The sequence below is a fragment of the Hyla sarda genome, unplaced genomic scaffold, assembly GCF_029499605.1.
Source record: "Hyla sarda isolate aHylSar1 unplaced genomic scaffold, aHylSar1.hap1 scaffold_635, whole genome shotgun sequence".
In the NCBI taxonomy this organism is placed as follows: Eukaryota; Metazoa; Chordata; class Amphibia; order Anura; family Hylidae; genus Hyla; species Hyla sarda.
Window position 1 is genome coordinate 124,372 of NW_026610650.1, and position 72,089 is coordinate 196,460.

The following is a 72,089-nucleotide window of genomic DNA, read 5'->3' on the forward strand; positions in this document are numbered from 1 at the left end:
TGACATCACTCCCAGAATCCCTCACCTCTCCAGTCATATCCATCTGTTATTACATAGATAAGAATGAGGTCATGTGACATCACTCCCAGAATCCCTCACCTCTCCAGTCATATCCATCTGTTATTACATAGATAAGAATGAGGTCATGTGACATCACTCCCAGAATCCCTCACCTGTCCAGTCATATCCATCTGTTATTACATAGATAAGAATGAGGTCATGTGACATCACTCCCAGAATCCCTCACCTCTCCAGTCATATTCATCTGTTATTACATAGATAAGAATGAGGTCATGTGACATCACTCCCAGAATCCCTCACCTCTCCAGTAAGCCGGGAAAGTATCTGTAGGGTGAGGTTTATGATCCTGTCAGCCATCTTGTTCCTGTCTCTCTCCATGGTTGATGGGTCATCCAGGAGAATTCTCTTATATAGAAGATATCAGCAGAGGATTCTGGATTGGAGAAACCTGAAGGGAAGAAGAGGAGACGATGAGAAATGGCGGCTGCTAATAGAAACAACAACAGAGAAAGAGACAACTACATAGAAAGTTCTGGATCTTGTGATCTTCTTCCTTAAGTCATAAAACCTTGTGTACCTGAAGGGGTCAATAGTAATGTCCCCTCCCCCAGCGCTCCTGATGTCACCACACCCGTATATACCTCCACCTGCAGACTGTACAGGAGCCGTGTGCTTACAGGACCTGCGATGATGTCACCGTCATTTGATCAGTCACATGGAGGAGGAGGAGTCACATGATCGGGGGCTGCTGCTCTAGGCTCATCTGCTCAGTGTATGCAGGACTCTGCTGTCACATGACCATTATCACAGGTCCTTCAACTACAATCTCTTCTATCCAGCACTACACAACCCCGCCCACAACTGTCACATGATCCTCCCCACAGGTCCTTTACCCACAGTCATATTTATACTGCTAAACTTTGCCCCCAAATGTACTGGTCACATGATTGTGACATCATCACAGGTCCTACACCTCCAGCATGTAGCAGATACAGAGCAGGTCCTGGTGGGGCAGTCACTGCTGTTGTGTTGTGTGTGGAGATCTCTCAGAGCAGCAGCCCCTGATCATGTGACTCCTCCTCCATGTGACTGATCACATGACGGTGACATCATCGCAGGTCCTGTAAGCACACGGCTCCTCTACAGATACAGGTATGTGTGTGCGGTCACCATCAGATCAGGATTATTGGGGATGTTATTAACCCTTAAAAGACTAGTGCAGTGACAAATAACATCCTCTATTCAGAGGATAGGGGATAAGTTATAGATTGCTGGTGTCCAACCGCTGGGATCCCCCTCGATCTCCTGTACGGGGTCACGGCAGTTTGCAGCAAGCGCGCGATCCGACCCCCACAGGAAGCAGCTGCCGAAGCTCCCCCTCCATGTATTTCTATGGGATACATGGAGGGGGCGTTTTGGCCGCCATTCCGTGCAGTGGTTGGCACGCCCCTTTCCTGTGGACTGTCGGGGCCCCGTACAAGAGATCGCAGGGGGTCCCAGCAGTCAGACCCTTGCGATCTATAACTTGTCCCCTATCCGTTGGTTATTTTTTTTTACTACAGAACTCCTTTAACCCCTTAAGGACCGGGGTTTTTTCCGTTTTTGCACTTTCGTTTTTTGCTCCTTGCCTTTAAAAAATCATAACTCTTTCAATTTTGCACCTAAAAATCCATATGATGGCTTGTGAGATAAAATTGAAAAAAAAAAACGCCGTTTTGTAACTTTTGGGGGCTTCCATTTCTACACAGTACATTTTTCAGTAAAAATGACCCCTTATCATTATTCTGTAGGTCCATACGGTTAAAATGATCCCCTACTTATATAGGTTTGATTTTGTCGCACTTCTGGAAAAAATCATAACTACATGCAGGAAAATTAATACGTTTAAAATTGTCATCTTCTGACCCCTATAACTTTTTTATTTTTCCGAGTATGGGGCGGTATGAGGGCTCATTTTTTGCGCCGTGATTTGAAGTTTTTAATGGTACCATTTTTGCATTGATAGGACTTATTGATCGCTTTTTATTCATTTTTAAATTATATAAAAAGTGACCAAAAATGTACTATTTTGGACTTTGGAATTTTTTTGCGCGTACGCCATTGACCGTGCGGTTTAATTAATGATATTTTTTTTATAATTCGGACATTTCCGCACGCGGCGATACCACATATGTTTATTTTTATTTACACTGTGTTTTTTTTTTTATGGGAAAGGGGGGGGTGATTCAAACTTTTAATAGGGGAGGGGTTAAATGATCTTTAGGGACCTATAACACTAGGGACCTATAACACTGCACACACTGATCTTTTACAGGGACCTATAACACTGCGCACACTGATCTTTTACATTGATCATTATTATCCCATAGGGACCTATAACACTGCACACACTGATCTTTTACAGGTACCTATAACACTGCACACACTGATCTTTTACATTGATCATTATTATCCCATAGGGACCTATAACACTGCACACACTGATCTTTTACATTGATCAATGGTTTCTCATAGGAAACCAGTGATCGATAATTCTGCCGCTTGACTGCTCATGCCTGGATCTCAGGCACGGAGCAGTCATTCGGTGATCGGACAGCGAGGAGGCAGGTAGGGACCCTCCGGCTGTCCTGTAAGCTGTTCGGGATGCCGCGATTTCGCCGCGGCTATCCCGAACAGCCCACTGAGCTAACCGGCACTTTTTACTTTCACTTTTAGCCGCGTGGCTCAGCTTTGAGCACACGGCTAAAGGGTTAATAGCGCGCAGCACCCCGATCAGTGCCGCGCGCTATTAGCGGCGGGTCCTGGCTTCACTATGACGCCGGGCCCGCCGTGATATGATGCAGGGTCACCGTGGGACCCCGCGTTATATCACAGTAGCGGGACCAAGGACGTACTCATACGTCCTTGGTCCTTAAGGGGTTAAGAACATGCAGTACATTTACGCCCCCTGCGTCCCATATGGGATTTAGAGCTTAGGAGCTATACGCAGCCAGGACTCACCGCTAATAATTAACCCATTAAAGGGGTACTCTGCTGCCCCAGTGGTTGTGTCACAGCCATGCCCCTCGTTCTGTCACGCCCTCTCAATGCAGGTCTATGGAAGGAGGCGTGTTTGTATGGTGAAGGGCTGCAGGTCACCTCCCTGCCCATCCTGTCATCTGGTTAATTTCTTCTCTGGGTATTAGCCATTTCTTCCATACAGCAATCTAAGATGGCCGCCTCTGTTGTCCCGGTGGCTGCTTCTACCTCCTTCCTTACGGCCGCACACGAGGCACAGCGGTAACATGTGGTCTCTCCTCAGAGGCTTCTCCCTCAGCCTTCTCTGCTCGGGGCCCCTCTGTTCATTCCCCTTTACCACAAACAACGTGTTCCAGATGAGAAGGGTCTATAACGTGGGCACCTGGAGGGACAACATCCACGTCAGGATTCAAACTCCCGACATAGTGTCGTCCCAACCCTGGAGACCAGATTGGCTTTCTGCCCGGATTCTGGACAATTATGTAACATTCCGGGACAATAATTCCCAGTGTGACGCGGATCCATTCACCTATGATCCCACCAACGCTTTATGTGAACTAAAGTACGAAAAGCACAGAGAAGTGTCATGTGACCATGTCAAAGAAGTCTTTACACCCCTGAGGGGAGGCACAATGGTTTGTTTGTGTCTCGTTGTTGTAATGTTTCCGCCATGTTTGCTCTGAGTGAAGATCTTTACACCCCTGAGGGGAGGCACAATGGTTTGTTTGTGTCTCGTTGTTGTAATGTTTCCGCCATGTTTGCTCTGAGTGAAGGTCTTTACACCCCTGAGGGGAGGCACAATGGTTTGTTTGTGTCTCGTTGTTGTAATGTTTCTGCCATGTTTGCTCTGAGTGAAGGTCTTTACACCCCTGAGGGGAGGCACAATGGTTTGTTTGTGTCTTGTTGTTGTAATGTTTCCGCCATGTTTGCTCTGAGTGAAGGTCTTTACACCCCTGAGGGGAGGCACAATGGTTTGTTCGCAGTGGGATACATGCAATGAAGGAATATCAGGTCTAGATGTCCTCAGTCCACTATGAGAGAAGGTGAGATGAGGTAAAGCCGCTCACAATAAGCGTATACGTATGTATATAACAGAAGGTGATATGAGGAAATCCTTGGGATTAGTAGGACGCAGAAGTTCTCGATCGTGTGTGGAAATATCCCAGATGGATGATCCCTTTATCAGTGATTCCAGTGCGGTGTCACCAAATCTCTTATATGTGTAACTGTTTATTGTCTGGAGTCCTGATATTTGGCGCCCTCCAGTAGTCAGGGTAAACACCTAGTTGGCATCAGAATAACTGACTATAGTTAAAATAGGATGGTAAGAGAAGGTGTGTGACATAGGACAGTGACCTCCTGACCTCCGACCATGACAGGTCACATCTACTGGATGATGAAGAATCCTCAGACACTTTGTCCACCATTTCCATCTTCTCACCACTCGTGGCTTCTGGTATTACCTGGATAACATGGAAGGTGGATTCCTGTCTCCATATTCTACCCATCCCCCATGACTCCGCCCCAGACTATGATGGATCCCCTGACTAGGTTTACAGCCTCCATGATTGTGACTATAATGTCTCCTCAGATGTTTCCCCATATTATCTCCAGGAAATGGATTTTATTTCTCCATAGAATCTGGTGCGGTTTATCATCATCTCCTCTTCTTCCCTTCAGGTTTCTCCAATCCAGGATCCTCTGCTGATATCTTCTATATAAGATAATTCTCCTGGATGACCCATCAACCATGGAGAGAGACAGGAACAAGATGGCCGACAGGATCATAAACCTCACCCTACAGATACTCTTCCGGCTTACTGGAGAGGTGAGGGATTCTGGGAGTGATGTCACATGACCTCATTCTTATCTATGTAATAACAGATGGATATGACTGGAGAGGTGAGGGATTCTGGGAGTGATGTCACATGACCTCATTCTTATCTATGTAATAACAGATGGATATGACTGGAGAGGTGAGGGATTCTGGGAGTGATGTCACATGACCTCATTCTTATCTATGTAATAACAGATGGATATGACTGGAGAGGTGAGGGATTCTGGGAGTGATGTCACATGACCTCATTCCTATCTATGTAATAACAGATGGATATGACTGGAGAGGTGAGGGATTCTGGGAGTGATGTCACATGACCTCATTCTTATCTATGTAATAACAGATGGATATGACTGCAGAGGTGAGGGATTCTGGGAGTGATGTCACATGACCTCATTCTTATCTATGTAATAACAGATGGATATGACTGGAGAGGTGAGGGATTCTGGGAGTGATGTCACATGACCTCATTCTTATCTATGTAATAACAGATGGATATGACTGGAGAGGTGAGGGATTCTGAGAGTGATGTCACATGACCTCATTCTTATCTATGTGATAACAGATTGATATGACTGGAGAGGTGAGGGATTCTGGGAGTGATGTCACATGACCTCATTCTTATCTATGTAATAACAGATGGATATGACTGGAGAGGTGAGGGATTCTGGGAGTGATGTCCCATTACCTCATTCTTATCCATGTAATAACAGATGGATATGACTGGAGAAGTGAGGGATTCTGGGAGTGATGTCACATGACCTCATTCTTATCTATGTAATAACAGATTGATATGACTGGAGAGGTGAGGGATTCTGGGAGTGATGTCACATGACCTCATTCTTATCTATGTAATAACAGATGGATATGACTGGAGAGGTGAGGGATTCTGGGAGTGATGTCACATGACCTCATTCTTATCTATGTAATAACAGATGGATATGACTGGAGAGGTGAGGGATTCTGGGAGTGATGTCACATGACCTCATTCTTATCTATGTAATAACAGATGGATATGACTGGAGAGGTGAGGGATTCTGGGAATGTATGTAGTGATATTAATGTGTCTCTCCATACACAGGATTACACAGTAGTGAAGAAGTCCTCTAGTGGGCGCTGTCGGGCCCCTGTGTGTGAAGGATGGGGAAGAACCCTGAGCCCAATCCCGGGGCCCCCACCTCACTCCCTGATACATGAGGAAATGGATGAACAGAAGATCCTAGAACTCATCAACAAGATGATGGAGCTGCTGACTGGAGAGGTGACCCTGCTGGGAATGCTGGGACATTATACAGTAATGGAGGGGTCTGGTGATGACTGGAGAGGTGACACTGCTGGGACATTATACAGTAATGGAGGGGTCTGGTGATGACTGGAGAGGTGACACTGCTGGGACATTATACAGTAATGGAGGGGTCTGGTGATGACTGGAGAGGTGACACTGCTGGGATATTATACAGTAATGGAGGGGTCTGGTGATGACTGGAGAGGTGACACTGCTGGGACATTATACAGTAATGGAGGGGTCTGGTGATGACTGGAGAGGTGACACTGCTGGGAATGCTGGGACATTATACAGTAATGGAGGGGTCTGGTGATGACTGGAGAGGTGACACTGCTGGGACATTATACAGTAATGGAGGGGTCTGGTGATGGCTGGAGAGGTGACACTGCTGGGACATTATACAGTAATGGAGGGGTCTGGTGATGACTGGAGAGGTGACACTGCTGGGACATTATACAGTAATGGAGGGGTCTGGTGATGACTGGAGAGGTGACCCTGCTGGGACATTATACAGTAATGGAGGGGTCTGGTGATGATTAGAGAGGTGACACTGCTGGGACATTATACAGTAATGGAGGGGTCTGGTGATGACTGGAGAGGTGACACTGCTGGGAATGCTGGGACATTATACAGTAATGGAGGGGTCTGGTGATGACTGGAGAGGTGACCCTGCTGGGACATTATACAGTAATGGAGGGGTCTGGTGATGACTGGAGAGGTGACACTGCTGGGACATTATACAGGAATGGAGGGGTCTGGTGATGACTGGAGAGGTGACACTGCTGGGACATTATACAGTAATGGAGGGGTCTGGTGATGACTGGAGAGGTGACACTGCTGGGACATTATACAGTAATGGAGGAGTCTGGTGATGACTGGAGAGGTGACACTGCTGGGACATTATACAGTAATGGAGGGGTCTGGTGATGACTGGAGAGGTGACACTGCTGGGACATTATACAGTAATGAAGGGGTCTGGTGATGACTGGAGAGGTGACACTGCTGGGACATTATACAGTAATGGAGGGGTCTGGTGATGACTGGAGAGGTGACACTGCTGGGACATTATATAGTAATGGAGGGGTCTGGTGATGACTGGAGAGGTGACACTGCTGGGACATTATACAGTAATGGAGGGGTCTGGTGATGACTGAAGAGGTGACACTGCTGGGACATTATACAGTAATGGAGGGGTCTGGTGATGACTGGAGAGGTGACACTGCTGGGAATGCTGAGACATTATACGGTAATGGAGGAGTCTGGTGATGACTGGAGAGGTGACACTGCTGGGACATTATACAGTAATGGAGGGGTCTGGTGATGACTGGAGAGGTGACACTGCTGGGACATTATACAGTAATGGAGGGGTCTGGTGATGACTGGAGAGGTGACCCTGCTGGTACATTATACAGTAATGGAGGGGTCTGGTGATGACTGGAGAGGTGACACTGCTGGGACATTATACAGTAATGGAGGGGTCTGGTGATGACTGGAGAGGTGACACTGCTGGGACATTATACAGTAATGGAGGGGTCTGGTGATGACTGGAGAGGTGACACTGCTGGGACATTATACAGTAATGGAGGGGTCTGGTGATGACTGGAGAGGTGACACTGCTGGGACATTATACAGTAATGGAGGGGTCTGGTGATGACTGGAGAGGTGACACTGCTGGGATATTATACAGTAATGGAGGGGTCTGGTGATGACTGGAGAGGTGACACTGCTGGGACATTATACAGTAATGGAGGGGTCTGGTGATGACTGGAGAGGTGACACTGCTGGGAATGCTGGGACATTATACAGTAATGGAGGGGTCTGGTGATGACTGGAGAGGTGACACTGCTGGGACATTATACAGTAATGGAGGGGTCTGGTGATGGCTGGAGAGGTGACACTGCTGGGACATTATACAGTAATGGAGGGGTCTGGTGATGACTGGAGAGGTGACACTGCTGGGACATTATACAGTAATGGAGGGGTCTGGTGATGACTGGAGAGGTGACCCTGCTGGGACATTATACAGTAATGGAGGGGTCTGGTGATGATTAGAGAGGTGACACTGCTGGGACATTATACAGTAATGGAGGGGTCTGGTGATGACTGGAGAGGTGACACTGCTGGGAATGCTGGGACATTATACAGTAATGGAGGGGTCTGGTGATGACTGGAGAGGTGACCCTGCTGGGACATTATACAGTAATGGAGGGGTCTGGTGATGACTGGAGAGGTGACACTGCTGGGACATTATACAGGAATGGAGGGGTCTGGTGATGACTGGAGAGGTGACACTGCTGGGACATTATATAGTAATGGAGGGGTCTGGTGATGACTGGAGAGGTGACACTGCTGGGACATTATACAGTAATGGAGGAGTCTGGTGATGACTGGAGAGGTGACACTGCTGGGACATTATACAGTAATGGAGGGGTCTGGTGATGACTGGAGAGGTGACACTGCTGGGACATTATACAGTAATGGAGGGGTCTGGTGATGACTGGAGAGGTGACACTGCTGGGACATTATACGGTAATGGAGGAGTCTGGTGATGACTGGAGAGGTGACACTGCTGGGACATTATACAGTAATGGAGGGGTCTGGTGATGACTGGAGAGGTGACACTGCTGGGACATTATACAGTAATGAAGGGGTCTGGTGATGACTGGAGAGGTGACACTGCTGGGACATTATACAGTAATGGAGGGGTCTGGTGATGACTGGAGAGGTGACACTGCTGGGACATTATACAGTAATGGAGGGGTCTGGTGATGACTGGAGAGGTGACACTGCTGGGACATTATACAGTAATGGAGGGGTCTGGTGATGACTGGAGAGGTGACACTGCTGGGAATGCTGAGACATTATACGGTAATGGAGGAGTCTGGTGATGACTGGAGAGGTGACACTGCTGGGACATTATACAGTAATGGAGGGGTCTGGTGATGACTGGAGAGGTGACACTGCTGGGACATTATACAGTAATGGAGGGGTCTGGTGATGACTGGAGAGGTGACACTGCTGGGATATTATACAGTAATGGAGGGGTCTGGTGATGACTGAAGAGGTGACACTGCTGGGACATTATACAGTAATGGAGGGGTCTGGTGATGACAGGAAAGGTGACACTGCTGGGACATTATACAGTAATGGAGGGGTCTGGTGATGACTGGAGAGGTGACACTGCTGGGACATTATACAGTAATGGAGGGGTCTGGTGATGACTGGAGAGGTGACCCTGCTGGGACATTATACAGTAATGGAGGGGTCTGGTGATGACTGGAGAGGTGACACTGCTGGGACATTATACAGTAATGGAGGGGTCTGGTGATGACTGGAGAGGTGACACTGCTGGGACATTATACAGTAATGGAGGGGTCTGGTGATGACTGGAGAGGTGACACTGCTGGGACATTATACAGTAATGGAGGAGTCTGGTGATGACTGGAGAGGTGACACTGCTGGGACATTATACAGTAATGGAGGGTCTGGTGATGACTGGAGAGGTGACACTGCTGGGACATTATACAGTAATGGAGGGGTCTGGTGATGACTGGAGAGGTGACACTGCTGGGACATTATACAGTAATGGAGGGGTCTGGTGATGACTGGAGAGGTGACACTGCTGGGACATTATACAGTAATGGAGGGGTCTGGTGATGACTGGAGAGGTGACCCTGCTGGGACATTATACAGTAATGGAGGGGTCTGGTGATGACTGGAGAGGTGACACTGCTGGGACATTATACAGTAATGGAGGGGTCTGGTGATGACTGGAGAGGTTACACTGCTGGGACATTATACAGTAATGGGGGGGTCTGGTGATGACTGGAGAGGTGACACTGCTGGGACATTATAGAGTAATGGAGGGGTCTGGTGATGACTGGAGAGGTGACACTGCTGGGAATGCTGGGACATTATACAGTAATGGAGGGGTCTGGTGATGACTGGAGAGGTGACACTGCTGGGAATGCTGGGACATTATACAGTAATGGAGGGGTCTGGTGATGACTGGAGAGGTGACACTGCTGGGACATTATACAGTAATGGAGGGGTCTGGTGATGACTGGAGAGGTGACACTGCTGGGACATTATACAGTAATGGAGGGGTCTGGTGATGACTGGAGAGGTGACACTGCTGGGAATGCTGGGACATTATACAGTAATGGAGGGGTCTGGTGATGACTGGAGAGGTGACACTGCTGGGACATTATACAGTAATGGAGGGGTCTGGTGATGACTGGAGAGGTGACACTGCTGGGACATTATACAGTAATGGAGGGGTCTGGTGATGACTGGAGAGGTGACACTGCTGGGAATGCTGGGACATTATACAGTAACACCACTGGAGGGGTCGGGGTGATGACGGTATCATTATGTGTCAGGTTCCTATAAGGTGTCAGGACGTGGCGGTCTATTTCTCCATGGAGGAGTGGGAGTATGTAGAAGGACACAAGGATCAGTACAAGGATCAGGTCATGATGGAGGATCAGCAGCCCCTCACATCACCAGGTAATAGACATGACTATATACACACGTCCTCTCATTATTTGTATGTAAAGAATGAATTCAGTCTCTGTATGTGTTCCCTACAGTCAGATCCAGTAAGAGATCAGCACCAGAGAGGTGTCCCCGTCCTCTTCCTCCACAGGATGATCAGGTAGATGGAGATATTCCCTATGATCTGTAGAAGGGCTGTGAAGCTCTTGTGGTCAGTCCCCTCACCCTCCATGACTCCTCATCTCCTGCTCATCTATAACATCACACGTGACTTCTCCTACTGTCTGATGACTTTTACTATATTTCTTCCATATTTTATGAGTCAGGGAGAAGATCTGAACAATATTAATGCTTCAGAGACAGATGTGAGCAGTGATGAGCAGTATAAGGAGGACATTCCTACAGAGAAAGATCTTATCTATATTAATGCTACAGACATAAAGGAAGAAGAGACAGACGTGAGCGGTGATGAGCAGTATAAGGAGGACATTCCTACAGGGAAAGATCTGATCTATATTAATGCTACAGACATAAAGGAAGAAGAGACAGACGTGAGCGGTGATGAGCAGTATAAGGAGGACATTCCTACAGGGAAAGATCTGATCTATATTAATGCTACAGACATAAAGGAAGAAGAAGAAGAGACAGATTTGAGCGGTGATGAGCAGAATGAGAAGGAAATTCCTACAGGGAACTGCCCAGGTGAGTAGTAAAAGTCACAGATTCTGCTCAGTCACTGACTAATAATTTTATATGGAATTTTGTTTAAAGGGGTACTCCGATGGAAATTAATTATTTTAATCTACTGGTTCTCGAAATTCATCAGTATTGTACATTACTTATATTTAAAAATCTTAATCATTCCAGTACTCATCAGCTGCTGTATGCTCCAGAGGGAGTTGTCTAGTTTTTTCCAGTCTGACCACACTGCTCTCTGCTGACACCTCTGTTCATGTCAGAAACTGGTCAGAGCAGGAGAGGTTCGCTATGAGGATTTGCTTCTGCTGTGGACAGTTCCTGACCTGGACAGAGGTGTCAGCAGAGAGAACTGTGGGGCCACAATCACATTACAGTCTTATCCAAAGTAACTTATAGAGAATCTGACCCCTTGTTCTCCACACTAAAGCCAATATACGGGGTTATAGTGGGGTAAACAGCTTTACAAAGAGGGGTCACTTACTCACACCCGTGTAGTATATGCAGAGTTCCGGCGCTGTAATCTTTAGCTGCATTGCTACATTGTGAGAGATTGTTCTGTATTACAAACTGGAGAAATGTGAATTCCACGAAGGTCACAAACGTTTTCCACCCTGAAAGCTGCCGTCACCACAGCTCCCATCCTGGGTCACCACAACCCAGCTTTCCCGTTCATACGATGCGTCTGAGACAGAATAGGTGTCTCACCTTCCTACCCCAGAGAGACCATTTTATCCTTATAGCTTTCTTACCAAGAAACTTTCCTCAGTGGCCATCATTTGTCCCTCAAGGAGTGGCCGCACTTGTCTGTGGGTACTACCGGACCTATTCTAATTCTTATGGATCACAAACACTTCATTTACCTCCCTGCGGCCAAATGTTTATCTCTAGGACAGGCTAGGTGGGCTCTCTTCTTCTTCTCCCCATTTTATTATGTGTCTCCTTTCTTCTTGGCACTAAGAACACTAAGGCCGGGTTCAAATGGCTGAAAATGTGCGGAATGAACACCCAGAAAACACGGGCGACATTCCGCAGATTTGAAGGATCCGATGGTCGTCTCATTTCTGAGCGGAATCTGCAGGAAGAATAGACAAGTCTATCTGGACATTCCGTCGTGTGCACAGTGCAGCAGAATCTTATAGAAGTCGCCTCGACAGCACATATACTAAAATCTTATGGAAATCAAGCGGACTCTGCTGCAGCTTAGTGTCCGTGTGGAATATTCCTGCAGAATTCTGTGGTGTGAACATAACCTAAAGCTGATGCCCTGTCTCATACCAGTCATACCTGCTGACCGTATTCTAGCCCTATATGTAGTACTGTCACCTGCCTGTTGGGGGCCCCATTCTCACCGCTCTAAGCTCTGCTCCTGTTCTGATCTCTATAACTTTTATATTTTTCCACCTACGGATCTGTATTAGGGTTTATTGTTTGCGCCATGAGCTGTAGTTTTTTGTAGGTTTTTTCTCTGGGATTAATAAATAAATAGGTCGGGCAGACGAGGTTTGGCTATCTGGCTGCCCACTTGTTCCATATGGTTTGGGAATCTCCTCTGTAAGTTCCTGATACTGCTCATTCATACAGTGTACGGGTTTATCTATTGGAGCCTATAACTTGCCTGTTGGGTCTTCTAGGATGTGGAGCGGAGCCCTCTGGGATTGGCCAGAAAACTCATTGCTCAGTATTGGATTAGAGCCACTCCTCCTACTGAGTTTTTGGACTAAATGGGTATCAAGCTTTTCTTCTCCTCGCCCCACAACCCACAATCTAATGTTACCATGGAACGTTTTAATCAGGTCTTGGAGTAATTTCTGCTCTTCTATATATCGGACCGGTTACCCTTGGGCGGAGTTTGCCTGTAACAACGCCGTGAATTCATCCTCGAGTGTGATTCCGTTTCTGACTACAGTTTCCAACCCTCCTTATTACTCTGAATTCTCCACCAGTAAACGTTCCGGCATTAGAAAACCATCTCCAGTAACCCCAGTCCACATGGGTATTATTCCAAGGATCGCTCTAGAGGTCCATGTAGCGGAAGCTCCAGAATGACTGTAAGACAATTAATGACCCCCCCCCCCCCCTTGACGATCCGGGAGAGGGTATGGTTGTCCACCCGAAACAAGATTCCCTGCACTTCTACCATAAAATCGGCTCCCCTGTATATTGGGCCCGACCGCGTACTTTGACAGGTTAAAGGGAATTCCAGGAATAAAAAAACAGGCCTTTTTTTTTCTTTCAAAGACCGCGCCCTGTTTGTCTCCACTTTGGATGTGGTTTTACAACTTGTCTCCATTCACTTCAATGGAACTGAGCTGCAGAACCACACCCAACCTGGAGACAGACAGGGAGAGGTCTTGGGAAAAAAAAAAGGCCTGTTTTTTTATTCCTGGAATGTTGCCTATGAACTTAACCTCGTGCCCTCCATACAGACTTCCAAGGTCATCCACATTTCATTCTTAACCCCTTAAGGACTGTTCCCTTTTTCACCTTAAGGACTCGGCCATTTTTTGCAATTCTGACCACTGTCACTTTAAACATTAATAACTCTGATGCTTTTAGTTATCATTCTGATTCCGAGATTGTTTTTTCGTTACATATTCTACTTTATGTTAGTGGTAAAATTTTGTGGTAACTTGCATCCTTCCTTGGTGAAAAATCTCAAAATTTGATGAAAAATTTGAAAATTTATCATTTTTCTAACTTTGAAGCTCTCTGCTTGTAAGGAAAATGGATATTCCAAATATTTTTGATGTCTACTTTATATTTGCATCATAAAATTGACGTTTTTACTTTTGGAAGACACCAGAGGCTTCAAAGTTCAGCAGCAATTTTCCAATTTTTCACAAAATTTTGAAACTCACTTTTTTTCAGGGACCAGTTCAGAAATACCCCACAAATGACCCCATTATAAAAACTGCACCCCCCAAAGTATTCAAAATGACATTCAGTCAGCGTTTTAACCCTTTAGGTGTTTCACGGGAATAGCAGCAAAGTGAAGGAGAAAATTCAAAATCTTAATTTTTTACACTCGCATGTTCTTGTAGACCCAATTTTTGCAAGGAGTAAAAAGGAGAAAATTTTTACTTGTATTTGAAACCCAATTTCTCTCGAGTAAGGACATACCTCATATGTCTATATAGAGTGTTCGGCGGGCGCAGTAGAGGGCTCAGAAGGGAAGGAGCGAAAAATGGTTTTTTGGGGGCATGCCGCATTTAGGAAGCCCCTATGGTGCCAGGACAGCAAAAAAACCCACATGGCATACCATTTTGGAAACTAGACCCCTCTCGGGGAATATAACAAGGGGTAAAGTGAACCTTAATACCCCACAGGTGATTCACGACTTTTGCATATGTAAAAAAAAAAAATATATATATATATAAAAATTCCCTAAAATGCTTGGTTTCCTAAAAGTTTTACATTTTTAAAAAGGATAATAGCAGAAAATACCCATTTGGCTTTTTGAAAGCAAATTTTGCTCTGGGGGCATGCCGCATTTAGGAAGCCCCTATGGTGCCAGAACAGCAAAAAAAAAACCACATGGCATACCATTTTAGAAACTAGACCCCTCGGGGAACGTAACAAGGGGTTAAGTGAACCTTAATACCCCACAGGTGTTTCACGACTTTTGCATATGTAAAAAAAAAAAATGTTTTTTTACCTAAAATGCTTCTTTTCCCAAAAAATTTACATTTTTAAAAAGGGTAAAAGCAGAAAATACCCCCCAAAATTTGTAACACTATTTCTCCCGAGTACGGCGATACCCCATATGTGACCCTAAACTGTTGCCTTGAAATACGACAGGGCTCCAAAGTGAGAGCGCCATGCGCATTTGAGGCCTAAATTAGGGATTGCATAGGGGTGGACATAGGGGTATTCTACGCCAGTGATTCCCAAACAGGGGGCCTCCAGCTGTTGTAAAACTCCCAGCATGCCTGGACAGTCAGTGGCTATCTGGCAATACTGGGAGTAGTTGTTTTGCAACAGCTGGAGGCTCCGTTTTGGAAACAGTGACGTACCAGACGTTTTTCATTTTTATTGGGGAGGGGGGCTGTGTATATGTAGTGTTTTTTACTTTTTATTTTATTTTGTGTTAGTGTAGTGTAGTGTTTTTAGGGTACAGTCACACGGGCGGGGGTTCACAGTAGTTTCTCGCTGGCAGTTTGAGCTGCGGCAGAAAATTTGCCGCAGCTCAAACTTGCAGCCGGATACTAACTGTTAACCTCTGCCCATGTGAGTGTACCCTGTACATTCACATTGGGGAGGTGGGGGAACATCCAGCTGTTGCAAAACTACAACTCCCAGCATGTACGGTCTATCAGTGCATGTTGGGAGTTGTAGTTTTGCAACAGCTGGAGGCACACTGGTTGTGAAACACCGAGTTTGGTAACAAACTCAGTGTTTTGCAACCAGTGTGCCTTCAGCTGTTGCAAAAGCTACAACCCCCAGCATGTACGGACAGCGGAAGGGCATGCTGGGTCTTGTAGTTATGCAACAGCTGGAGGCATACTACTTTGGCTGGGGATGCTGGGGATTGTAGTTATGTAACAGCTGGAGACACACTGGTTTGCTACTTAACTCAGTGTGCCTTCAGCTGTTGCAAAACTACAACTTTCAGCAGTCACTTTCAGCAGCCAACGGGCATGCTGGGAGTTGTAGTTATGCAACCAGCAGATGCACCACTACAACTCCCAGCATGCACTTTAGCTGTTTGTGCAAGTTACACAACAGCTGAAGGTACACTTTTCCATAGAAAAAATGTGCCTCCAGCTGTTGCAAAACTATAAGTCCCAGCATGCCCATAAGGGCATGCTGGGAGTTGTGGTGGTCTGCCTCCTGCTGTTGCATAACTACAGCTCCCAGCATGCCCTTTTTGCATGCTGGGAGCTGTTGCTAAGCAACAGCAGGAGGCTGTCACTCACCTTCAACTATCCAGCCGCATCAGGTCAGTTTCTCGTCGTCGCTGCTGCTCCTGGGGCCCCGATCCCAGCATTCACGCCGGGGATCGGGGTCCCCAGCTCCCGGTGTGCACGTCCCGCACCCGCTCACATCCTCTGGAAGAGGGGCGGAGCGGGTTGCGGGAGTGACACCCGCAGCAGGCGCCCTGATTGGTCGGCCGGGAAACCGGCCGACGAATCAGGGTGATCGTGAGGTTGCACCAGTGCCACCTCACCCCTGCTGGCTATGGCCCCGATCAGCCAGTAATTCCGGGTCATCGGGTCACTGGAGAGCCGATTGACCCGGAATCCGCCGCAGATCGCTGGACTGAATTGTCCAGCGATCTGCGGCCATCGCCGACATGGGGGGTCATCATGACCCCCCTGGGCGATATGCCCCAATGCCTGCTGAACGATTTCAGCAGCGATGGGGGGGCCGGGAATGGACAGGACGTACTCAAACATCCTGAGTCCTTAAGGACTCGGAAAAGGGGCCGTTTGAGTACGTCCTGCGTCCTTAAGGGGTTAAAGTTGTTGTTATGCAATCACTACACCTCACTACACCTTGCCGGGGTGGGATTATGAGGTCTGCAGTATCCTTGACTCCCATATGTCCAGGGGCGGCCTCCAGTATCTAATTCTCTGGAAAGGCTATGGAGCAGAGGAACGGTCCTGGGTCCCAGCTACAGATGTACGCGCTCCTGCCTTTCTCTGTGTCTTTCATGCTTAAAGGGGTACTCCGGTGGAAAACAATTTTTTTTAAATCAACTGGTGCCAAAAAGTTTAACAGATTTGTAAATTACTTCTATTTAAAAATCTTAATCCTTCCAGCACTTATCGGCCTCTGTATGCTACAGAGGAAGTTCTTTTCATTTTGAATTTCTTTTCTGTCTGAAACAGTGCTCTGTATACTGCTGCTATCTCTATGGGATCAGGATATATAGCAGTTATACACCTCCCCTCCAGCTCAGTCTGTATACTACTGCTGCTATCTCTATGTTATCAGGATATAAAGTAGTTATATACCTCCCCTCCAGCTTTATCTGTATACTGCTGCTGCTATTTCTATGGGATCGGGATATATAGTAACTATACACCTCCCCTCCAGCTCTGTCTGAATACTGTTGCTATCTGTATGGGATCAGGATACATAGCAGTTATACACCTCTCCTCCAGCTCAATCTGTATACTGCTGCTATCTCTATGGGATCAGGATATAGAGTAGATATATGCCTCCTCTCCAGCTCTATCTGTATACTGCTGCTGTTATCTCTATGGGATCAGGATATAGAGTAGATATATGCCTCCTCTCCAGCTCTATCTATATACTGCTGCTGTTATCTCTATGGGATCAGGATATATGGTAGTTATACACCTTCCCTAAGGCTGTGTCCATACATTGTATATTTGCCATGATTTTCCAAATTTGGCTATTGCCATAGTTGCGCAAATTGCAGAAAAACCATGTAACCATGGAAACGTGTGAACGAATCTGAAGACTTAAAATCCAAAGAAAACAACTACATTGTGAATATAGGTAAAGTTTTGCCTCAATACTGCAATATTTTTGAAAAAAACACTCACCTTGAATAAGAAAGTGTCCTGATAAGTTCCATAAGGTATGGGGGGGGGGGGGGGCCGGGGTGGTTCTCCCTCGGCTTTCACCTCTTTTCTGTCCTCCGCACTCTTGTCTCTTCCTTTTAACCCTTTCCTCTTCTGTCTTTCTTCTTCCTTTCTTCCCCCACGATCAGACATTTTATCCTTTGGATAGTGGATAAGATGTCTGTGGGCGGAGTACCCCTTTAAGGTTCCCGGTTTAGGTTGTATTGTGTCTGTAGTCAGTGACTGTGTTATGCAGCTGTCCTCACTCTGTATACATCATGCTGTGCTGAATGGGATTTTGTCATAGACTTCCATGGTCTGTACTTCTTGGTCTGTTTGCTTTTTGTTGTCATTGTTTTTAAAAAGTAGTAAAGTGTAACCCAAACTATGAAAATTAGATATCGCTGTGATCGTATGGACCGGACTTATATTTTAATGCACATTTAATACAATGTAAGATCCGTCCCACAAAAAACAAGCCCTAAAACGCAGTGTAGATGGAAAGATAAGAGAGTTATGGCTATGAGGAGAGGAGGAAAAAATGAAAACACAATTTCCTGGGTTGTTAAGGGGTTAAAGGGGTATTCCAGGATTTTTTTTACTATGATACAGGGGTTGTAAAGTTAGTGTAGTCCATAATATAGTGTCTGTACCTGTGTGTGACGGTTTTCTCACAATTCTTCTGTGATTTTCTCCCCAATATTTATTTTCACCAGCATACAAAATGACTGTTGTCTCAGATTTTTCCCAGGTTGCAATGCGGCCGAGACCTGACATCACTAGTTAGCTGATGACAGGGAGCCTGTATGCTTCAATGGGTGGAGCGATCGCTTGGTGGGAGAGAGATCATTCTACAAGTAATGCAACAGCTGGAGGCACCCTGATTGAAAACCTCAGGCCTTTGGAATGGATGCAGCTCATTTATGTTTCAATGGGTTGGGTGGGTGATGTGTGGGAGGGAGGAAAATGGAATTATGGGATTTGTAGGCAAAGAAGGAAACTCAAACAGGAAATACCAGTTCACAAAAAGCTACAGTGTTATGTAATCTCACAACATAGCCATTTAGCCCCAAGACAAGTGCAGATCCTTCCTAAGCATGTCCATTACTGTCTGCCAGGTACGTACTAAAATCACCTTATGGTGGAGAACCCCTTTAATACTGATAATAAAATCTGTGTTATTCTCTGCAGATTCTTGTACCAGGAGATCAGAGGAGAATCTTCTATCTTCAGATTATAAAGCAGATGATGATATCACACAAGATACATATGAAGAACATTCCATTATCCCAGATACACCCTCAGCCCTTCACAGCCAAGATCTGTCATCTCATCCTTATATACAGGTCCTGTCTTCTCACTCATCACAGGATGTTCAGCAAAAAAACGGTCACAGAAGGGGTGTTGGACCTAAACGAGCTCATACAGGAAAGAAACCATATTCATGCTCAGAATGTGGGAAATGTTTTAGTTTTAAATCAGGTCTTGTTACACATCAAAGAACTCACACAGGAGAGAAGCCATTTTCATGTTCAGAATGTGGGAAATGTTTTAATCAGAAATCAATTCTTGTTGTACATAAAAGAACTCACACAGGAGAGAAGCCCTTTTCATGTTCAGAATGTGGGAAATGTTTTACTTTTCAATCAAGTTTTGTTAAACATCAAAGAACTCATACAGGAGAGAAGCCATTTTCATGTTTAGAATGTGGAAAATGTTTTGCTCAGAAATCAGATCTTGTTAAACATCAAAGAACTCACACAGGGAAGAAGCCATTTTCATGTTCAAAATGTGGGAAATGTTTTACTCAGAAACCACATCTTGTTGTACATCAAATAACTCACACAGGAGAGAAGCCATTTTCATGTTCAAAATGTGGGAAATGTTTTACACAGAAGTCAAGTCTTCATCAGCATCAAAGAAAAGAACTCACACAGGGGAGAAGTCAATTCAGAGGAATAATTGATGCAGATAACACATCTATATATTAACCATGTACATAGGATAGTTGACAGTAATATATATATATATATATATATATATATATCATTTCCAAACTTGTTACCAATTTTTAAGAAGTTCTCTATATTATATGATTTATTATTCTTATATTCATCTCCGCACACTGGACTTATAATAAATGTAATATTGTCCCTGAGGTTGTATATAGGGAATGTAACGCGTCAGTGTTGTCCCCGCCCCCTTCTCATTATGATTATAGAGACTTTAATTCAAGGCATCAGACAGGATCCGCGCGTCTCCCTTGAAGATCGTCTCTTCTGAACATAAGACGCTGCAGATACTTTTATTTATCACAAACCCTAGACCAGCGTTTCCCGTCTTGACGTCTATTTTCGGTCTCAGATCATAAAATCCATTTTTCTATATGAGAAGTCGTCAATATCTCAGCGTCCCCCGGGTTCAGTAAACATCGGTGTAATTCTTTTCCTTTTCTTTGTCCTCCCCGGGGTATAAAATCCCTAGAGATCTGATCACATCTGGTACAAGATCTCTTTACTTCACACTTTGCGCCATTATTACACGGATTGAAGACCCAGTTACACGCTCGTAAATTCCCATATATGTCGCGGATTGGAAGGAAAAAGGTTCTTTATTTATTATTTTACATAAACAATTGCATAACAAATACAAAGTAATAAAGTTTACCTCTTCAAGAAGTTGCTCAAAATTCTAACAATGTTTCTCATATTTAAAGGAGTACTCCGGCGCGCACTTTTTTCCTTTTATCCCGTCCGGGCTGCAAAATAAAAGAAAACACACTTTCTCTTACCTGCCAATGAGCCCCCGGAGCTCCGGTACACTCCGGTACAGGTGTTCGGTCCCCGGGCTGTATTCTTCTTACTTCCTGTTAGCCCGGCACGTCACACGGAGCTTCAGCCTATCACCGGCCGCAGCGATGTCCCGCCTCGGGGCCATTATGTGACAATTTTTGAGCTCAGTGTAAAGACGTGAATCCATTGTTCCTCACTAAAAGTCTTCCCTAAATCCTCTTCTCACTTCTTACAGCAATCAGGGAGTCCAGGATTAGGTAACAAGGTATTAGAAGCTTTTCATACTCCCTTAGTAGATAAACATGGGGTAAAATGACTATATAATGACTTGGATCTGAAAAGTGACATGTTTAGAGATGAGACATAGGGGGAGATTTATCATGGCTTTTAGAGCATGTTTTTGTCTATGTTTTGGCGCAGTTCAGGCGCAAGCAGCATATTTTGAGACTTTTCTGCGCCTTTTGATATAGACAGTTTTACTCTTTTTGCCGACCCGTAGAACTATTTCTTTCTGACCCTGCAGTGGTCACATATTTATCATTTGCGACTTTTGTCAAAAGTCGCTATTTTGTGCGTAAAGGTAAATTTTTAGGCGCAAAGCTAGACCACCTACCAGTAGGTGTGAGAATCACTTCTACCTTCCACAATTCAACCTTTAACCCCTTCCCACAGAATCCCATCTATAGAGAATTGCGCAGGTCCCTCAGGCATTCTGCTGTCTATAGACGGCATTCAGTTAACCCCGCGATGCGCGACATCGCACGGGTTAACTGACAGAAGTCCCGCTGTTACCAGCCCGATGGCCAATAACTTATACCGATATTCTGGTATAAGTTTTGGGCTATTTCTCCCCCCTCCCCCCTCAGAAGCCGCTGCAGATCAATGAGTTAAAGCTGGCGCTTTAAATCAATGAACTCCAGGGGCTTTAGTGGGGCCAGAGACCGCCGCCCACTTCTCTCCCCCTGCCTGTCCTGGGGTCCTCCCAAGTCCAACCGCCGCTGCTGCCCCATTGCCTCCCCCATCCCGGGTTTTATAATTACCTGTTCCTGGGGTCCGCGCTACTTCTGGCTCCGTCGGCGTCCTGAGCTGTCACTGTGCGCACTGACGGTAACGTTGCGTTGAGGACATCACTCGTCATTGCGCAGCGCACAGGACGCCGCAGGAGCCAGAACATGGCCCAGCAGATGTCCCCAATCTGGTCTCCAATCTGGTCCCCAATCTGTTCTCCTCCAGTTGTTGCAAAACTACAACTCCCAGCATGCCCCTCGGCTGTCTGGGCATGCTGGGAGTTGTAGTTTTGCAACAACTGGAGGCACACTGTCTGGGAAACATCATCTGTTTTCCAACTCCCAACCCATGTGCCTCCAGCTGTTGCAAAACTATAACTCCCAGCATGCACTGACAGACCATGCATGCTGGGAGTTTTAGTTTTGCAACAGCTGGAGGCACATGGGTTGAGTTATGTAACAAACTCTGTTTTGCAACCAGTGTGCCCCAGGTGATTCATAACTACAACCCCCAGCATGCATTGACAGCCAAAGGGCATGCTGAAAGTTATAGTAGTGAGCCTCCAGCTGTTGCATAACTACAAGTCTCAGCATGCCCTTCTGTCACTGCATGCTGAGAATTGTAGTTTTGCAACAGCTGGAGGTTTGCCCGGCTATGCGCTGACAAGTACTTGCCAGTCCATGGCCAGTATTTGTCGGCACTTTCGCATGCCAACGCTCACCCCGTGGTGTACCCCTATAGGTACATGTACGTTGGGAACCCAGGCCTCTGGTTGTTGGTCTGACTCTTTTTTAGAAAAGGTGTTTAGACAGGAGAGCTGCACCTTATCCATCATTACACTGCGCATTATTGATGAATAAGGGGAACGCTAGTCAAAGAATAGACAAAAAAATGGTGGAAATGTGATCTAACATAGACATTTCTTGATAAATCTCCCCCTATGTATAGTTTATATTTGCATCATAAAATTGAGATGTTTTTACTTTTGGACGACATCAGAGGCTTCAAAGTTCAGCAGCAATTTTTCACAAAATTTTCAAAATTCAAATTCTTCAGACACCAGTTCAGGTTTGAAGTGGATTTGAAGGGTCTTCATATTAGAAATACCCCATAAATGACCCCATTATAAAAACTGCACCCCCCAAAGTATTCAAAATGACATTCAGTAAGTGTGTTAACCCTTTAGGTGTTTCACAGGAATAGCAGCAAAGTGAAGGAGAAAATTCTAAATCTTCTATTCTTACACTCGCATGTTCTTGTAGACCCAATTGTTCAATTTTTACAAGGGGTAAAAGGAGATAAATCTTCCTAAAATGTGTAATGTGTAAGGAAATACTTCATATGTGGATGTAAAGTGTTCGGCGGGCGCAGTAGAGGGCTCAGAAGGGAAGGAGCAACAATGGGATTTTGAAGAGCCAGTTTTGCTGAAATGGTTTTTGGGGGGCATGTCACATTTAGGAAGCCCCTATGGTGCCAGAACAGCAAAAAAAACAACACATGGCATACTATTTTGGAAACTAGACCCCTCAAGGCACGTAACAAGCAGTACAGTGAGCCTTAACACCCCACAGGTGTTTGATAAATGTTAATTAAAGTGGGATGTGAAAAGGAAAAATTAGATTTTTAAAACTAAAATGCTGGGGTTACCCCAAATTTTTCACAAGGGGTAATAGGAAAAAATGGCCCCCACAATTTGTAAATACATTTCTTTGATTTCTTTGGAGTAAGGACATACCTCATATTTGGATGTTAGCAGATCAGCGGGTGCACACCAGGTCTCAGAAGAGCAGGAGCGCCATTTGGCTTTGGGAGAATTTTGTCAGCGGCCTTGAGCGTTTACAGAGCTACCATGGAGCCAGAGCAGTGGGACCCCCCTTCAAGTGCCATCATTTTGGAAACTACACCCCTCAGGGAACGTAACAAGGGGTACAGTGAGTATTTACACTTCACTGGTGTTTTGAACAGTGGGCCGTAAAATGACAAAATAGTTTTTTTTTCACAAAAATGCTGGTGTTATCCTAAATTTTTCATTTGCACAAGGAGTAATAGGAGAAAATGCCCCCCAAATGTTGTAACCCCATTGCTTCCGAGTATGGAAATACCCCATATGTGGGTGTCATAGAGGCTCAAGAGTCATAGAGCTATGTTTGTATTTGAGGCCTATGGCATATCAGTAGCTGACGGTTACATATATTCAGAGGAAAATAACAAAAAGGAAAAACCCACATGTGACCCCATTACAGACAGTACCCCTCCCCCCCCCCCCTGGGAAAGGTGTATAGGCAGTGGTGTTGCGACCCGGGTGCGGCCTGCATCAGGTGACACGAACCTAATGGGGTGACACCAAGACGCTCCGCAGCACCCACCCCCCCCCCTCCCCAGCCACACCGACTCCCCCCTTCTGTGCCCGACCGGCCTCCTGTCCGTCAGGAACAAACCCCCCCCCCCCGCCTTCACGTGCGCTGTGCGGTGCGCCCATCCGTCAGCACCCCCCCCCCCCCTGGCCTTCACCTGCACTTTGTGTGCGGTGCGCTCGTCCATCAGCACCCCCCCTCCGGCCTTCACCTGCATGGTGTGCCCGTCCGTCAGCACCCCTGGACCCTCCCTCCCGGCCTTCACCTGCACTGTGCACCCATATGTCATCACCCCCCCCCCCCCTCGCCTTCACCAGCACTGTGCCCGGCCTCCGCTCCCACGTCTTCGGATGCGCTGGCCTGACGTCCCACCGCATGGCCGCGCAGGAGGACATAGTCACTCGCAGGGCGCCCGGAGAGAAGGATCGCTGCACTGTGTGTGTGTGTGTCTCTCTGTCTGTCTCTAGCTCTGTCTGTGTGTCTCTGTCTGTGTGTGATTGTCTGTGTGTGACTCTGTGTGTGTGTTTGTGTGTGTGACTCTGTATGTGTGTGTATGTGACTCTGTGTGTGTGACTGTGTGTGTGTGACTGTGTGACTCTGTGTGTGTGTGACTGTGTGTGTGTATGTGACTCTGTGTGTGTGTGACTGTGTGACTCTGTGTGTGTGTGATTGTGTGACTCTGTGTGTGTGTGTATGTGACTCTGTGTGTGACTCTGTGTGTGTGACTGTGTGATTCTGTGTGTGTGTGACTGTGTGTGTGTGACTGTGTGTGTGTGACTCTGTGTGTGTGTGACTCTGTGTGTGTATGTGACTCTGTGTGTGTGTGACTGTGTGACTCTGTGTGTGTGACTCTGTGTGTGTGTATGTGACTGTGTGTGTGTGTGACTCTGTGTGTGTATGTGACTCTGTGTGTGTGACTGTGTGACCCTGTGTGTGTGTGTGACTGTGTGACTCTGTGTATGTGCGACTCTGTGTGTTTGTGTGACTCTTTGTGTGTGTGTTTGTGTGACTGTGTGACTCTGTGTGTGTGTTTGTGTGACTCTGTGTGTGTGTGTTTGTGCAACTGTGTGTGTGACTGTGTGTGTGTTTGTGACTGTGTGACTCTGTGTGTGTGACTGTGTGACTCTGTGTGTGTGACTGTGTGTGTGACTGTGTGTGTGTGACTGTGTGTGTATGTGACTCTGTGTGTGTGTGACTCTGTGTGTGTGTATGTGACTCTGTGTGTGTGTATGTGACTGTGTGACTCTGTGTGTGTGACTCTGCGTGTGTGTGACTCTGTGTGTGTTTGTGACTGTGTGACTCTGTGTGTGTTTGTGTGACTGTGTGACTCTGTGTGTGTGTGACTGTGTGTGTGTGTTTGTGTGACTCTCTGTGTGTGTGACTGTGTGACTCTGTGTGTGCGCGACTCTGTGTGTGTGTGTGTGTGTGTTTGTGTGACTGTGTGCGTGTTTGTGCGACTCTGTGTGTGTGACTCTGTGTGTGTTTGTGTGACTGTGTGACTCTGTGTGTGTGTGTGACTCTGTGTGTGACTGTGTGTGTGTGACTGTGTGACTCTGTGCGTGTGTGTGACTGTGTGTGTGACTGTGTGACTCTGTGTGTGTGTCTGCCTGTGAGTGTGTCTCTCTCTGACTGTGTGTGTGTGTTTGTGTCTCTCTGTGTTGTCTGTGTATGTGGTTTTTTTTTTGGGGGGGGGGGGGTTTGAACCAGCGATCTAATGTGGGGAGACTTTGACCCATTGTGGGGAACCTGCTGCCTAATGTGGGGAAACTACTACCAAATGTGCAGAGTCTATACTATCTAATGTGGGGAAACTGCTACCTAATGTGGGGAATATATGCTACCTAATGGGGGGAAACTGCTACTTAATGGGGGGAATCTGTGCTACCTAATGTGGGGAAACTGCTACCTACCTAATGTGGGGGAACTGCTGACTACCTAAAGTGGGGGAGCTGCTGCCTACCTAATGCTCCCCCCTGGCAGTAGCACCCTCATCATCCACCAGCAACATCCCCCCCCCCAGCAGTAATACCTCCATCAGCAGATCCCGATGGTGGATGATGGGGGTGCTCCTGCCAGGAGGATGATCCTGCCGATGGATGATGGGGGTGATACTGCCAGGGGGGATGGCCAGTAGCACCCTCATCATCCTCCAGCAACACCCCCCCAGTAGTAGTACCCCCATCATCCACTAGCAACACCACCAATATCCCCCTCCCGTGGTAATAGCATCAGCTAACGGATGTTGAGGGGTGTTACTGCGGTTGTGGTATTATATTCAGAGGGTGCACTGTATGGCAACATTATATTCAGAGGGCGCAGTTTGTGGTAGTATTATATTCAGAGGGCGCAGTGGGTGGTAGTATTATATTCAAAGGGTACAGTGTGTGGCGGTATTATATTCAGAGGGTGCACTGTATGGCAACGTTATATTCAGAGGGCGCAGTTTGTGGTAGTATTATATTCAGAGGGCGCAGTTGGTGGTAGTATTATATTCAGAGGGTACAGTGTGTGGCGGTATTATATTCAGGGGTACAGTATGTGGCAGATTTATATTCAGAGTGTACAGTATGTGTTGGTATTATATTCAGAATGTACAGATGTGTGGTAGTATTATATTCAGTGGGTACGGCGTATGGAAGGTTTATAATCAAAGAGTATAGTGTATAGTAGTATTATATTCAGAGGGCGCAATTTGTGGTTGTATTATATTCAGAGGGCGCAGTGGGTGGTAGTATTATATTCAGAGGGTACAGTGTGTGGCAGTATTATATTCAGAGGGTACAGTATGTGGCAGATTTATATTCAGAGTGTACAGTATGTGTTGGTATTATATTCAGAATGTACAGTGTGTGGTAGTATTATATTCAGTGGGTACGGTGTATGGAAGGTTTATAATCAAAGAGTATAGTAGTATTATATTTAGAGGATACAGTGTCTGGCAGGTTTATAATTAGAGATGAGCGAACTTACAGTAAATTCGATTCGTCACAAACTTCTCGGCTCGGCAGTTGATGACTTATCCTGCATAAATTAGTTCAGCTTTCAGGTGCTCCCGTGGGCTGGAAAAGGTGGATACAGTCCTAGGAGAATCTTTCCTAGGACTGTATCCACCTTTTCCAGCCCACCGGAACATCTGAAAGCTGAACTAATTTATGCAGGATAAGTCATCAACTGCCGAGCCGAGAAGTTCGTGACGAATCGAATTTACTGTAAGTTCACTCATCTCTATTTATAATAATACTTGTTTTCATATAGAGGATGAGAATATGCTGACATAGTGAGGAGAAGTCTGGGCGTCACATTCTGCAGAGAGAAGTTTTAGTTGGACCAGGCAGTATGTACCATCTGAATTAGATAAGAGAAGACTATAGAGAAGACGTCACCTGTAATCACTGATATCATTGTGTATTCTCCTCACTATAGAGAAGACGTCACCTGTTGTCACTGATATCATTGTGTATTCTCCTCACTATAGAGAAGACATCACCTGTAGTCACTGATATCATTGTGTATTCTCCTCACTATAGAGAAGACGTCACCTGTAGTCACTGATATCATTGTGTATTCTCCTCACTATAGAGAAGACGTCACCTGTTGTCACTGATATCATTGTGTATTCTCCTCACTATAGAGAAGACGTCACCTGTAGTCACTGATATCATTGTGTATTCTCCTCACTATACAGAAGACGTCACCTGTAGTCACTGATATCATTGTGTATTCTCCTCACTATAGAGAAGACGTCACCTGTAGTCACTGATATCATTGTGTATTCTCCTCACTAAAGAGAAGACGTCACCTGTCGTCACTGATATCATTGTGTATTCTCCTCACTATAGAGAAGACGTCACCTGTAGTTACTGATATCATTGTGTATTCTCCTCACTATAGAGAAGACATCACCTGTAGTCACTGATATCATTGTGTATTCTCCTCACTATAGAGAAGACGTCACCTGTAGTCACTGATATCATTGTGTATTCTCCTCACTATAGAGAAGACGTCACCTGAAGTCACTGATATCATTGTGTATTCTCCTCACTATAGAGAAGACGTCACCTGTAGTCACTGATATCATTGTGTATTCTCCTCACTATACAGAAGACGTCACCTGTAGTCACTGATATCATTGTGTATTCTCCTCACTATACAGAAGACGTCACCTGTAGTCACTGATATCATTGTGTATTCTCCTCACTATAGAGAAGACGTCACCTGTAGTCACTGATATCATTGTGTATTCTCCTCACTATGTCCAATCAGAGCTGTAGTCACTTGTAAGTTCTACAGTTATGGTGAGTGAAACTACAACTCCCAGCATAACCTCACCACTGCATAAAGGGGTACTCTACTGGGAAAAAAAATGTAATCAAGTGGTGCTACAAAGTTAAACAGATTTGTAAATTACTTCTATTTAAAAATCTTAATCCTTCCAGTACTTATTAGCTGCTGTATAAGCGATTCACAGGAAGTTCTTTTCTTTTTTAATTTCTTTTCTGTCTGACCACAATGCTCTGTGCTGACACCTCTGTCCATGTCAAAAACTGTCCATAGTAGGAGCAAATCCCCATTGCAAACCTATCCTGCTCTGGACAGTTCCTGACATGGACAGAGGTAAGACTGGAAATAACTACACAACTTCCTGTGGAGCATACACCTGCTTATAAGTACTGTAAGGATTAAGATTTTAAATAGAAGTAATTTAAAAATCTGTTTAACTTTCTGGCACCAGTTGATATAAAAGTAAGTGTTTTCCAGTGGAGTACCCCTTTAAGTAATTCTGGGAGCTGTATATTTAAATGGTAAAAACTTCTTTAACACTTTCCCATTCTGTGGCAACTGGTATATCTGATTATTATACTGGAATTTCTCACAATGCGCTACAACAGTGGTGTCTGTCACAACAGGCTAAAAACTTACTGGGGGGAGGGGGTAGGTATGGGGGTGACACCATTTTCTACCACACCGGGTGACACCAACCCTAGCAACGCCACTGTGTATAGGTGGGAACTGGACAGGTGTTCCCTAAATTTATTTTCCAGGAATGGATGAAGTGTACAATGGGGGGAATGAAAATTACAATTTTATTACTGATGTGCCAATTATATTCCCAGAATGATGACCGAGAGTATAGCCGAGAGTAAAAATAATGCCCGCCCCAAACCCTATGCTCTGAATCATCATTCTGGGAATGTGATGTGTGTGGCCGTCCCTATTCTGTTACCTCAAATGCGCACCCGCTCAGGTGGGGAGAGAGCGCTGCACATTTGAGGCAAAAAAAAAAAGACCCCAATGCTAGTGACTCGGTCACCCATGACCCATTTTTGGAAAAAATACCCCCAGAGGTCTTATCAGTTTTTTTTTTATGAGATTTTTTTTGATGGGCAATTTAGTGGTTTATGGGGTTAAAATTTGGAATATTCTCTGGACTTAGTACATTTGGGTCAAATTATGGAAAATTAAAATGAAAAGGGAAAATGTAGTGCTCCATGGAAGTGTGATACTCCCTGAAGCATTCCTAAATGCAGAGGCCCGGATGATCAGGGCAAGTGTCACATTGAGTTGTGGTGTCCTTCTGTATCCCCCTCTTGTCCTTCCGTATCCCCCTCTTGTCCTTCCAAATCCCCCACTTGTCCTTCCATATCCCCCTCTTGTCCTTCCGTATCCCCCCTCTTGTCCTTCCGTATCCCCCTCTTGTCCTTCCGTATCCCCCCTCTTGTCCTTTCGTATCCCCCTCTTGTCCTTCCATATCCCCCTCTTGTCCTTCCATATCCCTTTCTTGTCCTTCCGTATCCCCCTCTTGTCCTTCCGTATCCCCCACTTGTGACACACTCTGCATTTTTTCTGGGATCGTCCCTTATTTCCAGTGTGGGGTACATCACCTGGAAAGTGCTGGCCAGGGACCATCCTGGCACCTATATTTCCAGTTCATCAGGAACTCCGGCCTGCTTTTTCCCGGTCGCCTGACTTCTTCTTGGAACTGCAGGAATGTCCCTGTGTTGCCAGCATACTGGGACAGTCCAAAAGAGTTATACATGGCAACCTGTACCATGTAGAGTGCAACTTTTTTGTATCATATCTGTGTTTTCCGCATGGCATTATATGGCTTGAGGACTTGATCATAGAGATCAACTCCCCCCATATACTGATTGTGACATGGATTTTATCAGTGTTCTTGTAGCTATCTTACTCCCGGCCAAATCCGTATACAGAATCTATATACCGAAGTATACCAAAGTAAATCAAACGGAGCCATTGTCAGTTTCAAATGCTTCTGTGTTCTGTGTGCTCGTCACTGAGCTTTATTTCAAATCGTTCAAGCTTATATTACCTTTGTAATTAACATACGTTCCCACCCCCCTACTATGCCTTTCCTGAACAGTTTGCCGGGCTTATTTCTTCTGATTCTCCACACGATGGGAGGGGTGAGACAGGAAAGAGCAGATGGGGGAGTAGCATTGTCCTTGTGGCCAGCAGCTTCCTCTACACGATGGTGGGGGCAAGATGGGAGAGAGCAGATGGGGGAGATGTGGACAAGTAACAGAGAAGCATGGCCTCATCCTAAATGGGCATTTTACATATACAGTATATAAAATTTACATATACACACATATACATCTATCACAATTGTAGTCCAGAATACAATCGGGCTTGAGGGCTGGTGTTGTGGTACCTCGCAAAGGGACAGGTGAGCTGCCGTTACCATGAATTATGGTCAGCAAAAGGACATTCCTCATATCCTTATACTTGACCAGCAACAGGTTTTCATGGGTAAGTGCACGGGACTCACCTTTGGGGATAGGTGTCTGTACAAAATTTAGAGGGCGGCCTCCCTGGTTCTTCCGCACGGTTCCACAAGCGGACGTGGATCTGGCGGCAAGGGATGTGAACAGAGGGATGCGGGTATAAAAGTTGTCCACATACACGTGATAACCCTTATCCAGCAATGGGTGCACAAAGTCCCACACAAGCTTCCCGCTAACACCCAGAGTGGGGGAACAATCTGGGGGTTCAATACGGGAATCCTGTCCCTTATATACTCTAATCTTGAGAGTGTACCCGGAGGTACTCTCACAAAGTTTGTAGAGCTTCACGCCATACTGTTCCTGCTTCGAGGGAATATACTGGCGGAAGATGAGTCTCCCTTTAAAACTGATAAGAGACTCATCTACAGAGAGCTCCCTGAGGGGTACGTAGGCCTCCCAATATTTAGCCCCAAAGTGATCTATGACCAGCCTCACTTTGTAAAGCCGGTCATAGTCAGGTTCACCTCAGGGGGGACATGCCGCATTATCAGTGTAATGCAGGCATTTCCGAATGGCCTCAAACCGTCCTCGTTCCATGGCCATAGCGTAGAGTGGGGTCTGGTAGAGGACGTCTATGTTTTTTTTGACTATTTTTTTGACTAGTTTTTTTTGACCATATGCAGCATGAGGCCCCAAAATGTCCTCAGTTCGGGTGCATTAATGGCATACCATTCATTGGACCTGGCCAAAAGCAAATCAGGGTGGCGGGCAATGAACTGTTGGGTGTACAAGTTTGTTTGCTCCACCATTAGATTGACAAAGTCATCACTGAAATAAAAACTAAAAATAGTCTATTTCAGTGTATCCGGCCGTGTCAATCCGGATTCCTGAGTCGCCAACAAACTCAGGAATCTGTGGCCGATATCCCTCTGGGGGTTTCCAGACAGGTTCACTAGTAGGGGGCTCCAGTATGCTTGTCTGGGGGGGGGGTTCGGATTTCTATTACGAGCGGCATGGACACTCGTACTAGTGTCGGCCAATGGGTCACTATCATAGGGGTGTGTGGCCTCGCCTGGCAGTGTCTCCCCCTCCTTCTGGGGGGCTCATCATCAGTGCTAGATGATGAGGAAGAACACAGAAAAGTAGGATCTTCCTCGTCCTCACTGGCAGATTTGGAGTTGGAGTTGGAGGCAAGTAAAGCATATGCCTCCTCCGCCGAATATGCCCGGCGGGCCATCACCTTTTTTCTGTTGTGGCAGGGGGAGATGCGAAGGGAGGGGCAGGAAGTGTGTAATGTATGTTTGGTGTAACCTATATATAACGGTGTGTGATTAGAAATCACACACCGTTATAAGAAAAAAATAAAATGCTGTGGCCAAAAAAAAAATTATTTACAAAGGGGGCCAAATGCAGCGCCCTGAAGCCCTGTGGCGGACCCTTGATGACCTATTAGGGGGTCGGGGTGAATTTTTTTCACTTTTCTTATTAACCTACCTGTCCCTGCACTGAAACTCACCCTGCACTAAAATCAATTCCTCAGCCCTGAGGGGCACAGATCTTCACAGAGGGGGGGGGGGGGGTCCCTGGCTTATTCTCTCAGCTCTGCCCGCTGGCTGAGCTCGGTGGGCGAGCAGAGCTGAGAGAAGGGGACATTAACCCCTCCTCTCCCGGCTGCTATTGATCGTCTGACCAATAGCAGCGCTCCTGGGGAGGTGCTAATTCTAATTCCGGGTCATCAGGTCACACGTGACCCATATGACCAGAATCGCCACAGATGCGGGTTTGAATTCACCAGCGATCTGCGACGATTGCGCAACATGGGTAGGTGTGGGATCTCAGAACCCCCCTGGGGATTGTCATGGGATGCCTGCTGAATGATTTCAGGAGGCATCTCGGTCTGGTCCCCAAAATTACGGCATACAGGTACGCCCTGTGTCCTGGAGGGGTTAAATATTAAGATTTAAGAACCTTTTTCCTTCCAATCCACGACATATATGGAAATTTACGAGCGTGTAACTGGGTCTTCAATCCGTGTAATAATGGCGCAAAGTGTGAAGTAAAGAGATCTTGTACCAGATGTGATCAGATCTCTAGGGATTTTATACCCCGGGGAGGACAAAGAAAAGGAAAAGAATTACACCGATGTTTACTGAACCCGGGGGACGCTGACATATTGACGACTTCTCATATAGAAAAATGGATTTTATGATCTGAGACCGAAAATAGACGTCAAGACGGGAAACGCTGGTCTAGGGTTTGTGATAACTAAAAGTATCTGCAGCGTCTTATGTTCAGAAGAGACGATCTTCAAGGGAGACGCGCGGATCCTGTCTGATGCCTTGAATTAAAGTCTCTATAATCATAATGAGAAGGGGGCGGGGACAACACTGACGCGTTACATTCCCTATATACAACCTCAGGGACAATATTACATTTATTATAAGTCCAGTGTGCGGAGATGAATATAAGAATAATAAATCATATAAGAAAGAAAACTTTTATTAACAATTGGGAACAAGTTTGGAGATGCAGTATATCAGGGGTCTCAAACTGGTGGCCCTCCAGATGTTGTATAACTCCCAGCATGCCAGGACATGCCCGGACAGCCGTTGGCTGCAGATAACCGTTGTCGGCCATGTTAAGGAATTTAACCAATTCCTTCAGGTACATTTGCTGTTCGAGGCCAAATTGGAAATGTTTTATCAATCAGGCCTGATAGATTGGAAGAAATGACACAGACTGGGATCTGTATACAGCGTCTTCTGACGTTTACTACATACAGCAGAATTCTTATAGACAAAGATGAAAGGACGGCAAACTGCTCAATGATACCTGGTTACAAACAGGCGTCTTATCTCTAAGTAGGAAGGACGGGAAGTGTGAACGTCTTCAGACTCAGTAGCCTTGGAGTTTTCTGTACGCTCAGCAGTTGTGGTTCTTGTTTACAAGTTTCCTGGTTATAATTCTGGTAAAGTTCACACTCAGTTCATAATGAAGGAACATAGACAAGATGGTGGACTATAGACAACATGGTGATGATATACAAAATGGCGTATAATCATATAAAGGATTATTATAAAAGGTTATATAAAAACATATAACAAGCTGACTTCCCTCACAGGCATGCTGGGAGTTGAAGTTTTGCAACATCTGGAGGGCCGCCAATTTGAGACCCCTGCAGTATAAGATATATATAGATGTCAGATATCCTATGTACATGGATAATATATAGATGTGATATCTGTGTCATTTATTGCTCTGAATTGGCTTCTCTTCTGTGTGAATTCTTATGTCTTTTAAGTGTTGCTTTCTCAGTAAAATATTTCCCGCATTCCGAACATGAAAATGGCTTCTCTACGGTGTGAGTTCTTTGATGATAAACAAAACTTGATTTCCCAGTAAAACATTTTCCACATTCAGAACCTGGAAATGGCTTCTCCCCTGTGTGTTTTTTGATGATAAATAAGACTTAATTTCTTGTTGATATATATTGCTCTAAATTGGCTTCTTCCCTGTGTGAATTCTTTGATGTACAAGAAGGTCTGATTTCTGAGTAAAACATTTCCCACACTCTGCACATGAAAATGGCTTCTCCTCTGTGTGACTTCTTTGATGATGTTGAAGATTTGATTTGTGAGAGAAACATTTCCCACATTCTGCACATGAAAATGGCTTCGCCTCTGTGTGACTTATTTGATGTTGAAGAAGACTTGATTTGTGAGAGAAACATTTTCCACATTCTGAGCATGAAAATGGCTTCTCTCCTGTGTGAGTTCTTTGATGTACAACAAGGTCTGATTTCCGAGTAAAACATTTCCCACACTCTGCACATGAAAATGGCTTCTCCTCTGTGTGACTTCTTTGATGATGTTGAAGAAGATTTGATTTGTGAGAGAAACATTTCCCACATTCTGCACATGAAAATGGCTTCTCCTCTGTGTGACTTCTTTGATGTTGAAGAAGACTTGATTTGTGAGAGAAACATTTCCCACATTCTGAACATAAAAATGGCTTCTCCCCAGTGTGAGTTCTCTGATGTTTAACAAGATATGATTTCCTAATAAAGCATTTTCCACATTCTGAACATGAAAATGGCTTCTCCCCTGTGTGAGTTTTTTGATGTTGAACAAGATTTGTTTTCTTAGTATAGCATTTTCCACATTCTGAGCATGAAAATGGCTTCTCTCCTGTGTGAGTTCTTTGATGTACAACAAGATCTGATTTAAAAGTATAACATTTTCCACATTCTGAACATGAAAATGGCCTCTCCCCTGTGTGAGTTCTTTGATGTCCAATAAGACTTGGCTGCTGAGTAAAACATTTCCCACATTCTGAACATGAAAATGGCTTCTCTCCTGTGTGAGTTCTTTGATGCTGAATAAGATTCGATTTCTGTGTAAAATATTTCCCACATTCTGAGCATGAATATGTTTTTTTTCCTGTGTGATCTTGTTGATGTCCAACACCCCTTCTGTGACCTTTCTGTGATGACTGAGAAGACAGGACCTGTATATAAGGATGAGATGACAGATCTTGGCTGTGAAGGGCTGAGGGTGTATCTGGGATAATGGAATGTTCTTCATATGTATCTTGTGTGATATCATCATCTGCTTTATAATCTGAAGATATAAGATTCTCCTCTGATCTCCTGGTACAAGAATCTGCAGAGAATAACACAGATTTTATTATCAGTATTAACCCCTTAACAACTCGGGAAATTTAAGCTTTCCTCTAAGAGCCAAAACTCTTATTTTGCCATAACATATTTTGCGGCTCCGATCCTTCATTCACTGTGCGGTACAATTATTTCTCAGGTGACTATGATCACAAGGATACTCAGTTTGCATAGTTTTTGTTACGCTTTACTACTTTGTAACCCCTTAAAGGGGCACTCCACTGCTCCAGCGTTCAAAACATTTAGTTACCAACGCTGAGCTCAGGCTGTGGGGGTCGTGATGTCACGGTCACGCCCCTCGTAATGTCAAGCCACGCCCTAACAATGTAAGTCTATTGGAGGGGCGGGCTGCGAGGGAGGGGGATTGGGGGCAGGGATGTGAGACGTCACGAATGCTGGGAGTCAAAGAATGATGGGAGTTGCAGTTACCAACTACAACACCCAGCATGCCCTCATACAGCCTATACCTCTGCAGCAGACCCAAAACTGCGACTACCAGCATGTTGCACCATTACTTTTACTATACTAGTATATGGTGAAACATGCTGGGAGTAGTTCTGGGTTGTATCAGCTGCAGAGCCATAGGCCATATCAGAGAATGCTGGGTGTTGTAGTTTTGGGTTTTATCAGCTGCAGCGCCATAGGCCGTATCAGAGCATGCTGGGTGATGTAGTTAAAAACTTCAGCTCCCAGCATTCCTTGACACAGCTTCTGGCTTTGCAGCCGACCCGAAACTATAACTCCCAGTATTTTGTACCATGACCTATACTACTATATAGTGCAACATGCTGGGAGTTGTAGTTTTGCAACAGGCAGAGAGCCTTAGGTTTCAGATCACTGATTTATAGCATAAAAAATAGCAAATAAAATATTTTAAAAAATAGAAACAAATGTGAAATAGCCCCTCCCCTAATAAAAGTTTTATTACCCCCCCCCCTTCCTTTTCTCATTTTTGGAATAAAATAATGTAATTATTGAAATTATTCACCTCTTTTATTCCTTTATCACAACAAAATCCTGATCAGCTGAGAGGACGGTGGGAGGGTCCTTACCTGCCTCCTCTCCGTCTGATCAGTGTTCTATTACTCCAAGCTTGAAGCAGCAGAGCACTGATAACAATGATCAATGTTATGGCATAGCACTGATCAGTATATACAATCAGAAGATTACATGTAATAGTCCCCTATGGGGGCAGAAAAAAGAAAGTTAATAAATGTGAATAAGCCCCTCCCCTAATAAATGTTTGAATCCCCCCATTTACATTTTTTTAATAAAACAATGTAATTAAAAAAAAAAATCCCATGTGGTATCGATGCGTGCATAAATGTCTGAACGATTAAAAAATAAGTTTATACTCCTAAATACATCCTGCAGGCCCTAGCTACTACAAGGTAAGTACATTGACTATTATTATATTATAAGATAGTACACCAAAAAAGAATAATACCAGCCCAAATTAAGAATCACCAATTATAGGCAAATCAAGCAAATCTTTATAGAAAAAAATACATACATAAAAACATATGTTTACAAGAAGATGGCACAAGAGGATAACACCATGGAAGGCATGTAGGTGGGAAGGAGGTAAGTAGTACTCAGAATCAGTAACAGAACAGATCACTCATGCTGGAGTATACAGTATCAGCACAAAGTGAACAATATAGTAAGCCAGTACCAAGTAGTATGATGAACCTTACCCAAATATATGCCGAACCCCTACATATGTTTCGCTTCCATGGTGTTATCTTCTTGTGCCATCTTCTTTTAAACATATGTTTTAATGAATGTATTTATTTCCATAAAGATTTGCTTGATTTGCCTATAATTGGTGATTCTTATTTTGGGCTAGTATTATTCTTTTTTGGTGTACTAACAAACTGCACGGTCGATGGCGTACACGTAAAAATTACAAAAAGTCCAAAATTGTGCATTTTTGGTCACTTCATATACCATAAAAATATATATGAATTGCGATAAAAAAGTCCCATCAAAACAAAAATGGTACCGATAAAAACTACAGACCAAAAATGACCCTCATACCGCCGCGTATACGGAAATAAGAGTTATGGAGCTCCAGGACGTACATTTACACCCTGAGTATGACCGCAAGCATCAGAGCGGTGCTCGCGTCATACACGCCTGGTCCCGGCTACTGACAGCAGCCAGGAACCCGCCGGTAATGGCCGACATCCGTGATCGCATGATCTGTATTGATCAAGGCATCTGCAGCGGTGCGCATGTTAAACTGTATGATTGGATCGCCTGCAGCGCTGCCGCGGGGATCCGATCATCCATAATGGAGGACAGAGGTCCCTTCACCTTCCTCCATCTCCCGGCGTCTCCTGCTCTGGTCTGAGATCGAGCAGACCAGAGCAGTAGATAGCCGATAATACTGATCAGTGCTATGTCCTATACATAGCACTGAACAGTATTAGCAATCAAAAGATTGCAATAAATAGTCCCCTAGTCGGTGCAGAGACGCGCGACTAAACTAATATGGGGCATGGAACATCTTAGCTATGAGGAGCGATTAAAGGAGTTACAATTGTTTAGTCTTGAGAAGAGACGTTTAAGGGGGGATATGATAAACGTATATAAGTATATAAATGGCCCATACAAAAAATATGGAGAAAAACTGTTCCAGGTTAAACCCCCCCCCCCCCCCCCCCCCAAAGAACGAGGGGGCACTCCCTCCGTCTGGAGAAGAAAAGGTTTAGTCTAAAGGGACACGCCTTCTTTACCGTGAGGACTGTGAATTTATGGAACGGTCTACCTCAGGAACTGGTCACAGCAGGAACAGTTAACAGCCTTAAAACAGGATTAGATACATTCCTGGAACAAAATAACATTAATGCTTATGAAGAAATATAAAACTACATCCCTTCCCCTTATCCCCTTACACCCTTCACTTCAATTCCCTGGTTGGACTTGATGGATGTATGTCTTTTTTCAACCGTACTAACTATGTAAATGTCCGAACTATAAAAATATAATGTTAATTATCCCATACGGTGAACGGCGTAAACGTAAAAAATAAAAAAAAGTAAAAAAATGCAGCTTTTTTTGTCACATTTTATTAAAAATAAATAAATAAAAAGTGATCTAAAAGTTTTATATATGCAAATGTGGTATCGATAAAAAGTACAGATGACAGCGCAAAAAAATTAACCCTCATACCGCCCCATATAGGGAAAAATGAAAAAGTTATAGGTGGTCAAAATAGGGTGATTTTTTATTACTGATTCTGTACAAAAAGTTTAAGATTTCTTTTAAGCGGTACAAAAATATAATGTATCATGGGTATCATTTTAACCCCTTAAGGACCCCTTATTTTTTGCGCCACCAATTCTACTTTGTAGTGACATTAGTCATTTTACCCAAAAATCAACGGTGAAACGGAAAAAAAAATAATTGTGCAACAAAATTGAAGAAAAAACACCATTTTGGGGGGTTCCGTTTCTACACCGTGCATATTTCGGTAAAAATGACACCTTCTCTTAATTCTGTAGGTCCATACGGTTAAAAATGATCCCCTACTTTTGGGGTTTGATTTTGTCACACTTCTGAATAAAATCATAACTACATGCAGGAAAATGTATACGTTTAAAAATGTCCTCTTCTGACTCCTATAACTTTTTTATTTTTCCACGTACAGGGCGGTATGAGGACTCATTTTTTGCGCCGTGATCTGAAGTTTTTATCGGTACCATTTTTGGTTTGATCGCACTTTTTGATCACTTTTTATTCATTTCTTAATGGTATAAAAAGTGACCAAAATACACTTTTTTGGAATTTGGAATTTTTTTACGTGTACGCCATTGACCGTGCGGTTTAATTAACAATATATTTTTATAGTTCGGACATTTACGCACGCGGCGATACCACATATGTTTATTTTTATTTACACTGTTTTATTTTTTTTTATGGGAAAAGGGGGGTGATTCAAACTTTCATTAGGGAAGGGGTTAAATGACCTTTATTAACACTTTTTTTTTAACTTTTTTTTTTGCAGTGTTATAGGTCCCATAGGGACCTATAACACTGCACACGCTGATCTCTCATCCTGATCACAGGCGTGTATTAACACGCCTGTGATCAGTGTTATGGGCGCTTGACTGCTCCTGCCTGGATCTCCAGCACGGAGCAGTCATTCGTCGATCGGACACCGAGGAGGCAGGTAAGAGCCCTCCCGGTGTCCTGTAAGCTGTTCGGGATGCTGCGATTTCATAGCTGCGGTCCCAAACAGCCCGACTGAGCATCTGGGATACTTTCACTTTCGCTTCAGATGCGGCGGTCAGCTTTGATCGCCGCGTCTGAAGGGTTAATACAGGGCATCACCGCGATCGGTGATGTCCTGTATTAGCCGTGGGTCCCGGCCGTTGATGGCCACCGGGACCGCCGCAATATGACACAGGGTCACCATGTGACCCCCCAGCATATCGGGGGAGATGGCCCAGGACGCAAATATACGTCCTGCGTCGTTAAGGAGTTAATCGTATTGACCCACAGAATAAAGAACATGTAATTTTTACCGTAAAGTGTACAGTGCGAAAACAAAACCTTCCAAAATGTGCAAAATTGTGGTTTTCATTTAAATTTCCTCCCTAAGAAATAGTTTTTTGGGTTCGCCGTATATTTTATGGTAAAACGAGAGATGTCATTACAAAGTACAATTGGTGACGCAAAAAACAAGCCCTTATATGGGTCTGTAGATGGAAATATATAAGAGTTACGGATTTTAGAAGGCGAGGAGGAAAAAACGAAAACGCTAAAATAAAATTGCCCTGGTCCTTAAGGTTAAAATGGGCTTGGTCCTTAAGGGGTTAAACATATTAATGTTGGTCCATGAATTTTTTTAAGTAGTAAAATTTAAATAAAACCTATTTAACTTGGGTATCCTTATAACCGTATGGACCTACAGAATAAAGATAAGGTGGTATTTTTACTGAAAAGTGCACTGCGTAGGAACGGAAGCCCCCAAAAGTTACAAATTGTCGATTTTTTATTTACACACAAACAATTTTTTTGTTTTGCCGCAGATTATGTTATAAAATAATTGATAGTGACGCAAAAAACAACAAGCCTCATATGGGTCTGTAGGTGCAAAAGTGAACGCATTATGATTTTTAGAAGGGGAGAAGGAAAAAAATGAAAGTGCCAAAAACAAGAACTTCCTGTGTATTATACAGCAGCTGATAAGTACTGGAAGGATTAGGATTTTATAATAGAACTAATTTACAAATCTGTATAATTTTATGGCACCAGATGATTTTTTTTAAATATTTTTCCACCGGAGTACCCCTTTAAGGTGAAAATGGGCTTAACCCCTCTAGGACTCAGCGTTTTTCCACTTTCGTTTTTCTCTCCTCACCTTTTAAAAATTTTGCACCTACAGACCCATAATAGGCTTGTTTTTTGTGCCACCAATTGTACTTTGTAATTTCAACAATCATTTTACCCAAAAATCTATGGTGAAACCAAGAAAAAAAACGCCATTTTGTAACTTTTGGGGCTTCCGTTTCTATACAGTAAATTTTTCGGTAAATATGACACCTTCTCTTTATTCTGTAGGTCCATACGATTAACATGATACCCTACTTTTTTTTTTTTTAATCATTATTTAGAATTTGCAGCTTACAAAATAAGGGAGTAACTCCTCCTGTCAGATATTCAATAGAGATGAGCGAACTTACAGTAAATTCGATTCGTCACGAACTTCTCGGCTCGGCAGTTGATGACTTATCCTGCGTAAATTAGTTCAGCTTTCCGCTGCTCCGGTGGGCTGGCAAAGGTGGATACATTCCTAGGAAAGAGTCTCCTAGGACTGTATCCACCTTTTCCAGCCCACCGGAGCAGCGGAAAGCTGAACTAATTTATGCAGGAAAGGTCATCAACTGCCGAGCCGAGAAGTTCGTGATGAATCGAATTTACTGTAAGTTCGCTCATCTCTAATATTCAACATTATACATTAAAGGGGTTATCCAGGAAAAAACTTTTTTTATATATCAACTGGCTCCAGAAAGTTAAACTGATTTGAAAATTACTTCTATTAAAAAATCTTAATCCTTTCAGTACTTATGAGCTTCTGAAGTTAAGGTTGTTCTTTTCTGTCTAAGTAATCTCTGATGACACGTGTCTCGGGAACCGCCCAGTTTAGAAGAGGCTTGCTATGGGGATTTGCTTCTAAACTGGGCGGTTCCCGAGACGCGTGTTTTATATATATATATATATTATATATATATATATATATATATATATATATAAAAGGTTTTTCCTGGATAACCTCTTTAACTATGTCGGGCAGCTCCATAATAAATGTATCTCATCTGCTTTTTCTGAATCCCATCTATTGCAGTTGCTCGTCCTTCTTATACCCATCTTTTCCATAAAACATGGAGTATAATAGAGTCTATATACAATATTAAATTGTGTTAATCTATGATATAAGTTTGGGGATACCTTATTAATATTATTTCGTACATTATCCCAATTTATTATTTTACTTGAATCAATCTCCTCTCGCCATTGCTGGGAACTCCTATGGACCAGTTTATTTTTAGGCAAGTTTATTACGACTTTATACCCATATGATTTACCCTTTTCCCTAATTTTCCCATCCATAATGTCCCTTATAATCTCAGGATAATTGAGTGAATATAACCTCCTTTGTCAATAAATTCAAGAAACGCTTTTTTCAAACCAGCGTATTCCAGCCATCCGCCCTCTTTTATATTAAATTCTTCTTTCAATTCCGTTCATTTCTTGAAATGACTTCTCTCCCAAATATCTTTTATTCTAACGCCCCTTATACTTCTCAATAAACTTAACTTTCCCACCTCTTCCAATTCGGGTATATTTAAATAGTCCAGTAGTAGTGCCTCGTCCATTATCCCTTTTATTTCCATCTCATTCCTAATTATGTTTGGACCAGACTCTTACCCATCAACAACCTCTTCCATTCACCTTCTTCTATCTTCCCTGACTCTAACAGCTGAAAGATATCTGGGAACTCGCACCGGACAATACAAAACCACAGAAAGCAGATTCTCTCCAATTGGCCAAAAAATAAACTTTACAAGTTTATACAAGTATTTTTTGGCAGGACAAGTTTATGTTTTGACCAATTGGAGAGATTTCTGTGGTTTTGTATTGTCCGGTGTGAGTTCCCAGATATCTTTCAGCTGTTAGAGTCAGGGAAGATAGAAGAAGGTGAATGGAAGAGGTTGTTGATGGGTAAGAGTCTGGTCCAAACATGGAGAGTAATTAGGAATGAGATGGAAATAAAAGGGATAATGGACGAGGCACTACTACTGGACAATTTATCTATACCCGAATTGGAAGAGGTGGGAAAGATAAGTTTATTGAGAAGTACAAGGGGCTTTAGAATGATTCCTACTTATATAGATTTGATTTTGTCTTCTGGTAAAAATTATATTTACATGCACAAAAATTAATATGTTTAAAATTGTCATCTTCTGACCCCTATTAAACTTTTTTATTTTTCTGCGTACAGGGCAGTATGAGGGCTCATTTCCTGCGCCGTGATCTGAAGTTTTTATCGGTACTGTTTTTGTTTTGATCTGACTTTTTGATCGCTTTTAATACATTTTTAATGGTATAAAAAGTGCCTATAAATACACTATTTTGGAATTTTTTTACGTGTACGCCATTGACGATATATTTTTATAGTTCGGACATTTACGCACGCGTCGATACCAGTCAGGCTGTCGGCGATCAGACTGACTGAGCTGCCGGGTAGCATATTTTAAAATTTTTGATGCAGCAATCGTCTTTAATCACCGCGTCGAAAGGGTTATAACCGGGCATCACCGTGATTAGTGATGTCCGGTATTAGCCACCGATCCTGGTCGTTGCTAGGTGCCGGGCCCGACCTGCGTGACCCCGCGTTATAGCATGGGAGTGGGCGCACCCTGCGTCCTTAAGGGTTTAAGGTGATAGTTGTCTGTGAACAGGTGTTTTATTCAGTATCAGTACGGTAGTATTATCCCGTCACTATATGGTAGTAATGGTAGTGGTCATGGTGCAGTGTAATCATTCATCCCTTGTATAGTGGTGATATTGGTCTGTGTACAGGGGTTTTATTCAGTATCAGTACGGTAGTATTATCCCGTCATTATATGGTAGTTATGGTAGTGGTCATGGTGCAGTGTAATCATTCATCCCTTGTATAGTGGATGGTGCAGTGTAATCATTCATCCCTTGTATAGTGGTGATATTGGTCTGTGTACAGGGGTTTTATTCAGTATCAGTACAATAGTATTATTCAGTCTGGATTAGTTTGACTCTTTCAGATGATTTTGAACCAGGAGGCATGGGAGGTGAGGGAGGCATGGGAGGTGAGGGAGGCATGGGGGATGAGTTAGGCATGGGAGATGAGGGAGGTGAGGGAGGCATGGGAGGTGAGGGAGACATGGGAGGTGAATGAGACATAGGAGGTGAGGGAGGGCATGGGAGGTGAGAGGGGGCATGGGAGGTGAGAGGGGGCATGGGAGGTGAGAGGGGGCATGGGAGGTGAGGGAAGCATGGGAGGTGAGGGAGGCATGGGAGGTGAGGGAGGCATGGTGGGTGAGGGAGGCATGGGGGGTGAGGGAGGCATGGGGGGTGAGGGAGGCATGGGGGATGAGGGAGGCATGGGAGGTGAGGGAGACATGGGAGGTGAGGGGGGCATGGAGGGTGAGGGGGGGCATGGAGGGTGAGGGGGGGCATGGAGGGTGAGGGGGAGCATGGGAGGTGAGGGAGGGCATGGGAGGTGAATGAGACATGGGAGGTGAGGGGGGCATGGGAGGCATGGGAGGTGAGGGAGGGCATGGGAGGTGAGAGGGGGCATGGGAGGTGAGGGAGGGCATGGGAGGTGAGGGAGGCATGGCAGGTGAGGGAGGCATGGCAGGTGAGGGAGGGCATAGGAGGTGAGGGAGACAAGGGAGGCATGGGGGTGAGGGAGGCATGGGAGGTGGGGGGAGAAACGGGAGGTGGGGGGAGACATGGGAGGCATGGGAGGTGGGGGGAGAAACGGGAGGTGAGGGGAAACACGGGAGGTGAGGTAGACATGGGAGGTGAGGAAGACTCGGGAGGTGAGGGAGGCACGGGGGGGTGAGGGAGGCATGGAAGGGCATCAAAGGCGAGGCGACAATCTGACAGAAGGCCTCCTCAAGCGGTTCCCAAATGGTGATCTCTCTCTCTCTCTCTCTCTGAACCTAGGGTCAATTAGGATGATGAAAGACAAAAGTTCCTCGAGATCTCTGACCACAATCTCATCTTGTATAATATCGGAGAATCAACGAGAGAACGTGTCCACCAGCGCTTCCTTATCCCAGCACACTTCTGCTGCTAGAATACAGAACTCTATTGAATTCTTGGCCACAGTTCTCGTCCCCTGTTACATGGACATGAGTTGCTCTGCCGCAGAGGGAGAACGGACAGGAAAATTAAAGGGGTACTCCACTGCCCCAGCATTCGGACATTTAGGTCAAAACACTGGGTGTGGGCTGCGGGGGTCATGATGTCACACCATACCCCCTCAGTGCAAGTCTATGGGAGCGGGTGTGATGGCCTCGTACACATAAGGATATTTCTTGTCCATATTCCAGTTGTAGTATCACATTAGTTTGCATTTTGGGTGAATAGAAGAATATACAGAAGAGACAGGACAGAGAGATTAAAGAATTCTACACAATTATTACAGCAGAAGAATCTGTGACTCTGCTCTATATTAAGTTGTTACTACTCACCTGGGTGGTTACCTGTAGGAATGTCCTCCTTATACTGGTCATCACCGCTCACATTTGTCTCTTCTTCTTCTTCCTTTATGACTGTAGCATTAATATTGTTCAGATCTTTTCCTGTCGGAATGTCCTCGTTATACTGCTCATGGCCGCTCACATCTGTCTCTTCTTCTTCCTTTATGTCTGTAGTATTAATATAGATCAGCTCTTTCCCTGTAGGAATATCCTCCTTATACTGCTCATCACCGCTCACATCTGTCTCTTCTTCCTTTATGTCTGTAGCATTAATATAGATCAGATCTTTTCCTGTAGGAATGTTCTCCTTATACTGCTCATCACCACTCACATCTGTCTCTGGAGCATTAATATTATTCAGATCTTCTCCCTGAGTCATAAAATGTGGAAGAAATATTGTAAAAGTCATCAGACAGTAGGAGAAGTCACGTGGGATGTTATAGATGAGCAGGAGATGAGGAGTCATGGAGGGTGAGGGGACTGACCACAAGAGCTTCACAGCCCTTCTACAGATCATAGGGAATATCTCCATCTACCTGAACATCCTGTGGAAGAAGAGGACGGGGACACCTCTCTGGTGCTGTTCTCTTACTGGATCTGACTGTAGGGAACACATACAGAGACTGAATTCATTCTTTACATATAAATAATGAGAGGACGTGTGTATATAGTCATGTCTATTACCTGGTGATGTGAGGGGCTGCTGATCCTCCATCATGACCTGATCCTTGTACTGATCCTTGTGTCCTTCTACATACTCCCAATTCTCCAGGGAGGAATGGACTGCCACGTCCTGACACCTTATAGGAACCTGACACACAATGATACAGTCATCACCCCGACCCCTCCAGTGGTGTTACTGTATAATGTCCCAGCATTCCCAGCAGTGTCACCTCTCCAATCATCACCAGACCCCTCCATTACTGTATAATGTCCCAGCATTCCCAGCAGTGTCACCTCTCCAGTCATCACCAGACCCCTCCATTACTGTATAATGTCCCAGCAGTGTCACCTCTCAGTCATCACCAGACCCCTCCATTACTGTATAATGTCCCAGCAGTGTCACCTCTCCAGTCATCACCAGACCCCTCCATTACTGTATAATGTCCCAGCATTCCCAGCAGTGTCATCTCTCCAGTCATCACCAGACCCCTCCATTACTGTATAATGTCCCAGCATTCCCAGCAGTGTCACCTCTCCAGTCATCACCAGACCCCTCCATTACTGTATAATGTCCCAGCATTCCCAGCAGTGTCACCTCTCCAGTCATCACCAGACCCCTCCATTACAGTATAATGTCCCAGCAGTGTCACCTCTCCAGTCATCACCAGACCCCTCCATTACTGTATAATGTCCCAGCAGTGTCACCTCTCCAGTCATCACCAGACCCCTCCATTACTGTATAATGTCCCAGAAGTGTCACCTCTCCAGTCATCACCAGACCCCTCCATTACTGTATAATGTCTCAGCAGGGTCACCTCTCCAGTCATCACCAGACCCCTCCATTACTGTATAATGTCCCAGCAGTGTCACCTCTCCAGTCATCACCAGACCCCTCCATTACTGTATAATGTCCCAGCAGTGTCACCTCTCCAGTCATCACCAGACCACTCCATTACTGTATAATGTCCCAGCAGTTTCACCTCTCCAGTCATCACCAGACCCCTCCATTACTGTATAATGTCCCAGCAGTGTCACCTCTCCAGTCATCACCAGACCCCTCCATTACTGTATAATGTCCCAGCATTCCCAGCAGTGTCACCTCTCCAGTCATCACCAGACCCCTCCATTACTGTATAATGTCCCAGCAGTGTCACCTCTCCAGTCATCACCGGACTCCTCCATTACTGTATAATGTCCCAGCGGTGTCACCTCTCCAGTCATCACCAGACCCCTCCATTACTGTATAATGTCCCAGCATTCCCAGCAGTGTCACCTCTCCAGTCATCACCAGACCCCTCCATTACGGTATAATGTCCCAGCAGGGTCACCTCTCCAGTCATCACCAGACCCCTCCATTACTGTATAATGTCCCAGCAGTGTCACCTCTCCATTCATCACCAGACCCCTCCATTACTGTATAATGTCCCAGCAGTGTCACCTCTCCAGTCATCACCAGACCCCTCCATTACTGTATGATGTCCCAGCAGTGTCACCTCTCCAGTCATCACCAGACCCCTCCATTACTGTATAATGTCCCAGCAGTGTCACCTCTCCAGTCATCACCAGACCCCTCCATTACTGTATAATGTCCCAGCAGGGTCACCTCTCCAGCCATCACCAGACCCCTCCATTACTGTATAATATCCCAGCAGGGTCACCTCTCCAGTCATCACCAGACCCCTCCATTACTGTATAATGTCCCAGCAGTGTCACCTCTCCAGTCATCACCAGACCCCTCCATTACTGTATAATGTCCCAGCAGTGTCACCTCTAGTCATCACCAGACCCCTCCATTACTGTATAATGTCCCAGCAGTGTCACCTCTCCAGTCATCACCAGACCCCTCCATTACTGTATAATGTCCCAGCAGTGTCACCTCTCCAGTCATCACCAGACCCCTCCATTACTGTATAATGTCCCAGCAGTGTCACCTCTCCAGTCATCACCAGACCCCTCCATTACTGTATAATGTCCAGCAGTGTCACCTCTCCAGTCATCACCAGACCCCTCCATTACTGTATAATGTCCCAGCAGTGTCACCTCTCCAGTCATCACCAGACCCCTCCATTACTGTATAATGTCCCAGCAGTGTCACCTCTCCAGTCATCACCGGACTCCTCCATTACTGTATAATGTCCCAGCAGTGTCACCTCTCCAGTCATCACCAGACCCCTCCATTACTGTATAATGTCCCAGCATTCCCAGCAGTGTCACCTCTCCAGTCATCACCAGACCCCTCCATTACTGTATAATGTCCCAGCATTCCCAGCAGTGTCACCTCTCCAGTCATCACCAGATCCCTCCATTACTGTATAATGTCCCAGCAGTGTCACCTCTCCAGTCATCACCAGACTCCTCCATTACTATATAATGTCCCAGCAGTGTCACCTCTCCAGTCATCGCCAGACCCCTCCATTACTGTATAATGTCCCAGCAGGGTCACCTCTCCAGTCATCACCAGACCCCTCCATTACTGTATAATGTCCCAGCATTCCCAGCTGTGTCACCTCTCCAGTCATCACCAGACCCCTCCATTACTGTATAATGTCCCAGCAGTGTCACCTCTCCAGTCATCACCAGACCCCTCCATTACTGTATAATGTCCCAGCAGTGTCACCTCTCCAGTCATCACCAGACCCCTCCATTACTGTATAATGTCCCAGCATTCCCAGCTGTGTCACCTCTCCAGTCATCACCAGACCCCTCCATTACTGTATAATGTCCCAGCTGTGTCACCTCTCCAGTCATCACCAGACCCCTCCATTACTGTATAATGTCCCAGCAGTGTCACCTCTCCAGTCATCACCAGACCCCTCCATTACTGTATAATGTCCCAGCAGTGTCACCTCTCCAGTCATCACCAGACCCCTCCATTACTGTATAATGTCCCAGCAGTGTCACCTCTCCAGTCATCACCAGACCCCTCCATTACTGTATAATGTCCCAGCAGTGTCACCTCTCCAGTCATCACCAGACCCCTCCATTACTGTATAATGTCCCAGCAGTGTCACCTCTCCAGTCATCACCAGACCCCTCCATTACTGTATAATGTCCCAGCATTCCCAGCGGTGTCACCTCTCCAGTCATCACCAGACCCCTCCATTACTGTATAATGTCCCAGCAGTGTCACCTCTCCAGTCATCACCAGACCCCTCCATTACTGTATAATGTCCCAGCAGTGTCACCTCTCCAGTCATCACCAGACCCCTCCATTACTGTATAATGTCCCAGCATTCCCAGCAGTGTCACCTCTCCAGTCATCACCAGACCCCTCCATTACTGTATAATGTCCCAGCAGTGTCACCTCTCCAGTCATCACCAGACCCCTCCATTACTGTATAATGTCCCAGCAGTGTCACCTCTCCAGTCATCACCAGACCCCTCCATTACTGTATAATGTCCCAGCAGTGTCACCTCTCCAGTCATCACCAGACCCCTCCATTACTGTATAATGTCCCAGCAGTGTCACCTCTCCAGTCATCACCAGACCCCTCCATTATTGTATAATGTCTCAGCAGTGTCACCTCTCCAGTCATCACCAGACCCCTCCATTACTGTATAATGTCCCAGCAGTGTCACCTCTCCAGTCATCACCAGACCCCTCCATTACTGTATAATGTCCCAGCAGGGTCACCTCTCCAGTCATCACCAGACCCCTCCATTACTGTATAATGTCCCAGCAGGGTCACTTCTCCAGTCATCACCAGACCCCTCCATTACTGTATAATGTCCCAGCAGTGTCACCTCTCCAGTCATCACCAGACCCCTCCATTATTGTATAATGTCTCAGCAGTGTCACCTCTCCAGTCATCACCAGACCCCTCCATTACTGTATAATGTCCCAGCAGTGTCACCTCTCCAGTCATCACCAGACCCCTCCATTACTGTATAATGTCCCAGCAGGGTCACCTCTCCAGTCATCACCAGACCCCTCCATTACTGTATAATGTCCCAGCAGGGTCACCTCTCCAGTCATCACCAGACCCCTCCATTACTGTATAATGTCCCAGCAGTGTCACCTCTCCAGTCAGCAGCTCCATCATCTTGTTGATGAGTTCTCGGATCTTCTGTTCGTCCATTTCCTCATATATCAGGGAGTGAGGTGGGGTCCCCGGTATTGGGCTCAGGGTTCTTCCCCATCCTTCACACACAAGGGCCCGACAGTGCAAACTAGAGGACTTCTTCACTACTGTGTAATCCTGTGTATGGAGAGACACATTAATATCACTAAATACATTCCCAGAATCCCTCACCTCTCCAGTCATATCCATCTGTTATTACATAGATAAGAATGAGGTCATGTGACATCACTCCCAGAATCCCTCACCTCTCCAGTCATATCCATCTGTTATTACATAGATAAGAATGAGGTCATGTGACATCACTCCCAGAATCCCTCACCTTTTCAGTCATATCATCTGTTATTACATAGATAAGAATTAGGTCATGTGACATCACTCCCAGAATCCCTCACCTCTCCGGTCATATCCATCTGTTATTACATAGATAAGAATGAGGTCATGTGATATCACTCCCAGAATCCCTCACCTCTCCAGTCATATCAATATGTTATTACATAGATAAGAATGAGGTCATGTGACATCACTCCCAGAATCCCTCACCTCTCCAGTCATATCCATCTGTTATTACATAGATAAGAATGAGGTCATGTGACATCACTCCCAGAATCCCTCACCTCTCCAGTAAGCCGGAAGAGTATCTGTAGGGTGAGGTTTATGATCCTGTCGGCCATCTTGTTCCTGTCTCTCTCCATGGTTGATGGGTCATCCAGGAGAATTCTCTTATATAGAAGATATCAGCAGAGGATCCTGGATTGGAGAAACCTGAAGGGAAGAAGAGGAGACGATGAGAAATGGCGGCTGCTAATAGAAACAACAACAGAGAAAGAGACAAATACACAGAAAGTTCTGGATCTTGTGATCTTCTTCCTTAAGTCATAAAACCTTGTGTACCTGAAGGGGTTAATAGTAATGTCCCCTCCCCCAGCGCTCCTGATGTCACCACAACCGTATATACCTCCACCTGCAGACTGTACAGGAGCCGTGTGCTTACAGGACCTGCGATGATGTCACCGTCATGTGATCAGTCACATGGAGGAGGAGGAGTCACATGATCAGGGGCTGCTGCTCTAGGCTCCTCTGCTCAGTGTATGCAGGACTCTGCTGTGCTGGTTGTGATCGCTGCTGGATGAGCTGAAGTTATGTGTATGCAGCAGAGCTGTGTGTGTGTGATGTGCGTGGTGCAGAGCTGTGTATGTGTGTGTTATATATGTCTGCAGCAGAGCTGTGTGTAATGTGCATGTAGCTGAGCTGTATGTGTACACAGTAGAGCTGTATATGTGTAATGTACATGTAGCTGAGCTGTATGTGTACACAGTAGAGCTGTATATGTGTAATGTGCATGTAGCTGAGCTGTATGTGTACACAGTAGAGCTGCATATGTGTAATGTGCATGTAGCTGAGCTGTATGTGTACACAGTAGAGCTGTATATGTGTAATGTACATGTAGCTGAGCTGTATGTGTACACAGTAGAGCTGTATATGTGTAATGTACATGTAGCTGAGCTGTATGTGTACACAGTAGAGCTGTATATGTGTAATGTACATGTAGCTGAGCTGTATGTGTACACAGTAGAGCTGTATATGTGTAATGTGCATGTAGCTGAGCTGTATGTGTACACAGTAGAGCTGCATATGTGTAATGTGCATGTAGCTGAGCTGTATGTGTACACAGTAGAGCTGTGTGTAATGTGCATGTAGCTGAGTTGTATGTGTACACAGTAGAGCTGTATATGTGTAATGTACATGTAGCTGAGCTGTATGTGTACACAGTAGAGCTGTATATGTGTAATGTACATGTAGCTGAGCTGTATGTGTACACAGTAGAGCTGTATATGTGTAATGTGCATGTAGCTGAGCTGTATGTGTACACAGTAGAGCTGTATATGTGTAATGTACATGTAGCTGAGCTGTATGTGTACACAGTAGAGCTGTATATGTGTAATGTACATGTAGCTGAGCTGTATGTGTACACAGTAGAGCTGTATATGTGTAATGTACATGTAGCTGAGCTGTACGTGTACACAGTAGAGCTGTATATGTGTAATGTGCATGTAGCTGAGCTGTACGTGTACACAGTAGAGCTGTATATGTGTAATGTACATGTAGCTGAGCTGTATGTGTTCACAGTAGAGCTGTATATGTGTAATGTACATGTAGCTGAGCTGTATGTGTACAGTAGAGCTGTGTGTAATGTGCATGTAGCTGAGCTGTATGTGTACACAGTAGAGCTGTATATGTGTAATGTGCATGTAGCTGAGCTGTATGTGTACACAGTAGAGCTGTATATGTGTAATGTACATGTAACTGAGCTGTATGTGTACACAGTAGAGCTGTATATGTGTAATGTACATGTAGCTGAGCTGTATGTGTACAGAGTAGAGCTGTATATGTGTAATGTACATGTAGCTGAGCTGTATGTGTACACAGTAGAGCTGTATATGTGTAATGTACATGTAGCTGAGCTGTATATGTGTAATGTGCATGTAGCTGAGCTGTATGTGTACACAGTAGTGCTGTATATGTGTAATGTACATGTAGCTGAGCTGTATGTGTACACAGTAGTGCTGTATATGTGTAATGTGCATGTAGCTGAGCTGTATGTGTACACAGTAGAGCTGTATATGTGTAATGTACATGTAGCTGGGCTGTATGTGTACACAGTAGTGCTGTATATGTGTAATGTGCATGTAGCTGAGCTGTATGTGTACACAGTAGAGCTGTATATGTGTAATGTGCATGTAGCTGAGCTGTATGTGTACACAGTAGAGCTGTATATGTGTAATGTACATGTAGCTGAGCTGTATGTGTACACAGTAGAGCTGTATATGTGTAATGTACATGTAGCTGAGCTGTATGTGTACACAGTAGAGCTGTATATGTGTAATGTACATGTAGCTGAGCTGTATGTGTACACAGTAGTGCTGTACATGTGTAATGTACATGTAGCTGAGCTGTATGTGTACACAGTAGAGCTGTACATGTGTAATGTACATGTAGCTGAGCTGTATGTGTACACAGTAGAGCTGTATATGTGTAATGTACATGTAGCTGAGCTGTATGTGTACACAGTAGAGCTGTATATGTGTAATGTACATGTAGCTGAGCTGTATGTGTACACAGTAGAGCTGTATATGTGTAATGTACATGTAGCTGAGCTGTGTGTACACAGTAGAGCTGTATATGTGTAATGTACATGTAGCTGAGCTGTATGTGTACACAGTAGAGCTGTATATGTGTAATGTACATGTAGCTGAGCTGTATGTGTACAGTAGAGCTGTATATGTGTAATGTGCATGTAGCTGAGCTGTATGTGTACACAGTAGTGCTGTATATGTGTAATGTACATGTAGCTGAGCTGTATGTGTACACAGTAGAGCTGTATATGTGTAATGTACATGTAGCTGAGCTGTATGTGTACACAGTAGAGCTGTATATGTGTAATGTACATGTAGCTGAGCTGTATGTGTACACAGTAGAGCTGTATATGTGTAATGTGCATGTAGCTGAGCTGTATGTGTACACAGTAGAGCAGTATATGTGTAATGTGCATGTAGCTGAGCTGTATGTGTACACAGTAGAGCTGTATATGTGTAATGTGCATGTAGCTGAGCTGTATGTGTACACAGTAGAGCTGTATATGTGTAATGTACATGTAGCTGAGCTGTATGTGTACACAGTAGAGCTGTATATGTGTAATGTGCATGTAGCTGAGCTGTATGTGTACACAGTAGAGCTGTATATGTGTAATGTGCATGTAGCTGAGCTGTATGTGTACACAGTAGAGCTGTATATGTGTAATGTACATGTAGCTGAGCTGTATGTGTACACAGTAGTGCTGTATATGTGTAATGTACATGTAGCTGAGCTGTATGTGTACACAGTAGAGCTGTATATGTAATATACATGTAGCCCTAGGACATCCACAGGTTCCAGTCTCCTTAGGAGCTCCCTGGGTAATTCCTTACTTACCGGCCACTTTAGTTTCTTGGGGGGTGGCGGGAGGGAGTTTTAGTAGTTGTGATTTAGTCTTCTTTGGTGTTCTTTTAACGCCCATAGCAGTTGTATTTAGGGTCTAGGTCTGCACTGTGTCAGGGACTAACAATTTTCTCCGTCCCGATTAGTGTTAGACAGGGTGTTTTTGGGAATGTTTATATTAAGCTTGTTATGCTTTGCTGCTTGTGTTTTGTTGGTTGGTGTTTGTGCTCTGTTTGTCTTTTTGTGGTATGTGTGGTCCTGGTGCTCCGTCCTTCTTCTTCCTGGCCTTCCTTTGCTTCCTTCTGCTGATATAATTGGTTGTGAGTAGTGATTGGGACGTTAAGGGTTTTTAGCTGGAACCTCCGGGGACTTAACTCCAAGTTCAAGAGGGCCTTATGTTTTTAGACTTTGTGAAACGCCAGTCTCCCCATACTATCTGCTTACAGGAGACTCACATCACGGGACAGAAGGTTCTCGCCCTGTAGAGTGCATGGATGGCTCAGGGTTACCGTGCTTCCTATTCTAGTTATACCAGGGGTGTCTCAGTTTAGTTACAAAGTCCTTGCCCTTGGTGGTTTCCCAGGTAGCCTGTGATCACTTTGGGAGGTTTGTCATTTTGCATTGTTCTCTGGGCTCCTTCTCATTTATTCTTCTATTGCTAACAAAATTTTGTCTTTTCCCTCTGATCCTGTTTTACTTGTAGGAGATTTTAATGTTGTTCCTGATCCTCGCTCCACTGCTATTGACCCTGGTTCTTCATCTTTTATATTTTGTGCAAGGCGTTGGGCTTGACTGACCTCTGGAGGTGGAAATATCCCACGTCTTCTGCTTTCTCCTTTTACTCTGCTGCCCATAGATCCTTCTCCCGCATTGATCTGGCTCTGGCCTCCGAGGATCTCCTCCAGGCAGTAAGAGATGTTTTCTACACCACTAGGGGGATCTCAGACCACTCTGCTGTATTGTTAGTTCTCAATCTAGGTCTTAGTTCCCCTCCCGTATTTTGCGCATGCACCCTGGTTGGCTAAGGGCTGAGGCAGTGGTGGAGGCTTTAGGGGTTGCCCATAGTAAGTACTGGGAGCATAATGCTTCTTATCCTGATCCTCTAGTTCAGTGGGATGCTTATAAGGCTAGGATTGGGGGCACTTTTATAGCGGGGGTAGCGGGAGCTTAGGTCGGCCACGAAGAATACGTTGTTTCAAGATGTTAGTGCTTTTGAGGTGGCTTATATTCGGGATCCTACACAATATCTCTGCTGGTTGTCCAGAAGGATAGGATTCAATTGAATTTTGCAAATACGGAAGCAGCGCTTTTTGCATTCGGGGATAAGAATGGGAAGCTACCTAGCGTACCTAGCAAAGGCTAGTCGCCCTGCCGCTTCTATTCCTTGTATTAAGGGGTTAGATGGTTCCATATTGTCTGACCCTCAGTTAATCAACTCTATCTTTAGGGATTTCTACTCCTCCCAATATTCTGCTCCTTCTAGACCCTGTCAGGGGGAACTTCTGTTTTTTCTACAGAACCTATCCCTCCCAAAGCTTAGTCGTACTCAGGCAAATGCGTTAGATACCCCTTTTACGTTGGAGGTGGTGAAACAGGCTATTAGGGAGCTTCCCAGTGGGAAGACCCTGGGTTTGGACGGGCTCATAGGTGATTGGTATGGGATGAACAAGGAGCGTTTGGCCCCTATACTCCTTCAATTATTTCATTCGGTGGCTGAGGCTGACTACCTTCCGGACTCTGATAGTGGTACTCCATAAGCCTGGGAAGGATCCGTTGCTACCTGACGTTACAGACCTATCTCCCTATTAAATGTTGATATTAAGATCTTTGCTAAAATACTGGCTTCTCGCCTGTATGGGGTCATTGGCTCTATCGTTCATCCTGACCAAACCGGGTTCATGCCGGGCAGGGCTACTGATGTTAACGTGAATATCGCAGCGGTGGGGGAAGACTTTCCTACAGGGATGGTGTTTAGTCTAGATATTTATAAGGCATTTGATTCTGTACTGTGGCCATATCTCTGGGAAATCTTGTCATATGGAAGACAAAAAAAGAGAACACGGAGTGCCTCATAGAATATTATCCTTCGTTAGAAAACAGCTATATGATGTATATAAACAGGGTGCTCACCTGTATAGGTTGTGGGTTAGCCACAACACTATTATACGTTAATCCCTCTACGGGGGGAAGGCCAGGAACATGCAGCACGGAGACTAAGACCGGGTTGGACTAGACATATGTAGACAAGGAAAAAGTAAAAAAAGGGCTCCAGTTGCGCAATAAGTCCCCTTAAGTGCTATAAATGCACTAGTCAGTCATGTAGAGTAAAAAAGCTACATTTATTAGTCCATAACAAGCGCTTTCGGAGTCTGAACAACTCCTTCTTTAGGTTCAAAGACTATGATACACAAAACTCTAAATACAGAATATATACACATACACATTCATAAAACAGCGGAAATAAAAACAATTAGTGTGCACCTTAATCACGGCATTCACATGTATTGCGGCGTCCGCATGTATCCGCAATTCGCCGGAAGTGTGCTAGAGAAGGAGGAACTACGGAAGTTACATCACTACTCAATCATAGCAAAAATTGAAGTCTCATTGTATTCGCACCACTGTCATGTTTTTTTGTATATTCCAAATATAGTGGTGCGAATACAATGAGACACCATTGTCGTGTGGATTCATATACTTTTTAAGGCATTTTGAGAATCATGTAAATTTTTGCTATGATTGAGTAGTGATGTAACTTCCGTAGTTCCTCCTTCTCTAGCACACTTCTGGTGAATTGTGGATGCATGCGGACGCCGCAATACATGTGAATGCCGTGATTAAGGTGCACACTAATGAATTGTTTTTATTTCTGCTGTTTTCTGAATGTGTATGTGTATATATTCTGTATTTAGAGTTTTGTGTATCATAGTCTTTGAACCTGAAGAAGGAGTTGTTCAGACTCCGAAAGCGCTTGTTATGGACTAATAAATGTAGCTTTTTTACTGTACATGACTGACTAGTGCATTTATAGCACTTAAGGGGACTTATTGCGCAACTGGAGCCCTTTTTTTTTTACTTTTTCCTTGTCTGGGAAATCTTGGGCATGTTTGGGTTTGGGTATACTTGATATAGCTTCTAGCTAAAGGTTTAGGTCTCCCAAAAAAATTCTTCCAATAAAGCGAAAGGGAACCTTATATTGCAGATATGATTAAAACTTCACTTTTAATAGTAGCTAGTAAAATAACCAAAAAAACAAACAAACAAAAGATCTAGTGCACAAAATATTAACGGACCGCCACCATTAATAAGAGATATCGCTAGTAGAAGCTCAAATATCTGCTATTGGGCAGTCCTAGAAAAATGAAGGAGTACTGTAGTCGTAGGGCTACTATGTATCAATAGTCACTAGATCACTACTGCTGATCTTCCTTCAACAAAGGTGCATGTTACCATAATTCATATGCATAAGGTGCGTCTTCCAGCATAAATAGTGGTTGTCATAGTGCAGTAATGACTCTGCTAGTCACTATATCCCAGTGGTACAAGGCCTTGATAGCAGCATACATAGGCAGCAATAGATAGCACGTATCTTAGCAGCATATCATCATAACACTCCGTTCTGCAGCAATTAGTATTGCATTTTCCAGCATAGCAGCAGAAATACTGGTAGCAGCGTCAACAAGCAGCAATAGATAGCACATATCTTAGCAGCATACCGTCATTGTACTCAATTCTGCAACAGTAGATATTGCACTTTCCAACATAGCAGCAGTGATATATAGCAGCAGATTATAGAGTTGGCACCAAAGCAAAATTGATATCATTGCACTTAGCCCTTCAGTTGTGCAGCAGTTATATATTGCACTTAATTCAGTAGCTGCAGATAACTTGCAGTAAGCAGCAGTACAAGCTATTGGTTCCAACATCCATCCATAGTCATTGCACTTAGCCCTATGTGCTGCAGCTGTCCTTCATCTAATCCAATAACAAATGCATTAATAAAGCAGCATAGTTACATATCTTATCATGTCCAGAGCAGGGGTCCTACGCGTTTCCTTTGCCATCAATCATCAGGGACCGACGTCTTGGCTCTTTATTATAGTTTGATCCATGTGCTCATTTCTGTATGTGCGACTCTGGTGGCGGCCGTACAAAGAATATCTCGTTCGCGCTGTTTTTTAAGCTGGTTAGCTCCTCCCCCTACATCACATGACTCCCTCAGTCTGGGTCATACGCGTCATAGACGCACCCCTGACCCATCCCGAGGGTCTGAGATATCACGCTGTAAAGGGAGGAGGTATGTGACGTCAGGTAGCGCTTCACGCCTCGTTCTGACTTGGGAAACTATAGACACCAGTGGTTTGCGTTTCAGATCTCGATATTGATGCCGATCGGGACCGTCTACTCAAACAGGTATATATTAACCATATGTGTACTTCAGCACTCTAGTTCTTTGCAAGTGACATCTAGAGATTAAATTTGTAACTAATTGCAAGACACTTGAGTATTAGTTAATTTGTTTTTCACATTTAAATTGTTGTTTTTATCCATGAGTGTCTGCTGCCCTCGTCATCTTTGTCTCAGTAAGATATAATAGCTATTGGTAAGCCTAGAGACAAGAAAGGGGAGGTGTTATATAAAACAGGCATATGAAATGAAGTCATTAAGCCCTTTTGGCTTGACAGTATCTAATCTAAAGGTCCATTCTGCCTCCCTCTGGAGGAGAGCCCTACGACTACAGTACTCCTTCATTTTTCTAGGACTGCCCAATAGCAGATATTTGAGCTTCTACTAGCGATATCTCTTATTAATGGTGGCGGTCCGTTAATATTTTGTGCACTAGATCTTTTGTTTGTTTGTTTTTTTGGTTATTTTACTAGCTACTATTAAAAGTGAAGTTTTAATCATGTTTGGGTTTGGCCCTCTGTTTTGTGCCTGGGTCCGCTTGTTGTATGATTGTCCTAGGGCTCGTATTCGCACTAACCTAGATGTTTCGGCTTCCTTCCTTCTGGGACAAAGCAGGGGTGTCCACTATCTCCCTTCCTTTTTGCGCTGGCGATCGAGCCTTTGGCGGCGGCTATACGTAGAGATCCCACAATCTGTGGCATTCCCAGGGGGTCCATTGTAGATGCTGATGACACATTGGTGTATTTAGCAGATGCAGAGGGCTCCTTCGTTTCTTTAATTAACCTACTTGATAGGTTTAGCTCTGTTTCAGGATTGCAGGTAAATTGGGTTAAATCCTCTCTCATGGCACTCTTACCTGATATTGTACTTCCCTCCTCTCTCCCGGCAGGGGTACAGGCAGTCTCCTGCTTCAGGTATCTCGGGATAGAGGTCTCTGCAACTATAGAGGAATATATGACCCTGAATTTAGACCCGTTCTTGACCTCCACAGTTGAACGGTTGAATGCCTGGTCCTCTCTCCCTAGCTGGAAGGATTAATATTTTTTAAATGATTTATTTCCCTAAATTTCTTTATTACTTCCATCTGGCTCCTGTGACTCCCTCCCCCCCTAAGAAATATTTTAATAGACTGTGTGGTTCTCTGGGATCCTTCTATTGGCAGGGGAAGTCTCCCAGGCTTGGTCGGGTTCTTCTTCAGGCTCCTAAACAGAGAGGTGGTGCCAATCCCAATGTCTATAACTATTTTCTTGCCTCTCAGTTGGTCTGTGCAGCGTGGTGGATTGACCAGGATCTGTCAAACTCGATGACTGCCTTGCCTGGAGCACTGATGGGTTCATATGAAGCTCTCACTAACTCACTATACAGGTACCATTCTCGTTCCTCTTATCCTCTTCCCTTGCAAACTATAGCTAAAGTGTGGTCCCTGGTGTTGAGTAAATTTCCGCAGCCTTTGGTGTCTCCTAGGGCACCCCTGTGGGGGAATGTACATTTACCTCACCTTCATGGGTTACAGGAGGCCCGTTTCTGGGGTTCTCATGGAGTCAGGTTCGTGATTCACTTGCTCCGAGAGGATCAGGATTTCTTGTCCTTTGCGGAAATGAAAGAACGTTATGGTGTCCCTGGCAGTGCCTTTTATAGGAATCTTCAGCGGAGGCAGGCGGCTCAAGCATAATTTGGCTCCCTGACATTTACCCCTGTGTTTTCTGAGGTGGAGATTCTCCTGGGCACTGCAGATCTCACTAAACCTCTTACCCAGTCCTATGCTCTCCTTCAGACACTGGGGCCTAGCCTGTTCTCGAATGCTTATCATAAATGGGTGGCTGATATTCCTGATCTGTCTGAGCGCCAGTGGAAGGAAGTTGAGGGCTCATGTTACTCCCCGGTGGTGAGTAGTAGGGATCTGTAGATTCAGTCTCGGTATGTTTTGAGGTTATATTAAACCCCTGCTAAGCTTAAATGTATTTGGGTTTCCCTGTCTGACTTATGTTTTCGTTGTTCTGTGGAGGTAGGTACCTTCCTGCATGCGGTTTGGGAGTGTCCAGTTATAGCCTCTTTTTGAAGGGAAGTAATGGGTTTTTTGGCAGACAATCTAGATTTTCCCTTCCTGCTTACCCCGGTGGTGTGCTTGCTGGGAGTCATAAATGAGTCTCTGGTTTGCATGGACGTATATTGATCCGAGTCTTGCTATTCTGTGCCTGTAAAGTGGTAGTAATGACCTGGAAGGATGCTTCACCTCCTCCTTTGTCTCGCTGGCTGAACCTGGTAAATATATTTGTCCCATTGTAACAAGCCTTGTATATGTAGGTGCCCGAAGAAATTAGACAGGGTGTGGACTCCATGGCTTTTATTGGATGTTTCAGCTGACCAGCCGTCTGGAGTGGTCCATTAGGTTCCCTATAACAGGATATTAATATTGTAGGGGGGCTTTTGGAGTCATTGGGATGTGTGGGTGTGAATGAATGCTTGTCTCGTGGTGTGGGACTCTTCTGGAAGGTACCGGGGATTCTCTTTCCTTATGTGCTTAGTTGCCTTTCCCGTTTATGATATCCCGGTCACTGTGCTGGAGTTAACCTGTGGGCCTCCGGAGGCACCTGTTGCTTGTTACTAGAGATGAGCGAACTTACAGTAAATTCGATTCGTCACAAACTTCTCGGCTCGGCAGTTGATGACTTATCCTGCATAAATGAGTTCAGCTTTCAGGTGCTCCGGTGGGCTGGAAAAGGTGGATACAGTCCTAGGAGACTCTTTCCTAGGACTGTATCCCCCTTTTCCAGCCCATGGGAGCACCGGAAAGCTGAACTAATTTATGCAGGATAAGTCATCAACTGCTGAGCCGAGAAGTTTGTGACGAATCGAATTTACTGTAAGTTCGCTCATCTCTACTTGTTACACTTTCTTGTTGTATTTCTTTATTGTATGCAAAACAAAAAAGTTAATACTTAAAAAAATATATATATACACATGTAGCTGAGCTGTATGACATGACATCGCTGGATCGGTGACTACGTTCTAAAAGAAAACGTTTATTAACAATTGGTAACAAGTTTGGAGATGCAGTATATGATATATGTATAAATGTCAGATATCCTATGTACATGGTAATATATAGATGTGTTGTCTGCATCATTTACTGCTCTGAATTGGCTTCTCTCCTGTGTGAGTTCTTTGATGCTGAAGAAGAGCTGATTTCCAAGTAAAACATTTCCCACATTCTGAGCATAAAAATGGTTTCTCTCCTGTGTGAGTTCTTTGATGACTTATAAGGTTTGGTTTCCGAGTATAACATTTCCCACATTCTGAACATGAAAATAGCTTCTCCTCTGTGTGAGTTCTTTGGTGTTTTTTAAGATTTGATATTTTAGTAAAACATTTCCTACATTCTGAACATGAAAATGGCTTCTTATCTGTGTGAGATTTTTCATGTTCAACGAGAGTTGATTTGTAAGTAAAACTTTTTCCACATGCTGAGCATGAAAATGGCTTCTCCCCTGTGTGAGTTCTTTGATGTTTAAGAAGATTTGCTTTCTCAGTAAAATATTTCCCACATTCTGAACATGAAAATGGTTTATCCACTGTGTGACATCTCTGATGTTTAAAAAGATTTGCTTTATCAGTAAAACATTTCTCACATTCCGAACATGAAAATGGCTTCTCCCCTGTGTGAGTTCTTTGATGTTGAACAAGATGTGATTTCTGAGTAAAACATTTTCTACATTCTGAACATGAATATGGCTTCTCCCCTGTGTGAGTTCTTTTATGTACAATAAGACCTGATTCAAAAGGAAAACATTTCCCACATTCTGAACATGAAAATGACTTCACTCCTGTGTGATATCTCTGATGTCTAACAAGACTTGATTTAGAAATAAAGCATTTCCCACATTCTGAGCATGAATATGGTTTCCTTCCTGTATGAGCTCATTGATGTCCAACACCCCTTCTGTGACTTTTATTTTGCTGAACATCCTGTGATGACTGAGAAGACAGGACCTGTATATAAGGATGAGATGACAGATCTTGGCTGTGAAGGGCTGAGGGTGTATCTGGGATAATGGAATGTTCTTCATATGTATCTTGTGTGATATCATCATCTGCTTTATAATCTGAAGATATAAGATTCTCCTCTGATCTCCTGGTACAAGAATCTGCAGAGAATAACACACATTTTATTATCAAAATTAACTCCTTAACAACCCAGGACACTTTTGTATTTCTAAGCAATAGCACTTTGTAAATCCACCCTTCATTTTTAAATAAGATTTACTGCAAAACTGAAGAAAGATAGTTACTATGATAGCGGAGCAGCCATACAACAGTGGTGTCAAACTGTGGCCCTACACATACGGCAAAACGTATACTCCCAGCAGGCCTGGACACCAAAAGTTTTGTCTGCCTCCTCTAGAGGATGCACACTGTCCTCGAAAGGTAAATCAAGGCTTCCCTCTCATGGTATCCCTTAGTGCGGTGGCTTTGAAACTGCGGCCTTCCAAATGTTGCAAAACTTAACTCCCAGCATGCCCGGGAGCTGAAGTTTTGCAAGATCTGGGTTTGACACCACTGCCTTACAAGGATCAGGGACACCCGTCTTTGACAACCATGTGGACACAGCCTCAGGGAAAATCACTGCTATGGGGCCCGATGAGGGACCAAATGACTGTGCCCCCCAATCCACCTGACCCCGCAGGTTATAATGGAGCAGTCATCAAAACCGCCCCCTTTATTATCCTCATGCCAGCCAGAGAATTCAGGTAAAGGATAGGGCAGTGGTTCTCCCCCAGGGGTACTTAGCAATTCTCCAGGGGGTATTTGAAAAAACTCAGTAATGGCAGCCACAGCCACTGGTTACTGGTCTGGACCACCTTGAAAGAAATGGTCGGCCGACGTCACTGCACCGAGGAGCAGGAGGACAGCAAAGGGGAAGAGCGGGCACTGGGTGCTGTGGGCAGGAACTACCATAAGCTTTGTTGCTCCACTCCTTCAACTATATATGGGGACAGTTTGGGGGCCAACAGCTATATTTGGGGGTACAGAGGAAGTCTTACAACTTTAAGGGGACACAAAGCGGGTCCTATTATTGTGAGTGACAATAAACATGGGGAGTCTGTAAATAGATGGATATTGTACTGCAGAAAGGAGCCAAAATGTTTGTTTGTCTGGTTTTGTGAAAACGTATGTATGGGAGAAATCTTCATGGCGGTCTAGGCCAGATAGTGAAGATAAGAAAACAACCCCGGTTAGAGAAGATGTCACCTGTAAATCGGGGGACTGGGGGGGATAGGGAAAGGAACAGGTGGCGTGTTATAGAGGAAAGTAAAGCATATGAATTATACTATAATCATTACAAAATGTCTCTAATATGGGGGGACAATTTTTGGGGAATGGGCTGTCAAGGGGCACTCAGGCAAATAAAGAACCAATGGGATAGGAGATACGTTATATATCACGGGGGTCCGACGCTTGGGACTCCTTGCGATCTCCTGAACGGGGCCCTGGCAGTCTGCTTGAAGGGGGCGGACCAAACCCTGCATGGAGCGGCGGCTGACACTCCCCCTCCATGTATCCCATAGAGATACATGGAGGGGGTATGTCTGCCGCGGCATCCTGTGGGGGTCAGAACGGGCGCTTCCGGCAGACTGCTGGGGCCCCATTCAGGAGATCACGGGGAGTCCAAAGGGTGGGACCCCCGTGATCTATAATGTATCCCCTATCCTGTCTAGGCAGAGTATAAAATGTTTGTCTTTTGTCTATTTACACGTATAGAAAGACTTATGTCCTAATAACGTTAGTGAAGTTTTCCAGGAACCAAGTTATAAGAGGAACCTTTATTTTTAATGATTTTCGCTCTCGGCTCGCCAGCCGCACCTATACCTCCATTTGGACCCCCACAGGTGACCCGAACAGGAACATTTCTGTATCAGAGGGAAAGAATAAAGGGATTTAGAAGGGTACTCCACTGCTAGACATCTTATCCAAAGGATGGGGGATAAGATGTCTGATTGCGGGGGTTCGGCTGCTGGGGACCCCCATGATCTCCCGCAGCACCTCCCCATTCTAAACAAAAGCCAGATTCCTGTAGCAGTGGTCGTGTCGTCATGGCCATTCCCCCTCGTGTTGTCGCACCCCCTCCCATAGACAGGAATGGAGGGGGTGTGGCCATGTATCTCCAGCTCTTCCATAGATCTCCCAGCAGCAGGACCCCTGTGATCAGACATCTTATCCCCTATCCTTTAGATAAGATGATTAGAGGCGGAGTAACCCTTTAAAGGCCAGTGCACATACCATTCATCAGAAGAAGGGTCATGCATGAAACTTGCTGGGTGTCCTACGGTGGCCTTGAATCCTGTGGATAGTGGATATATGTTTGATCACTGGGGTCCGACCACTGAGACCCCCACGATCTCCATCCTGGTATCCTGTTTGTGTATCTCCGGCTCTCCCATAGAGATTTATGGAGAGACATGTCGGGCACCTCTTAGTGCGGTGGTGGACAATAATCCCTGCACGGAGCGGAGGTCACCTGTGCCTGGAGAGATCGGGGGTGCCAGGCAGGAGATCATGGGGGTCTCGGCGGCCGGACCCCCATGATCAGACAATTATTCCCTCTCCTCAGAATTCTTTGGAAGGTACCAACGCCATCTTGTGTAGCGGTTCGGACATAAGTTTGCAGCTTCTTTGTCGCTGACTGACCCCTGGTAGGACCCATAGCTGGGCTAACTGAACTAAGGCTTTTCGGGGTCTTTGGGGCAGAAGAAAGTGTCCAGGACAATTAAAGACATGGGATCTATGCAGAGTTACTACAACGAGTCCGCTCAGCGTACAAAAGGGAAGAGAACGACGTCACCTGTTTGCCCTGAAGTCCCAAAGATTCCAGTTACACTAATACTTCCGAAAAATATTATTGCAGCCGGTGACTTAATAGAATCTGTGACCCTTCTCTGTGTTTAGTGGTTACTACTCACCTGGGCGGTTACCTGTAGGAATGTCCTCCTTATACTGCTCATCACCGCTCACATCTGTCTCTTCTTCTACTTTTACTATTATGTCTGGAGCATTAATATAGATCAGATCTTTCCCTGTAGGAATGTCCCCCTTAAACTGCTCATCACCGCTCACATCTGTCTCCTCTTCTTCCTTTATATCTGTCATATTAATATAGATCAGATCTTTCTCTGTAAGAATGTCCTCCTTATACTGCTCAGTACTGCTCACATCTGTCTCTTCTTCTTCCCTTATGTCTGTAGCATTAATCGAGATGAGATCTTCCCCTGTAGGAATGTCCTCCTTATACTGCTTATCACCGCTCACATCTGTATCTTCATCTTTTATATCTGTAGGATTAATATAGGTCAGATCTTTCCCTGTAGGAATGTCCTCCTTATACTGCTTATCACCGCTCACATCTGTATCTTCATCTTTTATATCTGTAGGATTAATATAGATCAGATATTTCCCTGTGGTAATGTCCTCCATATTCTTCTCATCAAGAGGACGGGGACACCTCTCTGGTGCTGTTCTCTTACTGGATCTGACTGTAGGGAACACATACAGAGACTGAATTCATTCTTTACATACAAATAATGAGAGGACGTGTGTATATAGTCATGTCTATTACCTGGTGATGTGAGGGGCTGCTGATCCTCCATCATGACCTGATCCTTGTACTGATCCTTGTGTCCTTCTACATACTCCCACTCCTCCATGGAAAAAATAGACCGCCACGTCCTGACACCTTATAGGAACCTGACACATAATGATACAGTCATCACCAGACCCCTCCATTACTGTATAAAGTCCCAGCAGTGTCACCTCTCCAGTCATCACCAGACCCTCCATTACTGTTTAATGTCCCAGCATTCCCAGCAGTGTCACCTCTCCAGTCATCACCAGACCCCTCCATTACTGTATAATGTCCCAGCATTCCCAGCAGTGTCACCTCTCCAGTCATCACCAGACCCCTCCATTACTGTATAATGTCCCAGCAGTGTCACCTCTCCAGTCATCACCAGACCCCTCCAATACTGTATAATGTCCCAGCATTCCCAGCAGTGTCACCTCTCCAGTCGTCACCAGACCCCTCCATTACTGTATAATGTCCCAGCATTCCCAGCAGTGTCACCTCTCCAGTCATCACCAGACCCCTCCATTACTGTATAATGTCCCAGCAGTGTCACCTCTCCAGTCATCACCAGACCCCTCCAATACTGTATAATGTCCCAGCATTCCCAGCAGTGTCACCTCTCCAGTCGTCACCAGATTCCTCCATTACTGTATAATGTCCCAGCAGTGTCACCTCTCCAGTCATCACCAGACCCCTCCATTACTGTATAATGTCCCAGCAGTGTCACCTCTCCAGTCATCACCAGACCCCCTCCATTACTGTATAATGTCCCAGCAGTGTCACCTCTCCAGTCATCACCAGACCCCCTCCATTACTGTATAATGTCCCAGCAGTGTCACCTCTCCAGTCATCACCAGACCCCTCCATTACTGTATAATGTCCCAGAAGGGTCACCTCTCCAGTTATCACCAGACCCCTCCATTACTGTATAATATCCCAGCAGGGTCACCTCTCAGTTATCACCAGACTCCTCCATTACTGTATAATGTCCCAGCAGTGTCACCTCTCCAGTCATCACCAGACCCCTCCATTACTGTATAATGTCCCAGCATTCCCAGCAGTGTCACCTCTCCAGTCATCACCAGACCCCTCCATTACTGTATAATGTCCCAGCAGTGTCACCTCTCCAGTCATCACCAGACCCCTCCATTACTGTATAATGTCCCAGCATTCCCAGCAGTGTCACCTCTCCAGTCATCACCAGACCCCTCCATTACTGTATAAAGTCCCAGCAGTGTCACCTCTCCAGTCATCACCAGACCCTCCATTACTGTTTAATGTCCCAGCATTCCCAGCAGTGTCACCTCTCCAGTCATCACCAGACCCCTCCATTACTGTATAATGTCCCAGCATTCCCAGCAGTGTCACCTCTTCAGTCATCACCAGACCCCTCCATTACTGTATAATGTCCCAGCATTCCCAGCAGTGTCACCTCTCCAGTCATCACCAGACCCCTCCATTACTGTATAATGTCCCAGCAGTGTCACCTCTCCAGTCATCACCAGACCCCTCCAATACTGTATAATGTCCCAGCATTCCCAGCAGTGTCACCTCTCCAGTCGTCACCAGACCCCTCCATTACTGTATAATGTCCCAGCAGTGTCACCTCTCCAGTCATCACCAGACCCCTCCATTACTGTATAATGTCCCAGCAGTGTCACCTCTCCAGTCATCACCAGACCCCCTCCATTACTGTATAATGTCCCAGCAGTGTCACCTCTCCAGTCATCACCAGACCCCTCCATTACTGTATAATGTCCCAGAAGGGTCACCTCTCCAGTTATCACCAGACCCCTCCATTACTGTATAATGTCCCAGAAGGGTCACCTCTCCAGTTATCACCAGACCCCTCCATTACTGTATAATGTCCCAGAAGGGTCACCTCTCCAGTTATCACCAGACCCCTCCATTACTGTATAATATCCCAGCAGGGTCACCTCTCAGTTATCACCAGACTCCTCCATTACTGTATAATGTCCCAGCAGTGTCACCTCTCCAGTCATCACCAGACCCCTCCATTACTGTATAATGTCCCAGCATTCCCAGCAGTGTCACCTCTCCAGTCATCACCAGACCCCTCCATTACTGTATAATGTCCCAGCAGTGTCACCTCTCCAGTCATCACCAGACCCCTCCATTACTGTATAATGTCCCAGCATTCCCATCAGTGTCACCTCTCCAGTCATCACCAGACCCCTCCATTACTGTATAATGTCCCAGCAGTGTCACCTCTCCAGTCATCACCAGACCCCTCCATTACTATATAATGTCCCAGCAGTGTCACCTCTCCAGTCATCACCAGACCCCTCCATTACTGTATAATGTCCCAGCAGGGTCACCTCTCCAGTCATCACCAGACCCCTCCATTACTGTATAATGTCCCAGCAGGGTCACCTCTCCAGTCAGCAGCTCCATCATCTTGTTGATGAGTTCTCGGATCTTCTGTTCATCCATTTCCTCATGTATCAGGGAGTGACTGCGCCCACTAGAGGACTTCTTCACTACTGTGTAATCCTGTGTATGGAGAGACACATTAATATCACTACATACATTCCCAGAATCCCTCACCTCTCCAGTCATATCCATCTGTAATTACATAGATAAGAATGAGGTCATGTGACATCACTCCCAGAATCCCTCACCTCTCCAGTCATATCCATCTGTTATTACATAGATAAGAATGAGGTCATGTGACATCACTCCCAGAATCCCTCACCTCTCCAGTCATATCCATCTGTTATTAGATAGATAAGAATGAGGTCATGTGACATCACTCCCAGAATCCCTCACCTCTCCAGTCATAGCCATCTGTTATTACATAGATAAGAATGAGGTCATGTGACATCACTCCCAGAATCCCTCACCTCTCCAGTCATATCCATCTGTTATTACATAGATAAGAATGAGGTCATGTGACATCACTCCCAGAATCCCTCACCTCTCCAGTCATATCCATCTGTTATTACATAGATAAGAATGAGGTCATGTGAAATCACTCCCAGAATCCCTCACCTCTCCAGTAAGACGGAAGAGTATCTGTAGGGTGAGGTTTATGATCCTGTCGGCCATCTTGTTCCTGTCTCTCTCCATGGTTGATGGGTCATCCAGGAGAATTCTCTTATATAGAAGACATCAGCAGAGGATCCTGGATTGGAGAAACCTGAAGGGAAGAAGAGGAGACGATGATAAACCGCACCAGATTCTATGGAGAAATAAAATCCATTTCCTGGAGATAATCTGGGGAAACATCTGAGGAGACATTATAGTCACAATAATGGAGGCTGTAAACCTAGTCAGGGTCCATCATAGTCTGTGGTGGAGTCATGGGGGATGGGTAGAATATGGAGACAGGAATCCACTGCCCATGTTATCCAGGAAATACCAGAAGCCACGAGTGGTGAGAAGAGGGAAATGGTGGACAAAGTGTCTGTATGCATACGTATACGCTTATTGTGAGCGGCTTTACCTCATCTCACCTTCTCTCATAGTGGACCGAGGACATCTAGACCTGATATTCCTTCATTGTATGTATCCCACTGCAAACAAACCATTGTGCCTCCCCCTTAGGGGGTGTAAAGACTTCTTTATGTCGGGAGTGCCCACATTATGGATCCTTTTCATCTGGAACACGTTGTTTGTGGTAACAAAGGGGATGGAAAAGAGGGGCCCCGAGCAGAGATGGGAGAATCCTGAGGAGAGACCATATGTTATCGCTGTGCCTCGTGTGCAGGCTGTGCGGCCGTAAGGAAGGAGGTAGAAGCAGCCACCGGGACCACAGTGGTGGCCATCTTAGATTGCTGTATGGAAGAAATGGCTAGTACCCCGGGAAGACATTAACCAGATGACAGGTTGAGCAGGGAGGTGACCTGCAGCCCTTCACTATACAAACACGCCCCTTCCATAGACCTGCATTGAGAGGGCGTAACGGAACAAGGGGTGTGGCTATGCAAGCACAACCCTCGCTCCCATCGTTCGGAACACTCGGGCAGCAGAGTACACCTTTAATGGGTTAATCATTAGCGGGGAGTCCTGGCTGCTTATAGCTCCTAAGCTCTAAATCCCATATGGGGCGCAGGGCGTAAATGTACCGCATGTTCTTAAAGGAGTTCTGTAGTAAAAAAATAACCAACGGATAGGGGACAAGTTATAGATCGCGGGGGTCTGACTGCTGGGACCCCCTGCAATCTCTTGTAAGGGGCCCCGACAGTCTGCAGAAAGAGGGCGTGCCAACCCCTGCACAGAGTGGTGGCCAAAACGCCCCCTCCATGTATCCCTTAGAAATACATGAAGAGGGAGCTTTGGCAGCTGCTTCCTGTGGGGGTCAGATCGCCTGCTTCCTGCAAACTGCTGGGCCCCCATACAGGAGATAGCGGGGGATCCCAGCTGTCAGGCATCTGCAATCTATAACTTATGTTATTTTACACTGTACTAGTCCTTTAAGGGTAAATATTAAACATCCCCAATAATCTTGATCTGATGGTGACCGCACACACATACCTGTATCTGTAGAGGAGCCGTGTGCTTACAGGACCTGCGATGATGTCACCGTCATGTGATCAGTCACAGGGAGGAGGAGGAGTCACATGATCAGGGGCTGCTGCTCTGAGAGATCTCCACACACAACACAACAGCAGTGACTGCCCCACCAGGACCTGCTCTGTATCTGCTACATGCTGGAGGTGTAGGACCTGTGATGATGTCACAATCATGTGACCAGTACCCATTTCGGGGGGGGGGGGGGAGTTTAGCAGTATAGATGTTACTGTGGCAGAAGGACCTGTGGGGTGGATCATGTGACAGTAGTGGGCGGGGTTGAGCAGTGTTGGAGAGGAGATTGTAGTTGAAGGACCTGTGATAATGATCATGTGACAGTAGAGTCCTGCATACACCGAGCAGATGAGCCTAGAGCAGCAGCCTGTGATCATGTGACTCCTCCTCCTCCATGTGACTGATCACATGACGGTGACATCATCGCAGGTCCTGTAAGTACACGGCTCCTCTACAGATACAGGTATGTGTGTTCTCTCCCTGTCAGGATTCTCTTATGCCCCTCCAGCAGCACAGATGGTATATTCCTCCCCCCCGCACACTGGTATGACCCATGCATTGTACTGACAATAAAACCTTACAAGGGTTAATCGCACCCCCTCCCCTATATAGAGGCCGATCCCCTCATCCTGTGATTTCTCCTTTGGGGATTATTTTTATGTATTTTTGTGTTTTTTACTTTAATAATATTTTATCTTTGCTCCTGGTGAGAGAAGGGTTAATATATTGTCTTGTTTCTGCTGCTGTTTGTGTTATTCCGCCATCTTTACTCATTTCCTATATCTCCGCCCAGTTGGCCCCCAGCTAGAAGCCCCGCCCTCCTGTCCTTGTGGCCCTATTCCTGTTATGTCTTTACCTCTAATATGTCAGGTTCTTCTTCTCCTTCTGGTTCTCTCCCCGCGGTGTCCACATGTCTCCCCGGCCGCCGCCATCTTGTAGAAGGAGGTTTATGGAGAACTGGGCCGACTCCTCTGTGGATCCAGGCTCTGCCGACACGCCCCCTCCCATAGAGATGAAAGGAGGGGGTGTGGCTGTGACATCACAAGGGGGTGTGGCTGTGACGTGACACAATGAACCCCTATAAAGGTGACTCCGCCCCCAGACATCTTCTCCTCTCTCTGGGGGAGGGGACAGACATTGATCTATAGATAAAATATAGTAAAATGATACATTAACCCTTCATCTCCCACATCCTATAAATCTTCCCATCTCCTCCGGCTCTGGTGTCCAAGGTGATAGATTAGTCGCCATCCATGAGTCTCATGATAGATTCTACCAGACGTGGCCCCCGTGGATGTGATTCCAGGACACTGTGGAGTCGCCGTCCTGTTGTGTCCTCCAGCGTGTTCTCTGCTATATTGCTGGGTCATGTGATTGGTCGTCCATTCCCGCCTTATGCTCCTCCCCCCCTTGTTTCCCTTCACCCTCTATCCTCCCTTTTCCTTCTCTTTTCTTTACGTTTACCTTCTTGTCTTTCTTTTCGTGTTCTCGGTGTTTGTTGTTCTGTATTTGATTCTTTGCCGCCAAAGATTCTGAAAGATTTTCTGGTAAATTTCCGAGGACGTCATCATAG

The 72,089-nt window shown here is 45.2% G+C and overlaps 4 protein-coding genes across 4 annotated transcripts; 1 reads left to right on the forward strand and 3 right to left on the reverse strand.

Moving 5' to 3' along the window:
• Positions 1 to 10,945: 10,945 nt before the first annotated feature.
• Positions 10,946 to 20,840, forward strand: LOC130342040 (oocyte zinc finger protein XlCOF7.1-like). Its single transcript, XM_056554238.1, has 2 exons — positions 10,946 to 11,360; positions 19,082 to 20,840. The coding sequence occupies exons 1-2, from the start codon at positions 10,946 to 10,948 to the stop codon at positions 19,879 to 19,881; spliced, it is 1,215 nt and encodes a 404-aa protein (XP_056410213.1). The 3' UTR covers positions 19,882 to 20,840.
• Positions 20,841 to 33,271: 12,431 nt separating this feature from the next.
• On the reverse strand, positions 33,272 to 46,030 carry LOC130342046 (oocyte zinc finger protein XlCOF22-like). The gene is made up of 4 exons (XM_056554248.1): positions 45,908 to 46,030; positions 45,760 to 45,824; positions 45,215 to 45,593; positions 33,272 to 35,451 (listed from the first exon to the last, which is right to left on the reverse strand). The coding sequence occupies exons 1-4, from the start codon at positions 45,939 to 45,941 to the stop codon at positions 34,286 to 34,288; spliced, it is 1,644 nt and encodes a 547-aa protein (XP_056410223.1). The 5' UTR covers positions 45,942 to 46,030; the 3' UTR covers positions 33,272 to 34,285.
• Positions 46,031 to 61,263: 15,233 nt separating this feature from the next.
• On the reverse strand, positions 61,264 to 62,265 carry LOC130342050 (gastrula zinc finger protein XlCGF71.1-like; the record flags this gene model as incomplete). Its single annotated transcript, XM_056554252.1, has 1 exon — positions 61,264 to 62,265. A coding segment is annotated over one exon (792 nt), but the record flags the coding sequence as incomplete, so codon positions are not given.
• On the reverse strand, positions 62,131 to 70,639 carry LOC130342048 (uncharacterized). The gene is made up of 6 exons (XM_056554250.1): positions 70,466 to 70,639; positions 68,981 to 69,128; positions 68,363 to 68,482; positions 65,963 to 66,090; positions 65,310 to 65,879; positions 62,131 to 62,495 (listed from the first exon to the last, which is right to left on the reverse strand). The coding sequence occupies exons 4-6, from the start codon at positions 66,048 to 66,050 to the stop codon at positions 62,269 to 62,271; spliced, it is 885 nt and encodes a 294-aa protein (XP_056410225.1). The 5' UTR covers positions 66,051 to 66,090; positions 68,363 to 68,482; positions 68,981 to 69,128; positions 70,466 to 70,639; the 3' UTR covers positions 62,131 to 62,268.
• Between the last annotated feature and the right edge of the window lie 1,450 nt (positions 70,640 to 72,089).

Bases quoted from the DNA above. Each gene is read 5' to 3' on its own strand.
- LOC130342040 (XM_056554238.1), top strand. From the start codon at position 10,946: ATGACTTTTACTATATTTCTTCCATATTTTATGAGTCAGGGAGAAGAT. The intron at 11,361-19,081 runs GTGAGTAGTAAA...TATTCTCTGCAG, and splicing joins TCCTACAGGGAACTGCCCAG to ATTCTTGTACCAGGAGATCA.
- LOC130342046 (XM_056554248.1), bottom strand. From the start codon at position 45,941: ATGATGGAGGATCAGCAGCCCCTCACATCACCAG. The intron at 45,594-45,759 runs GTAGATGGAGAT...TTTATGACTCAG, and splicing joins TTCTTCCACAGGATGTTCAG to GGAGAAGATCTGAATAATAT. The intron at 35,452-45,214 runs GTGAGTAGTAAC...TATTCTCTGCAG, and splicing joins TCCTACAGGTAACCACCCAG to ATTCTTGTACCAGGAGATCA.
- LOC130342048 (XM_056554250.1), bottom strand. From the start codon at position 66,050: ATGGAGGAGTGGGAGTATGTAGAAGGACACAAGGATCAGTACAAGGAT. The intron at 65,880-65,962 runs GTAATAGACATG...TGTTCCCTACAG, and splicing joins GCAGCCCCTCACATCACCAG to TCAGATCCAGTAAGAGAACA. The intron at 62,496-65,309 runs GTGAGTAGTAAC...TATTCTCTGCAG, and splicing joins TCCTACAGGTAACCGCCCAG to ATTCTTGTACCAGGAGATCA.